General features: G+C 43.3%; 4 protein-coding genes across 7 annotated transcripts in view; 3 read left to right on the forward strand and 1 right to left on the reverse strand.

Annotated features, from left to right (window-relative positions):
* The window catches only part of LOC311109865 (insulin-like growth factor-binding protein 5), an 8517-nt gene extending 3475 nt beyond the window's left edge, over window positions 1-5042 (forward strand). Inside the window, exons 2-4 of the mRNA XM_084152879.1 lie at window positions 1880-2097; window positions 2235-2354; window positions 2855-5042. Coding sequence (XP_084009005.1) covers window positions 1880-2097; window positions 2235-2354; window positions 2855-2992 — 476 coding nt within the window. The 3' untranslated portion in view covers window positions 2993-5042. The remainder of the gene's footprint in view (window positions 1-1879; window positions 2098-2234; window positions 2355-2854) is intronic.
* A 2117-nt stretch (window positions 5043-7159) lies between these two features.
* LOC311109864 (insulin-like growth factor-binding protein 2-A) lies at window positions 7160-20828 on the reverse strand. Of its 3 annotated transcripts, XR_014610648.1 has the most exons (5): window positions 20378-20827; window positions 11436-11614; window positions 8707-8847; window positions 8230-8460; window positions 7160-7957 (listed from the first exon to the last, which is right to left on the reverse strand). XR_014610648.1 is itself a non-coding variant. In XM_084152878.1 (4 exons), exons 1-4 carry the CDS (start codon window positions 20763-20765, stop codon window positions 8302-8304), a joined length of 867 nt encoding a protein of 288 aa, XP_084009004.1. In that variant the 5' UTR covers window positions 20766-20827; the 3' UTR covers window positions 7160-8301. The 3 variants fall into 3 exon arrangements, 1 of the variants encoding a protein (XP_084009004.1); XR_014610647.1 differs by having other exon boundaries at window positions 7160-8460; window positions 8589-8847; window positions 20378-20828; XM_084152878.1 differs by having other exon boundaries at window positions 7160-8460.
* A 5236-nt stretch (window positions 20829-26064) lies between these two features.
* LOC311109858 (serine/threonine-protein kinase 11-interacting protein-like) lies at window positions 26065-56667 on the forward strand. Of its 2 annotated transcripts, none has more exons than XM_084152871.1 (26): window positions 26065-26192; window positions 26531-26598; window positions 26834-27036; window positions 27243-27317; window positions 27423-27518; window positions 27601-27708; window positions 27923-27994; window positions 28162-28291; window positions 28922-29025; window positions 29121-29210; window positions 29352-29393; window positions 29548-29724; window positions 30026-30107; window positions 30192-30659; window positions 30844-31064; window positions 32303-32413; window positions 34076-34295; window positions 39723-39907; window positions 40058-40376; window positions 42494-42603; window positions 43239-43336; window positions 44216-44394; window positions 49923-50007; window positions 51134-51216; window positions 53539-53765; window positions 55319-56667. In XM_084152871.1, the coding sequence occupies exons 2-26, from the start codon at window positions 26532-26534 to the stop codon at window positions 55457-55459; spliced, it is 3693 nt and encodes a 1230-aa protein (XP_084008997.1). In that variant the 5' UTR covers window positions 26065-26192; window position 26531; the 3' UTR covers window positions 55460-56667. The 2 variants fall into 2 exon arrangements, with proteins under 2 accessions (XP_084008997.1, XP_084008998.1); XM_084152872.1 differs by having other exon boundaries at window positions 53542-53765.
* A 7280-nt stretch (window positions 56668-63947) lies between these two features.
* LOC311109859 (gap junction gamma-1 protein-like) overlaps window positions 63948-71637 on the forward strand; it is a 10711-nt gene continuing 3021 nt past the window's right edge. Inside the window, exons 1-2 of the mRNA XM_084152873.1 lie at window positions 63948-64484; window positions 70634-70915. Coding sequence (XP_084008999.1) covers window positions 70676-70915 — 240 coding nt within the window. The 5' untranslated portion in view covers window positions 63948-64484; window positions 70634-70675. The remainder of the gene's footprint in view (window positions 64485-70633; window positions 70916-71637) is intronic.

Below are 71637 nucleotides of genomic sequence, written 5' to 3' on the forward strand. Positions count from 1 at the left end.
GTTGTAATGAAACATTCCTTATGCTTATAGATATGCCCCTGCTGCATATGGTCTCTCTTTAGTCAGTGTTAATATCTTTATGACAGGTGAAGTGGGTTGCTGAAATATTCATGTAGAGATGTGGACATTTGGATTTGGCAAGACACAGAGATTCCTGACAGTTTTATAGGAGCTGTTCGCATTTGTCATTCACATCTAAGGGGTAGAGAGAGAGAGGAGAAAGGGAGATAGGGGAGGAGAATGAGAGAGCGAGAGGGGGAGGAGTGGATGCAGGGAAGGAGGAAGGATAAAGAGAGAAAGAGAGAGAGAGAGAGAGAGAGAGAGAGAGAGAGAGAGAGAGAGAGAGAGAGAGAGAGAGAGAGAGAGAGAGAGAGAGAGAGAGAGTAGAATGCTGTATGTTCATTGGATGACCCAGTTTAAAACTCATGACTTCCATTGCATGTGCCAAGTATTGACTTGAGATTGCATGTGCCAAGTATTGACTTGAGATTGCATGTGCCAAGCATTGACTTGAGAGGACCGTTGCATTGACATGATAGACCACACCACTCTCTTGGCCCTAATCCAGCTATGTCACAGTTTACATTCTGCTCCCTTTTAGCCCCAGCTACAAGCCAGGGACACTGCAAAAGGAAATCTCCCCCTCGCATGCAATAACTCCACTGTACAAATCTTGTATACATATTAACTGATTTATGGCATTTATGGCATTCATCACTCCATATATTATATGGAGTCAATTCAATGCCATAAATTAGTAAATATGTACACAAGATTTGTAGTTGTCCAGTTTAAAATGAGAGAGAGAGCGGTAGTGTTGGAGGAGAGGCAGGAGAGAGCGAGATAGAGGGTGGGGGCAGTGGTATAAAATACTTAAGTAAAAATACTTTAAAGTACTACTTATGTAGTTTTTTTGGGTATCTGTACTTTACTATTTCTATTTTTGACAACTTATACTTTTACTTCGCTACGTTCCTAAAGAAAATCATGTACTTTTTACTCAATACATTTTCCCTGACACCTAAAATTACTCTTCATCTAATATTTAGAATGCTTAGCAGGACTGGAAAATGGTTCAATTCACGCACTTCTCAAGAGAACATCCCTGTCATTCCTTCTGCCTCTGACCTGGCGGACTCACTAAACACACATGCTTCGTTTGCGAATGATGTCTGCGTGTTGGAGTGTGCCCCTGGCTATCCGTAAATTATAAAAACAAGAAAATGGTGTCATCTGGTTTGATTAATATAAGGAATTTGAAACGATTTATACTTTTACTTTTGATACATAAGTATATTTTAGCAATTACATTTACTTTTAATACTTAAGCATATTTAAAACCAAATCATTTTAGACTTTTACTCAAGTAGTATTTTACTGGGTGACTTTCACTTTTACTTGAGTACTCAAGTATGACAATTGGGTACTTTTTCCACCACTGGGTGGGGGAAAGAGAGAAAAGGATTAGAAGGAGAAATGCTTGTAAATGGACCGTGGCGAACAACTCCCTTAACCACTGACTGACCATGTGAGAAGTAGGCCAATATTGTATGAGTCAGCTGGAGAGCTGTGAAATGACTCTGGGCTGGATTTCTTGATTGGGAAAACCGCAAGGTGTCCCTCTAGTGTTAGGAAAGGTCTAAACCTGCTTCCTCTATTCATCTCTTTTCCTTCATCTGCACCGATGTGAAAGACCTTGACAGTGTCCCACTCTTCCTACATCCTCCTCCTCCTCCTCCTCCTCCTCTTCCTCATCTGTCTCTCTCACTCTCTGACTGTGAGTCTCAGGTGGAGCTCATGCATCATCCTCCTTCTCTTCCTCTTCCTCGCCACCACCGCAACCACCATCATCATCCTCTCTGTCTCTCTGTCTCCCCAGACGGTTATTCTCCAGAGGAAGCTATGTTAGCAGAAGTTCCAGAGTCCCTGCTGCCCCAGGCCAAGGTGCCTCTGTACGGGGGCAGAGACCACATCAGCAGCCGCAAGGCTCAGGCCATGAGACAGGCTAAAGACCGCAAGAGACAGCAGGCCAAGCTCCACTTTGTCAGAGGCCTCGACCACTCAACCCATGCCCTGGACAAACTGCAGCCTGAGTTTGTAAGTTCAACATATATTCAGTGCATACGCAGACATACATGCAGACACACACACACACAGGCAAACACACACGCAGACATACGCGCACACACACACGCCATACTTGCCCTAAACTATGACCCTGTATGTGTGTGTAGGGATCCTGCAGGAGAAAGCTGGACGGGATCATTCAGAGGATGAAAAACACATCTAGAGTCCTGGCTCTCTCCCTATACCTCCCCAACTGTGACAAGAAGGGATTCTTCAAGCACAAGCAGGTACCCATGGACTATTCTATCCTACACTATTCTATCGTATTCTATTCTATCGTATTCTATTCATTCTATCCTATTCTATCCTATTCTATCCTATTCCATTCTATCCTATCCTATCCTATCATATTCTATTCTATCATATTCTATACATTCTATCCTATTCTATCCTATTCCATTATATCTTATACTATTATATCCAATACTATTCTATCCTATTCCATTCTATTCTATCCTATTCTATCCTATCCTATCCTATCCTATTTAATTTCATTGTATTCCTATCCTATTCTATTGTATTCTATCCTATCCTATCCTATCCGATCCTATCCTATCCTATTCTATCCTATTCTATCCTATTCTATGCTATTATGTTCTATTTGATTCTATCCTATTCTATGCTATTATGTTCTATTTGATTCTATCCTATTCTATCCTATTCTATACTATCCTATTCTATTTAATTTCATTGTATTCCATCTTATTCCCTTCCTCTCCTCCTGCAGTGTAAGCCATCACGTGGGCGGAAGCGGGGGATCTGTTGGTGTGTGGACCGCTTCGGAGTGCAGCTCCCCGGAACTGACTACAGTGGAGGGGACATCCAGTGCAAAGACCCGGAGAGCAACAGCAACAAAAACCAATGAGAGATGGCCAATGTGGTCACCTGTCATGAGCCAAGGCCCGCCTCCCTTCACCCCTCCTCCTGCCAATCACGTGTACATGCAAAATATGCAAAAGCCAATCAAATCAGGAAAGCAGGGCACAGATACAGTACATACACGCAGTTTTAAACTATACATCCACCTATACTGAGATTACCTATAACCTCCCTTTAAAGCACATATAACAATGTTCTCTGACTTAAATTGTGTTGATAATAGATTGATACAACAGAAGCCACAGTCAGAGGTCCAAATTATATTAGATTCTGTTTAAACAAAGTTTTAAGGCTAAAGAGTAAAGCTTTTTTTTTTCACCTATCTTATTATCGTGATGTTGACATGAACTCTTTACTGAGGAGCACAGTGATCTGGGGTCGTATTTAAACGTAACTCTGTTCTCTTCATCCAAATGTTTGTCCCATCAGAGCACTTCCCTACAAGAGAACCTCAGTGACTCTACTGTCTGAGTTTGGGCCTATGTCCTTATATATCCTTCTGAGTGCAATGAGATGAGAATAGCTTTTTTTTCAGTCCGGCCCTTCTTCCACTTTGTCTCACAGATTGTTCTGAGTTGAGGGTCTTAAGAACTATTAACTGCTCATATAAAATGTACAATAGGTTGTTACAGAGTAGTTACAGTAGCTATCTTAATAAGCCCATCAACTGCTACTTCTGTTGGGTTGTTACAGAGTAGTTACAGTAGCTATCTTAATAAGCCCATCAACTGCTACTTCTGTTGGGTTGTTACAGAGTAGTTACAGTAGCTATCTTAATAAGCCCATCAACTGCTACTTCTGTTGGGTTGTTACAGAGTAGTTACAGTAGCTATCTTAATAAACCCATCAACTGCTACTTCTGATGGGTTTTATCTCAGTATATTTTCATAGGGGTGACTGTATAAAATTATTGTGTGTGTGTGTGTGTGTGTGTGTGTGTGAGAGTGCCTCCTTAACTTTCTCCTTTAGTAGTCTGTATTGTGTCTCTTAAGCCTTACCTTCAGTGAAGTATATATTTTTTAAAGGTCATCTCAAAAACACATCATAACAGTAATTTGCTTGTTTTGTCATTTATAAACGACAGCCAAGAAAGTAGAAAGTACAGGTGCTTTGAAAAGTCCAACACAGACTCAAATTGCATGCAAATCTTGCACGTAGTTTCTATTGACGTCTCGTAGCCTCCTGTCTGACCACAACAGTCTTCTGCCTAGGACTCTACTATATGACCCCTGGAAAGGTGTGGCTCTTTGGGTTTCTATGTAAATCTCAGTGCCTTCTCTCTCTCATGACTTTGAATCCAGATTTACATACAGATTAACAGGCCTTGTCGTTGAGCGAGGACATTTTAGCAGAATATGGATTTGGAGATTGGTTGCTAGAGACCCATGAGTTGACGAGTGTGAAGATATAAGTCTACACGATATAAGACCATGATGATACTTTTTGATCCTACGTCCCGTTTGTGAACATGATCTTAAATCAGACGTCTACTGATTTTATTGAAGCTCAAAACATTTCGTTGACATTCCTTGACATAGACAGCCCTGTTTTCAGGGTATGGTAGCATGACGATAGCTTTGACAGGGGCTCTGTGTACAGTCTATGCCTCCCACTAGAATGCATAGGAGACTTGGAAAGGTTTCTCAACTCAGTCTTAAGCTTGCTTGTATGAAAGACCATGAAATCTCAAACATTCCATACTCGTGATAAAAAAGCATATAGGAAACAAATGGGTAACAGTTTACTCAAAGCCAACCGGTATAATGCTTCTATGCTGCAATTTTTTAACAAGCTGATAACAGCCGTTTAGTCAGTGTCCATCAGAGACGATGGTAAGACGTTATAAGCGGGTCATACATGCTTATGACAAGTCTTACGATGTATTATACCTGTTGGCATTAAGTGAAGTGTTACTAACAAATCTATGTGAATATCACAAATATGTCATATTTATTCACTGTGTAATTGATGTACTTTAACCTTGTCTTTTTTGTAATGACAAAGCATTTATTTTAATAAAGTGATGTATTCATGTATGGGAAGGTTTTTTATGCATTTTGTTTGCTCTATACTGTGGAAGTAGGGTTGCAAAAATCCCGGTAACTTTCCCCAAATTCCCAGATTTTCCAGGAATCCCAGTTGGAAGATTCCCAGATTCAGGAGGGAATAAGCAGGAAATCCGGAATCCTCCAATGAGGATTTCTGGAAAACCTGGGAATTTGGGGAAAGTTACCAGATTTCTACAAATTTGTAATCCTTAATGCATGTTTCCTATACACCTGCTGCTGGCTTCAAATTATTGTCTACCAGAAGATCCAATTACCATAGCTACCATACCACATAAAGAAACGTAGAAGAATTTCCTTACATACAAAGCACTGTCTGCCAACCATCATAAAACACCTGAACATATGCAATCATGTGGGTTTTGCCTTGTGAGCTCATAACGAAATGGGTTGTACTGTACCATGAAATACGATGGCTTATCTACACCTACAGTGCCTTGCAAATTTATTCATCCCCCTTGGCGTTTTTCCTATTTTGTTGCATTACAACCTGTAATTTAAAAGGATTTCTATTTGGATTTCATGTAATGGACATACACAAAATAGTCCAAATTGGTGAAGTGAAAAAAAAAAAATACTTGTTTAAAAAAATTCTAAAAAATAAATAATGGAAAAGTGGTGTGTGCATATGTATTCACCCCCTTTGCTATGAAGCCCCTAAATAAAATCTGGTGCAACCAATTACCTTCAGAAGTCACATAATTAGTTAAATAAAGTCCACCTGTGTGCAACCTAAGTGTCACATGATCTCAGTATATATACACCTGTTCTGAAAGGCCCCAGAATCTGCAACACCATTAAGCAAGGGGCACCACCAAGCAAGCGGCACCATGAAGACCAAGGAGCTCTCCAAACAGGTAAGGGATAAAGTTGTGGAGAAGTACAGATCAGGGTTGGGTTATAAAAAAATATCAGAAACTTTGATCATCCCACGGAGCACCATTCAATCCATTATAAAAAATGGAAAGAATATGGCACTACAACAAACCTGCCAAGAGAGGGCCTCCCACCAAAACTCATGGACCAGGCAAGGAGGGCATTAATCAGAGGCAACAAAGAGACCAAAGATTACCCTGAAGGAGCTACAAAGCTCCACAGCGGAGATTGGAGTATCTGTCCATAGGATCACTTTAAGCCGTACACTCAACAAGAGCTGGCCTTTACGGAAGAGTGGCCAGAAAAAACCCATTGCTTAAGGAAAAAAATAAGCAAACACATGGAAGAAGGTACTCTGGTCAGATGAGACTAAATTTGAGCTTTTTGGCCATCAAGGAAAACGCTATGTCTGGCGCCAACCCAACACACCTCATCACCCCAAGAACATCATCCCCACAGTAAAACATGGTAGTGGCAGCATCATGCTGTGGGGATGTTATTCATCGGCAGGGACTGGGAAACTGGTCAGAATTGAAGGAATGATGGATGGTGCTAAATACAGGGAAATCCTTGAGGGAAACCTGTTTCATTCTTCCAGAGATTTGAGACTGGGACGGAGGTTCACCTGCCAGCAGGACAATGACCCTAAGCATACTGCTAAAGCAACACTCAAGTGGTTTAAAGGGCAACATTTAAATGTATTGGAATGGCCTAGTCAAAGCCCAGACCTCAATCCAATTGAGAACAGATTGCTGTACACCAGCGGAACCCATCCAACTTGAAGGAGCTGGAGCAGTTTTGCCTTGAAGAATGGGCAAAAATCCCAGTGGCTAGCTGTGCCAAGCTTATAGAGACATACCCCAAGAGACTTGCAGCTGTAATTGCTGCAAAAGGTGGCTCTACAAAGTATTGACTTTGGGGGGGGGGGGGGTGAATAGTTATGCACGCTCAAGTTTTCAGTTTTTTTGTCTTATTTCTTGTTTGTTTCACAATAAAACATATTTTGCATCTTCAAAGTGGTAGGCATATTGTGTAAATCAAATGATACAAACCCCGCAAAAAATCCATTTTAATTCCAGGTTGTAAGGCAACAAAATAGAAAAAATGCCAAGGGGGGTGAATAATTTCGCAAGCCATTGTAGACCTCCAATAAGAAAATGAGACACAAGATACCAGGGCATATGCTCAAATGAATACACAATCAACTTACAGGAAGTTACCATCCATTTAATCATGTACTTCATCTTATAACAAGACGTTCTTTATCACAAAAACAATCTACATTTCTATTTGTGTTCCTATTAACGAGGAATTCTAAAACGTGTATTTGTGTTCGTAACAAGACGTTGTCTATGTGGTTTTCCTACAGTGTATAGAAGACGTATGTGTATTCCAAAGGCTATAGAAGGTAGGTATCACAGTCATAGTAGCCTACCAACCTGAAGGCATAGAACACTGTAATACAAACAAACGGTAGGTTGAGTTGAGTACACAACCACCAAACATTTGACATGTTCACTTTCCAGCACCAGAAGGTAAGACACTTGAGCTGCGTTTACACAGGTAGCCCAATTCTGATCTTTTGCCCAATTATGGGCAAAAGATCTGATTGGTCGAAAGACGAATTAGTGGCAAAAGATCAGAATTGGGCTACCAGTGTAAACACAGCCATACAAACACTTTAAGGGTTAAGTAAGACACTAATCCCTTAAAGCGTCAATTCGCCGTTTTGTTTTTTGCTTAGCATATTCTCTTTCATATAAGTCAAATCACGTTTTCCACGACAACATTTCTCTAGATTCCCTACTACAGATACATTGAATACAAGAGGTTCATAGAGGCCGAATACTAATTACCAAATGTGCATATACTTGGAATTTCCATGCAAATCGCCCATTGACATCAATGCTTGATTTTTACACAAAAGTCTGAGATGGACACAGATTTCTAGTTAGAATTCAGCCCATAGTAAACATTCTTCTCATTAGACTTTGTTCACCACAGAAAAGCTACGGGGGGAAGGAGAGAGAGAGAGAGGGAGAGAAAGAGAGAGAGATCAATGAAAATACCAGTCAAACACTGACTTCCTTTGAAATTGCAAAGAAGAATGGGTTGAATCTTTGTCGCCTGTTACATCCTATGCCCTTACAGTGGAGTTTGTTCTCAAGCCAAGACACATTATGGTGGTTACATTGAACAATATCGCTGAGAATTGATTGTAATACCAAAAAAAACTATACACAGAAACAGAAACAGACACACAGACATTTTGATAGCTTACTTAAGTGTTTAGAATACTGCTTCCTGTTGTCTTTTAAGACTCAGGCCGATCAAAGGGAGAATCAGGGCCGTACTATTTCTGGGCTGAGGCGGGAGTGTCCATCTCTGGTCCTCTTACGTACTGGCTGCAGTTTGGGTCTCCCCTCACGGTGGGGGCTGATGGGATGGGCCGACCGGTGTGTGGGTTGACGCACCAGCACTCCCCCCTCTGGCCGTGCAGAGACATCTTACACTGAAACACAGAAAGAACATGTTAGTGTGTGTGTATGTATGTGTGTGTGTGTGTGCGTGTGTGTGTGCGTGTGTGCGTGGGCACCTATGTGGATGCTCCTGGGCCATGGAGTAAGAGTGAGTAGTTACCTGTTTGAGGTTATACTGCCCCCTCTTGTCACAGTTGGAGATGTGCAGGGTGTAGTCACCTGTTTGAGGTTATACTGCCCCCTCTTGTCACAGTTGGGGTTGTGCAGGGTTTAGTCACCTGTTTGAGGTTATACTGCCCCCTCTTGTCACAGTTGGGGATGTGCAGGGCGTACAGGTCTTCCAGTGGGCCTCGGTTATCTCTGAAGGGCATCTTAGATATCCTCTCCAGCACCTGGTCCAGCTCCTGCTGACACTGAGTCTACAGTAAACAACAGGCAACACCATTCACATGATTAATAGTCTGGGAAATCTCAGACCTTGGAGCAACAGGCAACACCATTCACATGATTAATAGTCTAGGAAACATCAGACCTTGGAGCAACAGGCAACACCATTCACATGATTAATAGGCTCCGAAATCTCAGACCTTGGAGCAACAGGCAACACCATTCACATGATTAATAGTCTAGGAAATCTCAGACCTTGGAGCAACAGGCAACACCATTCACATGATTAATAGGCTCCGAAATCTCAGACCTTGGAGCAACAGAAACACCGTTCACATGATTAATAGTCTAGGAAACCTCAGACCTTGGAGCAACAGGCAACACCATTCACATGATTAATAGTCTGACTATTACACTGGGGCCGAGCTCCCTGCCATCCAGGACCTTATACCAGGCGGTGTCTGAGGAAGGCCCTAAAAATTGTCAGACTCCAGCCACCCAAGTCATAGACTGTTCTCTCTGCTACCACATGGCAAGTAGTACCGATGCACCAAGTCTGGAATCAACAGGACCCTGAACAGCTTCTACCCCCAAGTCATAAGACTGCTAAATAATTAGTTAAACAGTTAACCAAATAGCTACCCAGACTACCTGCATTGACCTTTTTTGCACAAACTTTTTTAATAATAATAATATGCCATTTAGCAGACGCTTTTATCCAAAGCGACTTACAGTCATGCGTGCATACATTTTTTTTTTTTGTGTATGGGTGGTCCCGGGGATCGAACCCACTACCTTGGCGTTACAAGCGCCGTGCTCTACCAGCTGAGCTACAGAGGACCACATACACTGCTGCTACTGTTTACTATCTGTTACCTTATTTCTACCTATATGTACATATCTACCTCAATTCCGGGGAGGGTGCTCTTCAGACAGATAACTCTCAGAATAATTCACAAGTTTGGTTTGACTTGGCTTAAAATGCAGACGGCAATTGTGCTCGTGAAAAATAACATTGTAAACTTGTAACGCTAACGTTAGCTGTCATGGCACAAGCAAACAACTTATTTGCAAATACACTCATTGAAAATATCTAGCTAAGATACCAATTTTGAGTCCGGTGGTAGGCTAATGTTTGCGGCAGGACATGTACGGAAAGGCTCTGGACTGATTTCCTGCGCGAGTCCCATTTCCGCCTCCTGTCCAACCAACGCTGGTATTGTCAGCAGACGTGTGCGCTGGAACATCGGATACATTGTGGGAGGCAAACCGTCTGCCGAAGGAGACTACATGATTAATGACCCAGCAATGCCTACAGACCACTGGTTGATAAAATGAAGATAACATGCTCCAAAATGATCTCCAAAGGTTGGGAGCTGGATTCTCTGAGGAATAATAATCCATAGGAAATTAAATGAACAGCACTACCAAAAGATAAAATACTATTATTAATTCACATGAAAATGAATAATGTTTCTGAGAATAACTCAGAAAGGGTATAACTGAAAATAAATTATATTTTCATTACTAATACCATTTGTGGATTATTGCCAAAGCACCTGATTGTCACCAAGACTAGCTAATATCCAGGGCAAATGGTTCTATTTTAAACTTGGCATCCGTGAAATGCCAAAATCATTATCCTCAAGGAAAATCACTAAATGTGGGAAAATAAGTACTGGTAGCAGTTTATAATAACACCTTGTAATAAAAGCATTTATAATAGATTAGTAAATCGTTTATTCAGGTACTGCTGGAATGTCTACCAATGGCATGTCCATCATTTTGTGAGAAATTACACTGTCACTCAAAACATTTATAAAGCATTTATAAAGTATAAATAGCCCTTACTTTAAATGAGGCCACACAAAAATACTTAACTAATGATTAGTAAATGGTTTATAAGGACCGATATTAAACGTCTTACCAACGATCTTATTAATTATTATGACATAGTTATTCATAAATGTGTGAATACCTGTCTTAATAACATTTACAAATGTGGGAGTAATGATGAATAAATTATTTACTAATCCATTATAAATGCTTTATTACAAGGTGTTATTATAAAGTGCTACCAAAGTATTTTCCTAGGTCAGTCAACAACGGGACACCAGGCTCGACTTCAAGGAAACAATACCGCATTTTCAACAGTAGGGTCTTGAACTGTCATGTGAAACATTTACATCTTCCCATGGTCACGTTCAATAAGCCTCAAATGAGGGCAAACATTGTCAAACGAAGGTGCTATCTTGTCCAATAGAAATGCTTATCTACATTTTCCGCTTGAAAACGCTGGCCTTGGCCTTAATTGTCCAAATTGGCAGTAAGACATTGTTAGTTGCTTGACACCATCAGGTACGCTCCAGAAGATGGCAGCAGTGCACTAGGTTATGTTAAGACTGACTCTCACCTTCCTAAAGGGACATGGCCACTGCCAATCATGATCCCAGGTTCACTAACTGTTTACTAAGAGAGGTGACCCACCAATGGTCACGGTTTACTAAGGCTGCATCCCAAATGGCACCCTATTCCCTATATAATGCACAACTTTTAATCAGGGCCCATATAAAGGGAATAGGGGTGTGGCCTAACTGTTTACTACTAGGTGTTTACTAACCTGCTTGGCGCGGGGTGTTTTGGGATCCTCCGCCTTGTTACTCTTCATCTTGGTCTTCATCTCCTGTCGGTGCTGACGCATGGCACTCTCCTTGGGCCCCAGCCACGGGCTGTCCTTAGTGGCCTTCCTCACCGGGGGGATCTCCGTCAGGCCCGTGTCCAGGAGGTCGACCACCTCCCCTGAGGGACAAACACGCACGCACACACAGACGCATGCACAGATTCACACACATGCACATACACACACACACACATACACAAACACAGTCAAAACAGCTCTATGGAAACCAGATGCACTAAAGTAATTGATCGCTCATTACGACACTGTCATAACATTGTCGTTATATTGTCATTACATCACAGAAACGCTCAACCCATTTTAATGATTAAGTATACTGCACATTCCTCCATGAAATGAGAAATGGTAGGGCCAGCAGCTTGGCTTTCGTACAGTTGGCAATGGCATACATGGTGAATTCTTCAGCGGAAATAGATAGATACATCTTTAAAGGTGTAATATTTTAGTTATTATTTTGGACCTTTCCTTTAAAAAAATAAATAATAATAATAATAATAATCCTTTCAAACTTCCATAAACGCCAAAATATTGTGAAATATTGTTACTTATAATTTTTGGGATTGTTTTTTCCATTTTAACTTCCAAGAATGATAACCAATAGTGAACACATGCTTCTGTCTGTGTACACTGCAGATTTAGTTAACTATGGGGCACCTTCACCCGTTATGACGAGTGTCCTCCTCACCTCCAAAGTCACGGCATGTCATGAAAGGGCTCTAGCTCACTTTCCTGTTCGACTGCTTAGAACGAAAGTTCGAACAGCAACAACCCAGAACTGACACACCACACTATCTGGGGAAGGGAGGGAGAAGTCCTCAGCAGTTTGACCAGATAACGCGTGGTTAAACATCAACCTCTGAAAGCCACTTTCCACACAGATATGAGAACAAACAATGCAGGGGACCTGGCTCTGCGAGTCCACTAGCTGTCCATGCTATTCTTGACAACAGACAGAGTGGAGGCTGAGGGCCCACTAGCAGCTCTCCCAGGGCTCTGGGACCATCAAAATGGTCAGAATAACAGAAACAGCAGGGGCGGAGGAAACAGTTGGCTGGACTTTGCTTTGAGGAAATCTTAGATTAATAACATTTCAGAGTAATGTATTGTTTACACTCTCTCTGTCCTGTCAGGCTATCCAGTGACATACCACTCACTATTAACGACAGAGGAGGGATAGGTTATAAGATAGAAATAAGATATAACAGGGTTGGCCGGCCCTTAAGTGAAGTGTATTCTACACTAAGGAAGGAGCAAGAGGGGTCCCTCTGACGTTTACAATCCAGTAGACATAGAATATGATGACAAAAGACTGAACGGAGAAGGAGAGGGGGAAAGGCAACTATCAGATCTAAACATCTAACTTCAGCTCTCCTCATGAAACTATCAGATCTAAACATCTAACTTCAGCTCTCCTCATGAAACTATCAGATCTAGACATATAACTTCAGCTCTCCTCATGAAACTCAGATCTAAACATCTAACTTCAGCTCTCCTCATGAAACTATCAGATCTAGACATCTAACTTCAGCTCTCCTCATGAAACTCAGATCTAGACATATAACTTCAGCTCTCCTCATGAAACTATCAGATCTAGACATCTAACTTCAGCTCTCCTCATGAAACTATCAGATCTAGACATATAACTTCAGCTCTCCTCATGAAACTCAGATCTAAACATCTAACTTCAGCTCTCCTCATGAAACTATCAGATCTAAACATATAACTTCAGCTCTCCTCATGAAACTATCAGATCTAGACATCTAACTTCAGCTCTCCTCATGAAACTATCAGATCTAGACATATAACTTCAGCTCTCCTCATGAAACTATCAGATCTAGACATATAACTTCAGCTCTCCTCATGAAACTATCAGATCTAGACATATAACTTCAGCTCTCCTCATGAAACTATCAGATCTAAACATCTAACTTCAGCTCTCCTCATGAAACTATCAGATCTAAACATCTAACTTCAGCTCTCCTCATGAAACTATCAGATCTAGACATCTAACTTCAGCTCTCCTCATGAAACTATCAGATCTAAACATCTAACTTCAGCTCTCCTCATGAAACTATCAGATCTAAACATCTAACTTCAGTTCTCCTCATGAAACTATCAGATCTAAACATCTAACTTCAGCTCTCCTCATGAAACTACCAGATCTAGACATCTAACTTCAGCTCTCCTCATGAAACTCAGATCTAAACATCTAACTTCAGCTCTCCTCATGAAACTCAGATCTAAACATCTAACTTCAGCTCTCCTCATGAAACTATCAGATCTAAACATCTAACTTCAGCTCTCCTCATGAAACTCAGATCTAAACATCTAACTTCAGCTCTCCTCATGAAACTATCAGATCTAGACATCTAACTTCAGCTCTCCTCATGAAACTATCAGATCTAAACATCTAACTTCAGCTCTCCTCATGAAACTCAGATCTAAACATCTAACTTCAGCTCTCCTCATGAAACTATCAGATCTAAACATCTAACTTCAGCTCTCCTCATGAAACTATCAGATCTAAACATCTAACTTCAGCTCTCCTCATGAAACTATCAGATCTAAACATCTAACTTCAGCTCTCCTCATGAAACTATCAGATCTAAACATCTAACTTCAGCTCTCCTCATGAAACTCAGATCTAAACATCTAACTTCAGCTCTCCTCATGAAACTATCAGATCTAAACATCTAACTTCAGCTCTCCTCATGAAACTCAGATCTAAACATCTAACTTCAGCTCTCCTCATGAAACTATCAGATCTAGACATCTAACTTCAGCTCTCCTCATGAAACTATCAGATCTAGACATATAACTTCAGCTCTCCTCATGAAACTATCAGATCTAAACATCTAACTTCAGCTCTCCTCATGAAACTATCAGATCTAGACATCTAACTTCAGCTCTCCTCATGAAACTATCAGATCTAAACATCTAACTTCAGCTCTCCTCATGAAACTATCAGATCTAGACATATAACTTCAGCTCTCCTCATGAAACTATCAGATCTAGACATCTAACTTCAGCTCTCCTCATGAAACTATCAGATCTAAACATCTAACTTCAGCTCTCCTCATGAAACTCAGATCTAAACATCTAACTTCAGCTCTCCTCATGAAACTATCAGATCTAGACATCTAACTTCAGCTCTCCTCATGAAACTATCAGATCTAAACATCTAACTTCAGCTCTCCTCATGAAACTATCTGATCTAAACATCTAACTTCAGCTCTCCTCATGAAAAGGTATTGTGCTCTCAGTTTCCTTTGAAGACAGAGTTGCAGAACAGAGGGCAGAAGTCAACTGGAATCAGGTGTGAGACACACACACACACACTTATACACACTTACATACTCAAACACACACACACACAGACAGACAGGCACACACACTGTTTTGTTTTCATCTATTAGATAATCCCCACTGTCTCCAACTGTAATATACTGATTCCAGCTTCATGGAAGAAACCTGAGAAGGTCTGAGTCTATTAAAACACACAGACACACACACACACACACAGAGAGAGACACACACACACAGACACACACGGACAGGGTCAGGACCCCACTCTAAGAGGGCCCCGTTCCTCCAGTACACTCTGTTCCACCGATCCACAGAGGTGGACCTGGGCTTTGCAACGTCAACAGAGCTGCAGCCCCATTGTTGTTTTTTTTGTCCGGTCCACTGCTTGAATTAATACAGCAGACAAAAGGGACGAGTGGCTTCTTTGCTTTTTTAATAGCTGATGCTTGTCAAATTCCCAGAACAGCACAAAGGAGAGAAGGTTCATGTCTGACAGTCTAGACTCCAGTCAACTGATCAGATGGCCCATGGATGGAGAATGGGAGACTGGATAGGTCCAACCAACACACATTTATGGTTAAATTCATCCCTTTAACTGTCCCTTTAATCTCAATGTGACCTCTTGTGTAATAAATGAATATTACCTCAATCTAGGGCCAGTATAGTGTCAACGATACTGTATTTTACTGTGTTTATGTGTATACATAACGTATCTCCTTCACAATTGATTGTACAGTAAAGCACTTTGGGGAGCTGTAGTTAAAAAGAGCCAGCTTCATAACTGCTTCCCATTATCCTTTACAAGGCCTGCTAGGACTCTCCTCCTAGAATCACACAGTCAGCACAGAGCAAGTGTGTTTACCTCACAGCCAGGCTATCTGGCCTGAGAGGCTCCTCCACAGTGTGGAGCTAGCTGGGGCTGGGCAGGTCCTGACAAGTAGACACTGACTGCACCCAGCCAGGCATCTATCCACCACTGAACTGACTGACTGCAGGCTAAACCTGGCACTCTGGATATGTCCCAAACGACACTGTATCCCCTACATATCCCTATATGACTCTGGCCAAAAGTAGTGCACTATATAGGGAAAAGGGAATATTTTGCCATTTGGTACACACCTGGCTCTGGAGGACAGAGAGACAGGGAGACGGAGGCAAGCCGGAGCCCATCAAACCTGCAGAGCAGCACGGACAATTACAGCACACACATACAGAGAATAGAGAGAGAGAGGAGAGATGGTGCCCATCTTTCCCATTCATTTGGGATTGAGGCATGTAGAGGTGGCCTTGACATTAGACCACATTTGAGGTCTGAAAAGACCCGATTAACTTTGATTTTGGAGTCATCTGAGAAGAGTGAAGATGTTCCATAGCTCCTATTTTAACAGAGATGATAGGACACCAGACTAGGGTTGCAAAATTCCTTTAACGTTCAATACTTTCTCTGTCTTTCCTGAAATCCCGGTTGGAGGACCCCAGAATCAGGGGGGAATAAGCAGGAAATCCGGAATCCTCCAACCAGGATTTCTGGAAAACCAGGGAATTTATTGAAAGTTAAAGGAATTTTGCAACCCTACACCAGACATGTGATCCAAGTCATGGCACCAACGTAACAAGTCAACTGGCCTTGATACACAGACCACCACCATACAAGGATCAATTCCTAAGACAGTAGCTCTGCCTGCAGCCATCGGGCTAGCCATGAACAACAGATCTTGGGTGATTGCAGCAGCCAAATGCATAGGCCTCAGTCTGTACACACATACGCAACACTCAAATCCCCTTCAACTCCATTATCTTCCGTGAAGAAACATCAAACCATCTGGCGAAGCCAGCCCTATCCCCTGCAAAGCCCTTTCACAGGTCCCCTTCCACCCCACTCAGCTCAGTAACATTTCAGACATAGTTTGTGTTTTCTCCAAGCACCGAAGCCCAGGGAGAGAGAGGGAGGGGGGGAGGGAGGGAAGAGGGAGCCAGCAAGAGAGAGAGAGAGAAAGAAAGAAAGAAAGAAAGAAAGAAAGAAAGAAAGAAAGAAAGAAAGAAAGAAAGAAAGAAAGAAAGAAAGAAAGAAAGAAAGAAAGAGAGAGAGAAAGAAAGAGAGAAAGAAAGGAAGAAAGAAAGAAAGAGAGAGAGAGAGAAGAGTGAGAGAGAAAGGGAGAGAGAGAAAGAGAAAGGGAGAAGTTTATTCTGGAAAGCGTCTGAGGCACGCTGAGATTCTTAGCATGGCTTTGGGTGAAGTTGCAGCCCCAGGGGTGGAAGGCAGCGATGCCTGTGTTTTAGAGAAGCAGTGGGGATTATCTGGGGCTATTTCGGGCCCGCGGGCACCGTCTAGAGGGCTGGGCACCCCGGCAGTGGACCCAGGCAGGTACAGATGAATGCCCCTCGTTAGGGAGCCGTGTTATTTCACCGCCCAGATGCAGCCAGATGGTCAGGATCTGTTTTCCTTGTAAAGCTTTGAGAGTTTTTTTGGGAGTCTTTTGTTGGGTTGGGGGTTGGGTAACCCTCTCTTTGTTGGATAAGTGGCAGCCCAACGATGTGACCCTGCTGGCAGGATGAGTGATGAACCTCGGTCGTGTCTCAAATGGCACCCTATTCCCTTAATTTTAGCAGGGGCTCTTTTGCAAGGGAGTGCACTACTTTTGACCAGGGACCATTATAGTGTACCATTTGGGAAGCAACCCTTCTCTTAAATCTTTTTTAGCATTAGCATGATGTATTATTGACTATGACGTGTCTTTACATACTAATATTATATAATATGATATACACCCCTTCTGCCTTTTGTGGAATCAATCTCACACCAACATCTCTATTTACATAATTCTCTGACGTGTCACAGTAAATGGACTGTAGTTGTACCACTTGATATTGTCAATGAGGGGGTTACTGTCTAGCTGTAGGCTGGTATTAAGGGCTGATAAAGATGCCCATCCACCACAGGGTTCAGATAATGAGGAGACACGGGTGCACCACAGACATTTTGGAGGGTTTTCTTATCAAGTCTTCCATTGATGAAAGGCTACATGCTAGTCATCCATCAAGGCCTGTATAGCATGAGATGAGTAGCATGAAGGAATGCATATAGGGTGCTCTACTTTTCCCAGTGCAATTACAATCTTGGAGAATGCAGACCAATTTTTCCTTGGTTATAACGTGTGTTCACATAATAATAGTAAGAAGTAAGCTTTATGCGATAACTCATTACATTTTGTACGTATTATGAGTGTTCCGCCGGACGAGAAAGACAGGTAAGTTAAGTGATTATTATTTTGATACATGAGCGGATGTGACTGCTAACCAATGCATTTTAGTTTGACTTATAAACTGATCCTATAAACTCCCTACAAACCCTTTATTAAACAAGCCCTTTGTAAACTATACCTTCATTAGTGTTACTGCTATTAATTATCCTAAGGTTTACTCTGTTTCAACAAACAGGATATGTGATGTAGCTAGGCTACCATGGTCTGAGTTGTCTCATCTGGTTGTTATAGATAGTGGTTTAGCACGTCGGCCTATTTAGACAATGACAATGTGTAGGAAACGTGTGTAACCAGGGCTGCTTTTTGCATAATCTGTGTATATCACTCCGTATACTGGGATGTTTAAAAGGGGGTATACCTGCAAGAAAGTGGTTAATAAGGGACTGTTTGAAAGGGGGTCATGTAAACATTGCCTCCTTTTTCTTTATTTTTTAAGGTAATATACCGGGAATTCTGTCTGAAGTACATAATAGTACTGTGTAATCTAGGTGTACATAATAGTCCCATGTAATCCAGGTGTACATAATAGTACTGTGTAACCCAGGTGTACATAATAGTACTGTGTAACCCAGGTGTACATAACAATACTGTGTAACCCATGTGTACATAATAGTACCATGTAATTCAGGTGTACATAATAGTACTGTGTAACCCAGGTGTACATAATAGTAATGTGTAACCCAGGTGTACATAACAATACTGTGTAACCCAGATGTACATAATAGTACTGTGTAACCCATGTGTACATAATAGTACTGTGTAACCCATGTGTACATAATAGTACTGTGTAACCCCGGTGTACATATTAGTACTGTGTAACCCCATGTGTATATAATAGTACTGTGTAACCCATGTGTACATAATAGTACTGTGTAACCCAGGTGTACATAACAGTACTTTGTAACCCAGGTGTACATAACAGTACTGTGTAACCCAGGTGTACATAATAGTACTGTGTAACCCATGTGTACATAATAGTACTGTGTAACTCAGGTTTACATAATAGTACTGTGTAACCCAGGTGTACATAATAGTACCATGTAATCCAGGTGTACATAATAGTCATGTGTAACCCAGGTGTACATAATAGTACTGTGTAACCCATCCCTTAAATGCCAGGCTGTGGATACATAGAAACAGTCAGAGTAGATGAGAAACAGTTTGAGCAGAGAAATATAGGACGTCGTCATGGCAATTCACTGTACTGTAGGATAGGACTGTGGAATCTGGCTGTAGCAAAGCATACTGCAAGTAGCTATTTCAGGAAGAGTTCCACCATACAAATAGTATTAGAACACTATTTAAGAGTTCCACTACCTCCTAATTCCCAACTTATCTCTGGCTACATGTGCATGTGTAGGCTACTCCACGTGCATTTATAGTCCTACTGTCTGTGTTGTCCTGGCCCTAATCCATTTGATCTTTTCAGGAATCACAGGTTCTCCTTTATAATCGAATCAAACGTTACATTTGGCAGATGGGGACATTGACATTAGGTTTAGTAGAAATCACACCATACTGAACAAGCTTCAACACACACTCCATGACTAGTTTACAGTGGTTGGGGTCAAAGGACAAAGTCCAAATTGCCAATCAATGTGGCATTATTTTACTTCTCTCTCCTCTCTCATTTTATCCAATTAAAGAGGAATGTTTTGGGATTTCTGTGTAAAATACACGTTCTGAATATTATTTCTGGGTATAAGCAAGCATACAGTATGTCTTACAGTATACGCTTGCCTATACAGTGTAAGATATGTTATACAGGAATAATATTGTTAGGTAAGGGAGCCTATTGTATTCCAGCAAGGGCCCAATAAGTCAACACATGGAGATCAATAAGTCAAACTAGTCCAGTGTATTTCTGGTTGTTTCTGTTGGATGATACTACCTGCAAACGTTTCTTTCATTTGTGATTAGGACATATAGCCCAAAGCCAAATATAGGCTTATAGCATATTTGCAGTTCAATTCGGTACATATTAAAGGCAAAAGTACCTTGTAAAAATTGTGTTATAAAAGTGTTACAACTGTGTAATAACAAATAATTCCAATAAATAGGGGTTTTAGAGCAGGGTTAACTTACAGTTTCTATGTTTCTATGAGCAAATGGACGCAACAATCATTAGCTTAGACTGCTGCGAATTAAATAAATCACAATACGGTACATGCTAAGGGCTATAAGCCATCCCAATGACAGTGTAATTATTAATTTACGACTACTAATGAGCATACTTCCCAAACATCCTCTGTTCCATTATATCATTGTAAGTATGTCAGGCTTGTTGAAACTGACCGCTAAGTTGCTCCCGGTGCTCCTGGCTCCCCGTGGGCTCGGTGACCACTTTGTGTCCGCACAGCCCCAGCCCCTGGACCAGCTGCTCGAGAGGCAGATCGGAGTCCGGCTTCGGGTAACAGCGGAGCCCGCTGGAGCATCTCGGGGTGTACACGCCGCATAACTCACCCTCTTGCCGGGCGCAAACGGGGCAGCAACCGCAGCCCGGTTCGCGCACTATCTCCGCACAGGTCTCGGTGAGCTTCGGGCACGCAGCCTGACGTTCGGCGGTGCAACTCGGGCAACGGAAGACCATCTCCGCGAGTGAAGCGCCCACGAAAGCCACCGAAAGCAGCAGCAAGCTGCAGCTTAAATACGATATCATTCTCGGCATGGAACTTCTTGTCATTTAGTGGAGCGATGGAACGCAACTCCAGGTAAAATAACTGCGCATGCTAACAGGTGAAGCCAGCTGCTGGGTTGATTTCTGCAGGGTCCTACCAACGGCAGGATTTACTGACAGCTCGTCAGACCAGTGGTGCGTATGGCAGAGCAGCAGGCAAGCCCAAAAGGCAATTTTGTGCTATGACCAAATATTGTATAGCATCTCAAGTTTTCATGCACAAGTATACCTAAGACCAGTCCAAATGACTTGTTATTTTGTAATCAACTTACATTATGGGACACAGCCAGGTGTCTCTGGCCAACTGTTGATGTTGATGAGGCCTGTATATAGATAGATCTGATGATTTATTACAACAAGCAGAAATAACTGTCAGACAAACCCAAACACACATAGGCTACACTGAAGCAATACCCTATAAACGTTATTTTTACAATTATTCTGAGCAATGGAAACTATGAAATGTAAGTTCTAAATACTATCCTCATTATAGGCTATGTAGCCTATTTCTAATACTACTATTGTTGCAAATGTGAAAAAAAGACACTGTACATGCTAGAATAGGGAAAGGCAAGGATACAGTGTTTTATGTGGTAGTATCATGCAACTCAATGGAGGAAAACGAGGCATCATTCCCTTGGCTGGGCCTGAGACTGAGAGAGGCAATATTACATACTCTAGCATGTTTATTTTTATCAGCATGCACCCTCTCCCTGAAAATAAATAAATAAACAAACATAAACAAAAAGTGTTCCTTTCATGGAACTCTGCAACGTTCCTGCCATGTCCATTGACACTTAATGAAAGACCTGCCCCGAGGCTGCATGCCGTACCCTACCTGGTGGGCACTGTGTATGTTGCCTATTGATCAGCTGGAGCCAGGCGCTGAGGTGTTGTGCTTACATACCAAACAAGCTCCCATTAACCCGTCCAGTGAGTGTGGTGAGACTAATTGCTGTTTATTTAAGGGCACAGAAATAGACATTGCATATATACTGTAACCATACTCTCCAGCCAGGCAGGGAGTCACAGATATAAATGTGGATTATTTTGTTTTGTGGGTGCCCTCTGATTTCATGGTATTTCACCTATTTACGGTCGGCATCCCAGCTTGCCTTGGGGGCGGTCGCGAGGAGAAAGGGCCCTTCTGAAGGGGCCAGTATCTCGGGGGCATCTGGATGATGCTGGGGGTGTTTGCGTAGAACCTCATATGTCATTTTATAAAAAGCAACATTGGGGAGGAGAAGCAGAGAAGGCCTGGTTTATAAACAAGGCCTGCGGCTAGAGTTTGCCCAGCGTCTGGGGATGGCCACCAGGTAACGGAGTAACAGGCCACAATATCTGGCCAGCGGTTATTGCAATGCCATTCCCATCAAGTTCAGCTACCTAACATTCCCCCCAGAATTAAGTCAATATACACACTAGATAAAGCACAGGTCCACATTGATAGCGAGCGCTGGGTGAGATCTCCTAATGCAGTGAATGCATACATTATCTGTTCCTATGCATATGTAAAGAGAGCTACAGTTCATTTCAATATGTGTAAGTAGGCATTTCACTGTTAGTCCACACCTGTTGTTTACGAAGCATGTGACAAATAACATTTGATTTGATTGATTTGAAGTGCAACATTACAACACTGAGCAGAATTCCCCTTGATTATAAAAGGGCATATTTCAGATATGGGCCTAGCACAGTTGGATGACCTGTTTATATTTGTATGTATTAGACAGTATCCTGGCTATAATGACTATAATGTATTAGAACAGTATCCTGGCTATAATGACTATAATGTATTAGAACAGTATCCTGGATATAATGACTATAATGTATTAGAACAGTATCCTGGCTATAATGACTATAATGTATTAGAACAGTATCCTGGCTATAATAACTATAATGTATTAGAACAGTATCCTGGCTATAATGACTATAATGTATTAGAACAGTATCCTGGCTATAATGACTATAATGTATTAGAACAGTATCCTGGCTATAATGACTATAATGTATTAGAACAGTATCCTGGCTATAATAACTATAATGTATTACAACAGTATCCTGGCTATAATGACTATAATGTATTACAACAGTATCCTGGCTTTAATAACTATAATGTATTAGAACAGTATCCTGGCTATAATGACTATAATGTATTACAACAGTATCCTGGCTATAATGACTATAATGTATTAGAATAGTATCCTGGCTTTAATGACTATAATGTATTAGAACAGTATCCTGGCTATAATGACTATAATGTATTAGAACAGTATCCTGGCTATAATGACTATAATGTATTAGAACAGTATCCTGGCTATAATGACTATAATGTATTAGAACAGTATCCTGGCTATAATGACTATAATGTATTAGAACAGTATCCTGGCTATAATGACTATAATGTATTAGAACAGTATCCTGGCTATAATGACTATAATGTATTAGAACAGTATCCTGGCTATAATGACTATAATGTATTAGAACAGTATCCTGGCTATAATGACTATAATGTATTAGAACAGTATCCTGGCTATAATGACTATAATGTATTAGAACAGTATCCTGGCTATAATGACTATAATGTATTAGAACAGTATCCTGGATATAATGACTATAATGTATTAGAACAGTATCCTGGCTATAATGACTATAATGTATTAGAACAGTATCCTGGCTATAATAACTATAATGTATTAGAACAGTATCCTGGCTATAATGACTATAATGTATTAGAACAGTATCCTGGCTATAATGACTATAATGTATTAGAACAGTATCCTGGCTATAATGACTATAATGTATTAGAATAGTATCCTGGCTATAATGACTATAATGTATTAGAACAGTATCCTGGCTATAATGACTATAATGTATTAGAACAGTATCCTGGCTATAATGACTATAATGTATTAGAATAGTATCCTGGCTATAATGACTATAATGTATTAGAACAGTATCCTGGCTATAATGACTATAATGTATTAGAACAGTATCCTGGCTATAATGACTATAATGTATTAGAACAGTATCCTGGCTATAATAACTATAATGTATTAGAACAGTATCCTGGCTTTAATGACTATAATGTATTAGAACAGTATCCTGGCTATAATGACTATAATGTATTAGAACAGTATCCTGGCTATAATGACTATAATGTACTAGAACAGTAGCCTGGCCTGATCCCGAGGCAGACCCTGTGTTTGTATTGGGATGAACTGTGACCTGAGAAGTTTACTGACTCACATGATATATTTTACTAGTGAGGTTTCTCTCTCTCTCTCTCTCTCTCTCTCTCTCTCTCTCTCTCTCTCTCTCTCTCTCTCTCTCTCTCTCTCTCTCTCTCTCTGACATACAGTACAGTACGCTGAATCACAGAACCAAGAAAGGGTTTAATCCAACCTACCAAAGCCTTCTAACAGGCCTGCTTTGTTCAGGGCTAAAAGTAAACAGTGCTGGTTCACCTGCAACAATGAAAACAATCCCTTTGAACACAGTGAAGGAAAAAGGGACAGTGATATAGTGTTCTTAGGCGCTCCTTTGACCTTGTTCTGGAAGAAGAAAAGCCTTGACTTGACATGTCCCGATCCCGAATCATCCCTCCGTTCTCTGCCAATTATGAGCCAAAAGAGGAATCATTTTACAACCATATTGTATTTACATGTAGCCTACTGTGCTGTAAGGCTCTGACTTGTGCAAAAGGCCACAAAGGAGGAGGAGGATTCCCGTAGCCTGGTCCCAGATCTGTTTGTGCTGTCTTGCCAACTCTTTTGGTCAATGTCACGCCAAAAAATAGCCCAAACAGATGTGGGACTAGGTTAGGTTCCAGGCAAAGTTCCAGGCTAGGTTTCAGGCTAGGTTCCAGGCTAGGTTCCAGGCTAGGTTCTAGGCTAGGTTCCAGGCGTTCCAGGCTAGGTTCCCTGTGCTTGCTGGGGCATGTTCAAGTATTGCTCTTCCATTTTGAGGGCAGGATTTGGACAGTGAAAGAGCACATGGTTTATTTAGTGTGTTGATAAGACTTAATTGACTTTCCTTTGACTGAGTCACTGATTGGATAAATAGAGAAATGGTGGGGATTGTGGAAAACTTTTTATTCTCAGATCTATGGGCCCATATAAACATAATCCTTCAATTCATACATGCAAAGACATCTAAACATCTAAACATAACCTAAGCATTGTGTTTTTGTTTACTTATGTAACCATATGTTCGGACATTGAGAATCCCAAACAGAAGATGTCGTCAGACTGAATGGTCTAAACTGAAATGGAAAATCAAGGTCACACAATTATAGATTTTTTTAGAAGACATTTCCCCCATAAAAATGCAACCAACTAATCCACATTGTTTAGTTGGTCCATGTTTTCCATAACATAAATAATGTTGCTTGATTTTAATGCAATCCCAAAGATCAGAGGATTTGAAACAGTCGCAACATGCTTTCAGTGTAGGCTGGTCTGCAGAGAACCTTTCCTGCCAGAGCAGTCCTGCTCGTTCAGCATCTCAGTGGATGGAAATGTTTACCAAATTACCGTACATAAATCCTTACATGGAAACATCCCCAGTCCCGAATGGAAAAAGATTGTCTTGTGTGTGCGTGTACGTGTGTGTGTTACCTAGCAACAAGACATGAATGTGTACAGGCTTAATTAGAGAAACCACTTAGTTTTGGACATTTGGTATAAAAGGTGGAAGCTTAATGTATCCCCCCCAAAAGTATTGGTAGTAAGCCTATTTATAAAAATGCTTACTTTACTTACTTAGTCACAATTACAGATTTGATAAAAGTCTTTAGTAGGCTAAACGATATTATTTTGTGTGCGCTGCATAGTTACATCTAGCTACCTCTTGCAGCGTTGAAACCTGTGCATTGAATTTCCACTCCATTGTAAAGATAACATCCAGAAAATTATAAAAGGGTGATAAAGCATACCAGAAAGATGTGCTGAGTGTTCTCAGAATGCACTTGATAAAGATGAGCAAATTGGGAATGCCCCAATGCGTTGTCACTGTCATAAACATTAAAGTAAATATAGTTGATCCCCAATGATTTGATCCTGCTTCTTGGGGTAGGGAGCCATCTAGTGTTGGCTATGGCCAAGAAATCAGACTGAATCTGACATTTGAATCATATTTTGTACAGGCACACTCATTTTTTAGAGATGTCTTGCTAATCTATAATATTTCAATATATATTGACTGGCACAAGTTACGAAAACGCCTGTTTCGTCTTTTTAAAATTTGGTATCTCCCGGCCACTGTATATTTTTTTTCGAAACTTCCTCACGTGACATCAGTCCAAGTGAAGATGTCAACATCAACCACTGAGTACACTTGAAGTTATTTGACTGATGCTTTTATCGTATTGCTGGCAATCAGAAGGGAATGTCGATGTTGACCACTGCTTGACTGTCACATAAGATAGCTAAGGTATGTTGCTGTCTCAAGAAATAGTATGTGGAATGCTATCCAAGACAAGCTACAACAGCTAGCTAGCTAGAGATTCGTGTTGGCTTTGTGAGTAGCCCAGTTTAAAGTTCACAAACAACTGCAGGTCCTGCATTGCAATTTATTCTACATAACTAGCTAGGTGGTATTTAACTAGTATCCTGCATGTTAGCTTCCATCATCTCTATACTGTAAGTTGAGAACGTATTTTTATTTTAACAATTTGGGGTATTGTTTGGGTTGTCTGCATGTGTCACATTTCCCCAGCATCATCTGTCTCGGTCTCCTCATCTATTTTATCCTGCTTTGTTTACCTGCAGGATGGCTGGATGTCACAGTGGCCAATCCACCCTTGTCAACAGCTTGGCCACTCTGCTTCGGAATCATGGTATAGTAACATCACCACCGTCTGTCTCCCAAAACATATTCAAGACATAGCCCCTGTGTTATCCCAGACCTGCTAATCTGTTCCCTCTCCTAAATTGTGATCAGACCTTTTGAGGTTGTTGGAAATTATTAGGGGCTCATAGCTATACTGTAGCTACATGCTTAATACATTTTATATTGCATTGTAACTGTTGGTTTTAAGTGGTGTGTGACCATTGTCTCTCCTCTCTCTCCAGGTGCCTCTGTGCTGGACGGCAGCAGTACCCTGACTCTACAGTCAGACTCTCTGCAGCACCTAGGTCGTCTGTTTGAGCAGTACCTCCTCTCCAGGACTCACCAACATGGCTTCCTGGCTCTGCCCTCACACCCTGCTGACACCACCTCCCTACTGCAGCTCCAGTTCGTGTTCGACGTGCTGCAGAAGACCGTCTCCCTCAAGGTCTGTTTGTGTGTGTGTGTGTCCTGCTGTATTTGTAAACAGTTTTGTGGTAGATGTATGCATAACTTACTCAGCACTGCATAAATACAAAATGTTCCAAGGAAAACTGTGAATTATGTGGACGTCTGAGGGAATTTCATTGAGCCACTAGGTGGAGCTATAGCATTCTGTATAATGTTCTTTGGCCTTTGGTTTTTCATTCCTAGCTCATCAACCCACCTGGGTCGAGGCTTCAGTCAGTGGTCAAGATATTTCCTTTCAAGTCTCTCAAGTCCTTAGAGGTATGGGATGAAAATGTGTCCGCTTCTCCTTTGTAATAAAACAGTATGAATATCAATATAGATGAGTCTGATGGCTTACTCTGGGCCTGTTTTTCTGTCTCCAAGTTGAAGCGTATCCCCCCTCACTGTCTGGAGGACCTGAGGGGAGTCTATTCTCAGTTAGAGGTCTTCACCTGCTCCAAGAGCCTCAGCTCCCTGGAGGTAACACACACACATCACATTTTTGTCTTTCTCAATAACAGACCCCTTTGTGTTGGAGTTTGAGCCAGTGTTATTGTTACAGGAGCTACTGTCTCTGTGTGGAGGAGACCTCAGCTCTGCACTGCCCTGGCTGGAGCTGCACACCCTCAACTTCAGCTACAACACTATAGTCTGCCTGGATGAGTCACTGGTAAGACACTCACACATGCTGCTGCTTACCGGTTTATTTATTCACCTGACTGACATTTGTTTTTAATGTGAATCACTTTTTTGTCATGTTTTTAATGTGAATCACTTTTTTTGTCGATTTTAATGTGAGTCGCTTTTTTTGGCCATGTTTTTAATAATAATCTTAATCACTTTTTTTGGCCATGTTTTAATGTGAGTCACTCTGCCTTTTTTAGAGTTTACTGAATGTTCTGAAGTCTCTGGATCTTAGTCACAATAAAATCCAGGAGTGTGCTGACTTTCTCAAGGTAGGGTGGCATGACTTCCAATTTTATATTTCTGGCTAGGTTTTGTGTCTGTGTGTTGAGAAGGGTTCAGAGTTGGAGACATACAGCAGGGAGATGCAGTAACTTACTGTACTGGGCTATCTCCATATCTACTGTCTCTCTCCTCCTCTCTCCCCTCTCTCTCTCAGCCTCTGAGTGAACTAGAGCACCTCAACCTGGGCTATAACAACCTCCAGAGAGCACCAACGCTGGGCCTGAGCTCCAGAGCCAAGCTCCTCACTCTCATCCTCAGAAACAATGAGCTGGAGACCATCAACGGTACCGTAACACCTCGCCTCTGATAGACACCATCTGCTCATGCTAGAATGGATAATAGTATGGTGGTTTCTCTACTGATTTTCTTTTCTTTTCTTTTTTTTCTCCCATATTGATATTATCCCTAAACGTATGCCAAAAATCATCAATACCAAATAGTTAGCAATAGTATTCCATCTGCAGACTCCCTCAAGACTACCTGTTATGCACGACCCCTTGAACTGACCTCTCAGTATTGGAACAGAGAGGGACTTCAGCCAATCAAAGCCTTGGACAAGACAGGGATATCAGCCAATCAAAGCCTTGGATCTGTTTACCGCCTTGTGTCCACAAACAGTTGGGGGCTATAGATAAACAGGAAGCTAGGAATATATTAATATACTGGCATACTCCAACTCTACAATGCTTTTTGTTTGGTAAGCCTGTGTAGTTTCTTTGCCAGAACTGCCTATCTGCCCATCTCCCTCCCTATTGTGCAGTGTGGATGGCTGACTGTCTGTCTCTGTCTCAGTATGAGATACCTAGATGTCTGATTTGGTGGTTACTGGTTTACCTTGGGTGACACCTGAGACTGTGTGTGTGTGTGTGTGTGTGTGTGTGTGTGTGTGTGTGTGTGTGTGTGATCCTATGCAGGAGTGGAGCAGTTGTCATCCCTACAGCACCTGGACTTGGCCTACAACCTACTACTGGATCACTCCCAGCTGGCTCCTCTGTCTATGCTGCACAGCCTCAACACGGTGAGGGAGGGAGAGAGTTTCAGGAGTTGACTGTGTGACATAGCCTCTGTGTTATCCCAGACCCACTGACCTGTAGCCTCTCTCTCTTTTTTTAGCTGAATCTGGAGGGCAACCCACTGTTCTTCCAGAAGACCCACAGAACATGCACTGTCCGCCACCTCTCCCCCAAGGCTGCCTACCTCAGAGTGAGAGGGAGGGAGGGAGGGAGAGAGGGAGGGAGGGAGGGTGAAAAAGCGGAAAGCTGAATTTGGACCCAGTCTTTTTTTCATGATTTCTCTGTCTTCTCTTTGAGTTTAATATTGTCTCTCCCCCTCTCTCCCCCCTAGCTCAGACTGGACAGCAGCCCTCTCTCCTCCTCAGAGTTGTCAGTGAGTAGGCCAGTCCTGTATGGTTCAGCAGGCATATACTCTACACTTCTCTAGTCTTGTTGGGTCACTTGTTGATGTCCACTTCAAGTCCATTCGTGGGATTCACCACTTTTGTACCAGATAGTCTAACATGGGACTGCCCCCCCCTTCACAGGTGCTACCCAAACTGGGACAGCTGATTGGCCAGTTCCAGTCCCAGGCCTCGCCCTTGGTCACCAGGGCTCCAGAGCGGGGTAACCAGGAAGTAGTGTCCAGCGGGGGCGGGGATTTGAGTGACAGCCTGTCGGTCGGTGAGGTGGGAGTGACGCGACAACGCAAGAAGAAAACCAAAGTAAGTCAGCTACACACCTCACTGAGTGGCTGGGGGGTTCTGTCCCACCCCCTAGCCTCGCTGTGTACATCTTAAAATACTGGCTAGGTATAAGCAATACATGTTAATAGCTTGAACTAACCCTCTGATAGGATCAAGATCTATAGAAGTGACTACGGGGTAAGGGGGTTATGGGGATAAGGGGCTAGGGGTCCATTTGGAATTGACAAATCAATACAGGCAGAGAAGAAGGAACACGTTTCTGGAATGTTGTGTGTGTGTGTGTGTGTGTGTTATATAATATCCGTCTATGTTGTTTCAGAGTAAGGTGAGAGTGAGACGGGCTAGCATCTCAGAGCCCAGTGACTATGACTATGAACCCAGACCACAGTCCTCTGTACAAGGTAAACTATTACAGTGTGTCTGTGTGAGTGTGTGTGTGTGTGTGTGTGTGTGTGTGTCTAAAGAAACCTCCTCTCTCCCCTCAGACATCGTTCTCCCTCACCAGAAGGAGATTGAACGCATGGACAGTTTCAGGGACCAACTGGGCGAGGATTGGCTGCGCTACCAACATCACCTAGAGGGGGCGCCAATTGCCACCCTAGACAAGCCAGCTCCTCAACACCTCACTAACGGTCTCCGTTGCACCCCCTCCCCACCCAACCCCAGCCCTGTCCAGGCCAGCCCTGCCACCTTTGAGCCCCCTTCTCCAGCGCTGGAAGTCCCAGAGGTTCTACCCCCACCACTGCTCTCGTCTGAGCCCAAGGAGAAGGCTTCAGACTGGGATGCAGATCTGGAGACCGAGTCCACCCTCCAGTGGCCTGACCACAGCCTCGGGCACACAGAGTCCACCCTGGAGACTACTATGGCAGAGGGACAGGGACTGGGTCAGGGGTTAGAGGGGTCACCGGCGACACCCACAGACACCAGAGAAGAAGAGGAGGAGGACTTGGGAGGTAGGAGCACTTCAGAACTAGCAGTAGCACACCTGATTTCAAGTAGCCAACTAATGATCCAGCCCTCAACTAGTCCAACCAGCTGTGCAAGAGCTGGAATACAACCAACGACTGGGGTGTTCCAAAGGAACTGATTGGGCAATGCTGAGCCAACCTTTGACCTCTCTCTGTCTTCTGTCTCTAGTTGACCTGTGTCACCCCCTGCTTGTGGGAGTACTATCATCATCAGAAGAGGAGGAGGAGGGTGGGCTGAGGAGGAAGAGCAGGGCCAAGTGTCCAGTGTTCCTGAGGGTCAAGCCAGGCCACATCCTGGAGGTGGACATGAGCAGGGGTCAGTTGCAGGCCCGGCTAGAGTTGGACAGTCTGGGGAGGTTCACCATGTCCCAGGCCACCTGGACTGAGAGGGTGAGGAGGGGCAGGGGGAGGGAGGAAGGAAGGAAAGAGGGGGAGGGATGGTGGGGGAGGGAGGGAGGGAGGAGAGGGGAATGATGTAGAGAGGGAGGGGAGGAGGGATGGTGGGGAGGGAGGAGAGGGGAATGATGTAGAGAGGGAGGGGAGGAGGTATGTGGGGGAGGGAGGGAGGGAGGGAGGAGAGGGGAATGATGTAGAGAGGGAGGGGAGGAGGGATGGTGGGGAGGGAGGAGAGGGGAATGATGTAGAGAGGGAGGGGAGGAGGTATGTGGGGGAGGGAGGGAGGGAGGAGAGGGGAATGATGTAGAGAGGGAGGGGAGGAGGGATGGTGGGGAGGGAGGAGAGGGGAATGATGTAGAGAGGGAGGGGAGGAGGTATGTGGGGGAGGGAGGGAGGGAGGGAGGAGAGGGGAATGATGTAGAGAGGGAGGGGAGGAGGGATGGTGGGGAGGGAGGAGAGGGGAATGATGTAGAGAGGGAGGGGAGGAGGTATGTGGGGGAGGGAGGGAGGGAGGAGAGGGGAATGATGTAGAGAGGGAGGGGAGGAGGGATGGTGGGGAGGGAGGAGAGGGGAATGATGTAGAGAGGGAGGGGAGGAGGTATGTGGGGGAGGGAGGGAGGAGAGGGGAATGATGTAGAGAGGGAGGGGAAGAGGGATGGTGGGGAGGGAGGAGAGGGGAATGATGTAGAGAGGGAGGGGAGGAGGTATGTGGGGGAGGGAGGGAGGAGAAGGGAATGATGTAGAGAGGGAGGGGAAGAGGGATGGTGGGGAGGGAGGAGAGGGGAATGATGTAGAGAGGGAGGGGAGTAGATGTGGGGGAGGGAGGGAGGAGAGGGGAATGATGTAGAGAGGGAGGGGAGGAGATGTGGGGGAGGGAGGGAGGAGAGGGGAATGATGTAGAGAGGGAGGGGAGGAGGGAAGGTGGGCGAGGGAGGAAGGAGATGGGAATGATGTAGAGGGAGGGGAGGAGGGATGGTGGGGGAGGGAGGGAGGGAGGAGATGGGAATGATGTAGAGAGGGAGGGGAGGAGGTATGTGGGGGAGGGAGGGAGGATGCAGAGGGGAATGATGTAGAGAGGGAGGGGAGGAGGGAGGGAAGAGAGGGGAGGAATGGTGGGGCAGGTGGAGGGAAATCATGGTGAGAGGAAGGGGGGATTTTTTTTTTTTTGTTGCCTGAAATGAAAGAAGTATATGTTTTATATTTGTTCTAAAGATAGTTATTTCTCTCTCTAGGAGGTGGAGCGGATTCTTCCTGCCGTAGAGCTTCACTTCCGTTACATCAGCAGAGAGAGGAGGAGGAGACGCTATGTAATGCTGGATGATGACCCCCAGGAGGCACTGCAGGTAACAGACATAAAAATAAAGTTTTCCATTAAAACTCCACATGAATTCCACGTGAATTCACAATGCAGCTACGCTGCTGCCAGCAACGGTTTGGGTCTCATCACGGTACGTCCCTTTCAGATGGTTAAGCATTGCACCTGTATTACCGTTACTGTACCTCAATTCCACCTCGCAAAGTTTGTATTTCCTTCTCATTTAACTTCTCAAAGTATTACCATACAGGACTACGCTGCTGTCACATGCCATTTAGCAAACTGTTGATGACGTAGTGGTGGAGAGTGTCGACTCCAATAGAATTGATACCTCGACTACTTGCCCGTCGACTCCCATTTCTGAGTGTCAAGATTGACTCCTAAGATTCAGTATACTTGGAACGGAGGAGACTGATTAGTTGCCGTACTTCCGTAGCTCAGCTGGTAGAGCATGGCGCTTGTAACGCCAGGGTAGTGGGTTCGATCCCCAGGACCACCCATACACAAAAATGTATGCACGCATGACTGTAAGTCGCTTTGGATAAAAGTGTCTGCTAAATGGCATATTATTATTATTATTATAACACAAACTCTTGCATATTTCATAGCGAGCTAGCGAGGGACGGAGAGAGAGGGGAGGAGCACAGTATAGGCAGGTCAGCCACCAGGCAGACGGAGTCAGAACCGTGCCCTATCTATCAGTATAGGCAGGTCAGCCACCAGGCAGACGGAGTCAGAACCGTGCCCTATCTATCAGTATAGGCAGGTCAGCCACCAGGCAGACGGAGTCAGAACTGTGCCCTATCTATCAGTATAGGCAGGTCAGCCACCAGGCAGACGGAGTCAGAACTGTGCCCTATCTATCAGTATAGGCAGGTCAGCCACCAGGCAGACGGAGTCAGAACCGTGCCCTATCTATCAGTATAGGCAGGTCAGCCACCAGGCAGACGGAGTCAGAACTGTGCCCTATCTATCAGTATAGGCAGGTCAGCCACCAGGCAGACGGAGTCAGAACCGTGCCCTATCTATCAGTATAGGCAGGTCAGCCACCAGGCAGACGAGTCAGAACCGTGCCCTATCTATCAGTATAGGCAGGTCAGCCACCAGGCAGACGGAGTCAGAACCGTGCACTAGGCCTATCTATCGGCAATGAAAAGTTGTATCTCTCAATGGAATGCTGTATCTCACAATTTCTTGGCTTGCAACTTCAGTAAAGCAAGGCCTATTATCAATGAATAGGCTAGGATGTTCTACACGGAACAGACCGAAGACTGAACACACACTTGCATCATTAGCGAAGAGAAAGAGCAGAGGTGTAATCATTAGTCCAAACAGTTGCAAAATGTCCACCAGGCTGTTGGACTGATGTTGCCATCAGTCCAACAGCTCTGGTCTTGCTCATTAGGCCCAATGATATCTATTGTTTTCTTGTAGTTTGTGTGTTTTGCGTAAGCAGCCATTGGAATGTTCTGTTTTTGAATGTTCTGTATTCTGAATGTTCTGTGTTCTGAATGTTCTGTATTCTGAATGTTCTGTTTTCTTGTATGTGGGTACAATAAAAATGTGAAGTAGCCAGTCATCATACAACATAACTGTTCTATCAGAAAATAGATGGACTGTTGTTAAAGTTTCAAAGAATGTCTGGGAAAATACATGATTGTAAATACGGCGGGTGTTGTGTTGTTGCCAGGCACTGGCAGAGGTCCTGTCGCGGGTGGTGGAGGAGAACGAGCGCCGGGTCATGGAGGGTCGTCCCAGCTGTGTCCGCCTGCAGTGTCTACGCTGTGGGTCAGAGTTCACACAGCGGAGAGGGAAGGAGCAGGAGGACGGAGGGAGATTGAGAGGATGGACAGGACTGGAAGAGCAGGATGAGGAGGAGGGGAAGAATGAGTGCAGAGAAGATGGATTGGGTGAGAGAGGCACACTCGTACAGGAGCACACGTACATGCATGCTAGGGATGGGCACGGTTAATCTAATATCCAAACGGATTTCAGTATTCGATTGCTTGGGAGATTATTCATTTTTTCTTCTCTCTCCCTCCGTGCCACACAGACAGACCATCACACACACTGGCCCCTGATTCGCTCTCGCTCCTCCACCTGCTGAAACAAGCAGAGCGCAGCTCTCTCTCGTCGCGCGAGCAAGTCTCCGTTGAAGTTTCAAAAACATGTATTTTGACTATCTGGATATCCGAAAAAAAATCATGATTTGAATGCTGAAATCATTTAAAATGCCCATACCTAACACATAGACACACACACATACATATATACACTACCGTTCAAAAGTTTGGGGTCGCTTAGAAATGTCCTTGTCTATTAAAATAACATAAAATTGATCAGAAATACAGTGTAGACATTGTTAATGTTGTAAATGGCTATTGTAGCTGGAAACAGCTGATTTATTTATGGAATATCTACATAGGCGTACAGAGGCCCATTATTAGCAACCATCATTCCTGTGCTCCAATGGCACGTTGTGTTTGCTAATCCAAGTTGATCATTTTAAAAGGCTAATTGATCATTGATCAAGAAACTGAATATCTCGGACAATGCTGTGTACTACTCCCTTCACAGAACAGCGCAAACTGGCTCTAACCAGAATAGAAAGAGGAGTGGGAGGCCCCGGTGCACAACTGAGCAAGAGGACAAATACATTAGTGTCTAGTTTGAGAAACAGACGCCACACAGGTCCTCAACTGGCAGCTTCATTAAATAGTACCCGCAAAACACCAGTCTCAACGTCAACAGTGAAGAGGCGACTCCGGGATGCTGACCTTCTAGGCAGAGTTGCAAAGAAAAAAAGTCTAGTGTCTGTGTTCTTTTGCCCATCTTAATCTTTTCTTTTTATTGGCCAATCTGAGATATGGCTTTTTCTTTGCAACTCTGAAGGTCAGCATCCCGTATTTCTGATCAATTTGATGTTATTTTAATGGACCAAAAAATTGCTTTTCTTTCGAAAACAAGGACATTTCTAAGTGACCCCAAACTTTTTAACAGTAGTGTACATACAATCATGCATGCATACATACATACATACATACATACATACATACATACATACATACATACATACATACATACATACATACAGGTAACTGCCAAAATAAAGGAAACACTTAAGTAAATGAGGGATACAAAGTATATTGAAAGCAGGTGCTACCACACAGGTGTGGTTCCTGAGTTAATTAAGCAATTAAAATATCCCATCATGCTTAGGGTCATTTATAAAAATGCCCAGTTGCCCATTATTTTGGCTACCAAGGCTAGAAGAAGAGATCTCAGTGACTTTGAAAGAGGTGTCTCAAAGGATCAAAGGGGGTTTAAATGGTGTCTGTGTCTCAGTCACCAGATCTCAACCCAATCGAACACTTATGTAGGGCGATTTATATTGAATTAATTTGATTAATTCAAATTTATGTTTTTGCAGGATATTCCAAATGCCTGTGTCGCAAGAATCCAGTTTGTATTTTATTTTTTATTTTTTATGAGCGTTTATGTCTGCTTGTTCTCATGTGTTTTTGGTCTCGTCTCCTTCGCTCCTCTGTGCTGTGCACCTTCCTATTTACACCAGAGATCTGTATATACAGTGGGGGAAAAAAGTATTTAGTCAGCCACCAATTGTGCAAGTTCTCCCACTTAAAAAGATGAGAGAGGCCTGTAATTTTCATCATAGGTACACGTCAACTATGACAGACAAAATGAGAGAAAAAAATCCTGAAAATCACATTGTAGGATTTTTAATGAATTTATTTGCAAAATATGGTGGAAAATAAGTATTTGGTCAATAACAAACATTTCTCAATACTTTGTTATATACCCTTTGTTGGCAATGACACAGGTCAAACGTTTTCTGTAAGTCTTCACAAGGTTTTCACACACTGTTGCTGGTATTTTGGCCCATTCCTCCATGCAGATCTCCTCTAGAGCAGTGATGTTTTGGGGCTGTCGCTGGGCAACACAGACTTTCAACTCCCTCCAAAGATTTTCTATGGGGTTGAGATCTGGAGACTGGCTAGGCCACTCCAGGACCTTGAAATGCTTCTTACGAAGCCACTCCTTCGTTGCCCGGGCGGTGTGTTTGGGATCATTGTCATGCTGAAAGACCCAGCTACGTTTCATCTTAATGCCCTTGCTGATGGAAGGAGGTTTTCACTCAAAATCTCATGATACATGGCCCCATTCATTCTTTCCTTTACACGGATCAGTCGTCCTGGTCCCTTTGCAGAAAAACAGCCCCAAAGCATGATGTTTCCACCCCATGCTTCACAGAAGGTATGGTGTTCTTTGGATGCAACTCAGCATTCTTTGTCCTCCAAACACGACGAGTTGAGTTTTTACCAAAAAGTTATATTTTGGTTTCATCTGACCATATGACATTCTCCCAATCCTCTTCTGGATCATCCAAATGCACTCTAGCAAACTTCAGACGGGCCTGGACATGTACAGGCTTAAGCAGGGGGACACGTCTGGCACTGCAGGATTTGAGTCCCTGGCGGCGTAGTGTGTTACTGATGGTAGGCTTTGTTACTTTGGTCCCAGCTCTCTGCAGGTCATTCACTAGGTCCCCCCGTGTGGTTCTGGGATTTTTGCTCACCGTTCTTGTGATAATTTTGACCCCACGGGGTGAGATCTTGCGTGGAGCCCCAGATCGAGGGAGATTATCAGTGGTCTTGTATGTCTTCCATTTCCTAATAATTGCTCCCACAGTTGATTTCTTCATACCAAGCTGCTTACCTATTGCAGATTCAGTCTTCCCAGCCTGGTGCAGGTCTACAATTTTGTTTCTGGTGTCCTTTGACAGCTCTTTGGTCTTGGCCATAGTGGAGTTTGGAGTGTGACTGTTTGAGGTTGTGGACAGGTGTCTTTTATACTGATAACAAGTTCAAACAGGTGCCATTAATACAGGTAACGAGTGGAGGACAGAGGAGCCTCTTAAAGAAGAAGTTACAGGTCTGTGAGAGCCAGAAATCTTGCTTGTTTGTAGGTGACCAAATACTTATTTTCCACCATAATTTGCAAATAAATTCATTAAAAATCCTACAATGTGATTTTCTGGAGAGAAAAAAATCTCAATTTGTCTGTCATAGTTGACGTGTACCTATGATGAAAATTACAGGCCTCTCTCATCTTTTTAAGTGGGAGAACTTGCACAATTGGTGGCTGACTAAATCCTTTTTTCCCCATTGTAATGACGAGATGCTCATGTCTCCGCCCTAACAATGGGAGTCGTTGTCTCAAAGTCGGGAAGGCAGGCGACAAGCTTAAGTCCAAAATAAGCCCATAGAAACGCAGGTTTAGTCCAACAGAATCGGGTCATATGGACACCGAAACACATTGAGACATTATTTTACTGTAATAGAGGAGAAGTTAACCTGTGTCAACTCCTCAAATTGCGTGCAGAGCAGACCCTACTAAAACAGGAGTATCAATGAACATTGATTCTGGAAAATTAATGCTGTTTGCTCAGTTTGGTACCAGCATTTTAGCCAAAGACCGTTATACTAGCTCTCTAGTCTGTTTTATAAATGTGCAATAAGCATAAAGCACAATTACATAAGGAATTGGCAACTCGTTCTCATTCTGAGAAATAAGATAGGCCACTTGATTTCAACCTGAACAAAGTGGACCAGCTAGCATGCTGATCAAACAGTTGGAGACGGACAGAAGGGTGTGTTCCTAACAATTAAACTCTTCTGCCTTGTTGTCTAGCAAATAGATCCAAGTTGGTTAAACATCAAATGTAAAGACTAGCTGGCTACTCATTAGCATGTGGGCTTGTGCTTGAGAGATTGCTTACTGTATGAGACCTGAGTTCTATAATGACTGCTACAAGAAGTTAGTCATTATTAGTGAATGTGCATAATGCATAGTTCTGGTAAACATTTTAACAAAAATGACATTTTAATAGACAGACTTGAACACCAGATCAGTGATTATTGCAGGAAAAAAAGGGACTGTTTGAAATGCAGTGTATTTGACCTTTAATTGTACAAAAAAGCTTATTTAGAGAACATCTATAAAAAAAAAAAAAAAACTTGAGCTATATATGGTAAATCAGCCCATAAGTTTGAAAAAAATTAGATATTATTTTTTAGGCCATATCGCCCAGGCCTACACTTATGGGAGATTCTGGAGCAGCGCCTGAGACAGCGTTCTCTACCACCTTCAATAAAACACCAAATTATGGCATTTCTCGTGGAAGAATTGTGTCGCATTCCTCCAATAGAGTTCCAGACAGTTGTAGAATCTATGCCAAGGCACTTTGAAGCTGTTCTGGCGCATCGCGGTGGCCCAACGCCCTATTAAGACACTTTATGTGGGTGTTTCCTTTATTTTGCTCATGTTCAGTCATCTCCATCCCTCTGATAGAGATCTTAAGGACAGGGCTCTGCTGGGAGCGTGCAGGATCATGCCTTGACAGACGTCACACGGATGTGGGCGGAGCTCCGATGATGAGTTGTTCTAAAACCTCTTGAGGTTACATGTAGTCCTCTGTAGCTCAGCTGGTAGAGCACGGCGCTTGTAACGCCAAGGTAGTGGGTTCGATCCCTGGGACCACCCATACACAAAAATGTATGCACGCATGACTGTAAGTCGCTTTGGATAAAAGCGTCTGCTAAAAGGCATATTATTATTATTATTATTATTATTATTATTATTACCATGGCAACAGACATAACAGCTATGGTCCAAGCAACCAAACAGATTTTTCCCTTCTAAATTGGTTGTCATAACTTTGTCGAAGGTGCTTGTGAGGTTCTTCTATCAACTCTTTTAATCAACTCTCTTTCTCAAGTACTAATTGACCAGAAAATCGCTGAAAAGAAACATTTGAACAGGCCAAATTGAGCTTTTCAGTCCTATTTGTCTTTTAACGCTTGGCTGTTTGTCCCACAGACGACTAACTAACCACTATAATTAGCGGAGACAGATACAGATGGCTTCAGGCTATCAGCTTAGCCCTCCTCTCCCGGTCCTCAACAACCCAGAGCTGAAATGACAACATGCTCTGACATGCCCAGAGCTCAGGGAGAGTTTGTTCTACAGATGTCTATGGCTTTTGACAGTTGTACCTTCTAGTTGGAGTGTAGTTAGCCATATGCCTTCATATGCTGACTATGACATCTACACCAAGGAAAGGCTGAAGTGCCTAGTCATTAACTCTGTTTAAAGAGTGATAGATACAAGATTATGGACAGAATTTTGCCTTTTAAAACAAGCCTTTTGTGTAAAAAACCTATTACAAAATACATTAATTTACCAATACGTATGAATTCACACTGAAGTATAACACTTTTTTTGACACTAAATGTATTTATTTTCTTTTACTTCAGGAAGTACTGTCATCTGTCCTGAGTGTGGTAGTGATCATGTGGTCCAGCTGGCTGGCCAATTAGCTCCCTCCACCAGTACGCCCGTCCATACGCCCGTCCATGGTTCCCCAGGGCAAGATGGGACTGACCGACACTTTACCTTCAACCACAGGGATACACCTCTACCCAGTCACCCGGGCAACAAGGTTTGGGATTTTAATGTCTTTTAAGATTTATTTAAATATGTTGATGTATGATGAACATGTTTTTAAAGTCTAGGGTAATCAATCAATCAGCTTTCAGGCCCCGCCATAGGGTCAATACATCTCCCATATTCCCCCTCCCTCTGTTTTTAGGACCCCACCATGGAAGGCCCTTCCTCTGCCAGGGCCAGCCACTACGGCAGCCCTGCTATGAAGGCCTCAACCCAGGACACTATCCAGACCACCACCTCCATGGAGGACCCCACCTCCTCCTTCTTCTCAGCCAAGGGAAGCTCCTTCTCCTTGGGGGAGACCTGGGCGGACCAGAGCCGGGACCAGAGCCTGTCCCAGCCCGCCAGCTTCTACAGTACAGAGGGCCAGAGTAAAGGAAGTATAGCAGGAAGCTACAGCTATGCTGCTGGTGCTACCCCACCTGGACCCCAGGATCAGCATGCAGAACAAGCCAGCCCAGGTGGGTCCTGCTTTCTCTGCATAGACAGCATTTTGTAGTCATAATATATATTTGAATACTTCTGCAATAACCAATTTTATTGCTAATATATAACATATTGGTATTATGATGGGGGGGGGGGGGGGAAGGCATAAACAAAATAACATTGTTTGATTGGGTCCCTTGGTTTTTTATCAGCCATCAGATTAAGTCATAAAATGGATATGATCCTTGATTAGAAGTGATGATGACCTGGATTTGAACCTTTTATTTAAAGCTTTTTCATCAAATGGTACCCCTTTTCTTTTGATGTCAATTGGTCCAGCACCATCCTCAGACAATTGCTTTCATTTTTGGTGTAATTCACATTTCTGGAAAAGGCTTCAAATAAAGGTTAAAATCCAGGTCATGTGACATGATAGTCCAAACACAGGGCCCTAGTGATAGGAGACAAGGAGGAAATACGTATTTGTGTTTTGCAAGAAAGAGTGTAACACAACAATCCACAGGGGATTATTTGATGTTGGTGACAGTGTCCCAGCCTGGCCCCTTGTGTCTCTGTCTGTGAGTCTTACTGAACCATGGGAGACCTTACTGTTAGACAGATTGGAGTTATTATTAGAACTGATGGGAGAGGAAGGAATGCTTCAGCCTCCACAGAGAAGACAATAGAATGGAGAGAGAGGGGAGGGAGAGAGAGAGACACAGAGAGAGGGAGAAAGAAAGAAAGAATGATCTTGGAGGGGGTATAAATACTTTATATACACAGAATAATATACCCTTCTATCAGCCAGAGATGCTGAAAGACTGAGAACATGGATTCCTTCTCCTTCTTTTAAAACCACACGCCACTGCAGAGACCCATCTCAAAGCACTTCATCAGCCCCTGAGCTGACGTTCATTTTACACTAACCTCTTTGTCTGGGAGAAGGCCACTCATTTGCTCCGTGAATTAAGAGCTCTGCCTGAGTTTCAAAAGAAACATGCTCGTTCAACTTGAGCAGGGAAGTAGGGTGTGTGTGTGTGTGTGTACACCCGTCACGTGTGTGTGTGTGTGTGTGTGTGTGTGTGCGCAGTGGATTGAGATGTAACTTAAAAAGGATGAAGACACCTATCTCTTTTCTAGAACAAGTCCTTTAGTCTAACACCAGATTACTACATGTAGATTAAAAGCTTCTTTGATCTGATTTCCCATGTATTTGGGACACATGTATCTGAATATCACACATCAAAAAGGGAATGTTGGGGGCCTCCCGAGTGGCGCAGCGGTCTAAGGCAGTGCTTGAGGAGTCACTACAGACCCGGGTTCGATCCCAGGCTGTGTCGTGACCGGGAGGCTCATAGGGCAACGCACAATTGGCCCAGCGTCGTCCGGTTTAGGGGAGGGTTTGGCCCGTGGGGCTTTACCGGGTTCATCTGTTGCCAACATATATTGAGATGAACAGAGCGGAATGACTCAAATGCAAAGGCAATTTTAATACTCTTCCTTTAGCTATAAACACACTTCCACACAGTGATCTATGTAGCATTGGACCAGAATCAGAGAGGCCTAGTGAATGATGGCCAGATAGTAACTAACTGCCAGGAAACTGGCCTAATGACTCTATTGTCTCTGGTGTTGATGTGTGTCACCTTGCACTAAATGGACCAGTAGGCCTATGCCAAGTTAGATTTACTACACAGCGACAGCATAATGCTCCATAAACTACCATTTATAGACAGTTTAGATTTAGTGGGAGGGAGGGTTAAAATCTATATGTTCAATTATGAGAGACCCATCCCTTTTATCTGTTTTAGTGTGATCTGCCAAGGTAAATATATTTGTTTAAAAGTGAAAGTAGGGAGACCACAGCCAAAATGTTATTGGGTCTGTTAGCTGTTGCATACTAACTGTACTGTTTTTGAACTAGTACTGTGCGTCTGTGTTGGTTATGCTAAGCTAATTGCTGTCCTTGTGTGTTGGTTATGCTAAGCTAACTGGTGTCCCTGTGTGTTGGTTATGCTAAGCTAACTGGTGTCCCTGTGTGTTGGTTATGCTAAGCTAACTGGTGTCACTGTGTGTTGGTTATGCTAAGCTAACTGGTTTCCCTGTGTGTTGGTTATAAATGCTACGCTAACACTATTCTGACTGTCTGTAGGCCAGTTGGACCTTCTCTCAGAGGACTATGAGGCGGTGGACCATCGGCTGAAGCTCTTCCTGGATGTGGAGGTGTTCGAAGAGGAAGAGGAGCTCCACTCCTTTCTCAAGGTTAGGAGAACCAACGGTTTACAGTTCAGTGACATAGCTGAATCCGGTCACAGCAGTTCTGCTCAGAAGTTCAGTGAACTGCTAACCCAGCCAAAATCGGTCGGCTCCAGCTCTTGTGATCTGCTCCTGGCTGCTTTTGTGCCCCTAGCTGTTCTCTCACTGTCCTGCACCCCCTCTCTCTCTATCGCCACCCCCACCCACCACACAATGGCCTTGAATGAGCTCCTCCATGTGCAATGCATGCTGGGAGCCCTGTGGAGTAGAGGGGTATTGGTTTTCTGCTCAGGACACCTGGACAAGGAGAGGGAGCCAAGAGGACACGAGCTTCCCCAGCAGGAGACAGGAGATCCAGCTCATAACATGCTCATTCATCTGATGTTTATTTATCTTGTCACACGAGCTCCTCTGGCTCTTTCTCTTTCAACAGCTCAACTGTTTTGTTTTTGGGCCTGCACGGTATTCAATGAAGATTGATGTGACTTTGTTGCTTTTAAAAAGGAACTGATCTGCTCTTATACAGTATGTATAAGAAGAGCTCTGAATGCAGCCACCCATTTTTCCTCAGTGAAAGTTATTTACAGCAGTTAAGTTATCTGTTGTGGAATCTTTAACGTGTGTACATCTTATCTTTGTAGGTGTCGACCGTGAAGTTTGGTGATCCGGTGGAGTTCCCCTCGTTCCTGGTGGTGTCTGACCAACGCATCTACTTCCTGGAAGTGACATCAGACATGGAGTAAGTTAACCACCTGACCTGTCACACTGAAGAGCATCACACAAGAGAAGCCTGGAATAAAAATACCCATTCAGGGGTCACAGAAATGGTTGTACCTGTCATGAATGTATTGTCTGTAGAGGCATTTGGTCTGTAGACTAGAGTTTCTTCTATAAAGCTATAGGTGACATTTATGGGTACAGCAGCAACAGGTTTGGTAGGGAGCAGACCAACCCTATAGGATCACCACAGCTTTACGTAACCCACCACATCCCAATGCTAACAGACTTTCTGGGCCACATCTTGAGAACCCATTACAGCCCTGGTGTTTGTGGTGGCCCTACACTCTCCCCAGCCACTTCTCCTATTTCCTATATCAGTGGCTCCATGTTCCCTCTGTGTGAACACTATATCAAGCCCTGTATCAATGGCTGTTTTGTCTTCATCAAAAGCATGTTGTCTTGCCTCCACTTCCTCCCAGGAGTGTGAGTAGTACGGTGTTGGACAGGCCAGAGTCTCGTGCTGCGATGGTCCCTATAAAGTTACTGGGATTCTGACCCCAGAAGGCCACACCCCCACTGTCCTTAGCACGCCCTGGAAGTTGTGTAACGGCCATGTTTGGTTGCGCAACAGTGTGATAGAGTTCATATTGTTATGATGGCCTTCTCGCTACTTTTTTAAAAGTGCAATCGGTGACTTGGTTGTCTGTGGCTATCTGACAAGTTGCACAAACAATGCTCAAACAACAACATATACACACACTAAAAACAATCACGTGAGTAGACTCAAGGAAACAGAACGTTGATAGGCAAGATACATGCAAATAAAGTAATATGAGACACAGTGTTCTAATTCTATTTCTTTCCCACTTTCTCGTCTTCATTGTTCTCTTCCTGGCAGAGGGCAGCCGTGTGATTGGCTGCAGAAGAGGGACAGCCGTGGAATCACAGAGCTGAGTTACCTGGAGGTGGGACTGGGCTCCCAGAGTATCCACATGGAGTTTGAGGAAGGGCCCGTGGCATACACCCTGCTAGTACGGGACAGCGCACGTTGCAAGCGCTTCTTCAGCCTCCTCACAGGCAAGACGCTGCCACACGCGCGCACACACACACACACACTGCACATATGTTGCATGCATCTGTATCTCATGAATTAAGGGCCTTCCTCCTGGGGATATGAGAGAGGATTAGAGGGGAGCACACTCGTTCTTAGGACAATATGTCCCTCTCTTGCTCTCTGTCTCGCTCTCCGTCTCGCTCTCTCACTCTCTCCCTCCGTCGCTCCTCCTCCGTCACGCACTCTGTCTCTCTCTGTCTCTGTCTCTGTCTCTGTCTCTGTCTCTGTCTCTGTCTCTCTCTCTCTCTCTCTCTCTCTCTCTCTCTCTCTCTCTCTCTCTCTCTCTCTCTGTCTCTGTCTCTGTCTCTGTCTCTCTCTGTCTCTCTGTCTCTGTCTCTGTCTCTCTCAGTATGTTCATCGCATACTCATCTGCTCACAGTGACTACACCCTGACTAGACTCTCAGCCTGTCAGCAAGGCAAGACCAGAAGCAGAGAGAGAGGAAAGCTGAGTTTTATTAGATCAACACGCCCCTCTCTGACTCTCACAGCTTCTCACAACTCCTCACAACTTCACTAGAGCACTCTTTAATGGAGTCCCTTTGGCAGCAAGGGGAAGCACCATGGCCAAACTGTCTTCAGCTAAGGCTCTGTGGACCTGAGTCTGTGCTATCTTATCTGTGGGGACTCCATGCTGTCATTCACGGTCTTATCAATAATCACTCAGATCCAGTCATTATTTGACTGTTTTCCAGATTAACTCTTTAGCTAATCTGGGATATCAGGGTCAGGATGAGTCAGCAATGAGGTGTTAGATAGGATCAGTATTCAACACTGTTAACTTTCCCTTTACAGGGGTGGCAAACGAACTCCGACCCCTCTGATCCTTCTGACCCTTCTTATGTACCACATGCTCAGATGTCCTCAGATTCTTATTTGGAAACCCTCTGACTCTGAAAGTGATGGTACAGTCCAGAATCTAAGGTGGATTTCGGGCCTCAAAAGGGGTCTATTGTCAACGTGAGTCTATGTTGTGTAGATCCACTGTACATCCTAGAGCATAATAGATCTCATTAGAGTTCTCTTCTCTTCCAAGAGTATGCTCTAGCTTTCCTAGAGGTGGTCCTTTTCTTCTTCTACTGTGAGGCCTGTTGGAATAATTGTCTCATGAGGTTGTGTCCTTGTCTGGATTCATCAAATATTATTTCTCAACGGCTGAGGACGGGTCCAGCTTTTCAGTCACTGGGACCACATAGCCGGCTAGGCCAGTCCAATTCTGGGCTCGGACTCTGTATTGCAAAGCTGAACGGCCCCGTAGAGAGAGACTGTAACAGGGCTCTGCTATAGCCTGCCAGTTGGATCATCTCCTATACGTCTTAAAATAACCTCTGTTCTTTTTGTGTTCCTGAGGAAGGAGGAGGAGGAACAGGAGAGTTGAGCCTGGTTGTAGGCCTGGTTCTGAGGTATGTGCTGCAGACAGACAACATGGCTGGTCCTGTCCAGTTGGCATAGAAAGAGAGGGGGAGAGAGGGAGGGAGAGGGAGGGAGAGAGAGAGAGAGAGAGGGAGAGGGAGAGAGGGAGCCTAAATTCCTCACTTCCTCCCCTCCCCTCCAGGAAACTGGAACTATTCATTATGTGCCTAAAAACTCAGTCCAGAGCTCTGACATTGCCCCCATAACAGCTGTTACAATATTTGTCTCAGGGAAAGAACCAAAGGATACCTTTACCATAACAAAACCAATTTTCAGACTGCGCTGGCATTCCCAGATCAGATGTGGTCACGCCTGGCTTGGTCGGTGGTGAGGGCTACAGACATGGAGAAGGAAAGGGATTGGGAGGAATCAAGGATGTGGTTTTACTACACCAAGGAGAAGAAGCTAATAGGGACCGATCTGTTCACTGCTCACTGGGCTTGAAAATGTTTTATTGAAATTAGGAATAAGGCTGGACAAGTCTTAACTTGATATTCAGGAGGAGTCAGTTCAGGTTACCATGTCAATCAAAGACTTGTCTGAACAATGTCTCGGCTTTTGCTAATGTAAATGCCTTATTGCCCCGTACAGACCTACAGTGGGTACTGGGTAAAAATATGTGGTCTGTATGGTTAGAGGTCTGTCTGGTAAGTGGTTTGGTGAGGTTTGCGATGCTCATAAATGGTCATAGAAGGAGTGTTTGGTTTGGTTGTGTGGGTTGGATCCAGACACTGCATTCCTGAAAGGTAATGGAAAACTGTTCCTGTCTCCTTCACTGTTCCTGTCTCCTTCGCTAACCATCAAGTTAAGGGGTAGTGCTCCCAAATTACAAACTGACCTCATCTATGGATACCAGGAAACATAATCAAGATTTTATGATTTTTTTTACTTATCAACAACAGCAATTACCATCTTGAGTGATATTTGTAATTTGGGTGAACTGTCCCTTTAACTGCATAGTAAACTCAGTCTCTTATAAGTAGATGGATGATATAATCAGATGTCATATCTCTCTAGTTTAACCCTATCAGATACCGTTACAACACCAACACAGTGTCACGTCCCACTGTCTCAGACCTGTTTTCCTCTCCGACAGGGCCGAGAGTGTTTGGTTTCAGCCGATAGGACGCTGAGTGTCCAACTATTCCTTGTGAAAATAAGAAGGGGTATTTGGGAAGGTTGGAAGTGGTTAACCTAGTGGAGAGGGTCCTGTTATTGAACCGGCAGGAGGGAGAGTAACGTTATTGGCCAGGACAGATCCCAGACGCCGACACAGATCCGCTTTCTTTTTTCGGGCTCTAAGCTCTGCGAGCCAGGCCTGTCGCCATGGGCGACCAAGCCCCGTACCTGTTTATCCTCTCGTCATGGCGACGGTGGTCCACTATGTCACGCAACACATGCATACACTGAGTGTACAAAACATTAGGAACACTTTCCTAATATTGAGTTGCACCCCCTCCGAACAGCCTCAATTCATCGGGCATGGACTCTACAAGGTGTCTAAAGCGTTCCACAGGGATGCTGGCCCATGTTGACTCCAATGGTTCCCAGAGTTGTGTCAAGTTGGCTGGATGTCCTTTGGGTGGTGGTCCATTCTTGATACACACGGGAAACTGTTGAGCGTGAAAAACCCAGTAGCGTTGCAGTTCTTGACACACTCAAACCGGTGCGCCTGGCACCTACTACCATACCTCGTTCAAAAGCATTTAAAATATTTTGTATTGCCCATTCACCCTCTGAATGGCACACATACACAATCCATGTCTCAACTGTCTCAAGGCTTAAAAATCCTTCTTTAACCTGTCTCCTCCCCTTCATCTACACGGATTGAAGTGGATTTAACAAGTGACATCAATAAGGGATCATAGCTTTCACCTGGATTCACCTGGTCAGTCTATGTCATGGAAAGAGCAGTTGTTCCTAATGTTTTGTACACTCAGTGTACACCGTCAGGAGAAAGCACAGGGGTATGTTTAGACGAAGGACGATGTTCTTGACTCCTGCACGTGGCAGAAGTAGGTGTTGATCCAAATATGTTATTGTCTAAGATAATAAAACTAAATGGGCCCTACCTTGCCCTGTCCTGTCCCGCTTTGCCCTGTCCTGTCCCGCTTTGCCCTGTCCTGTCCCGCTTTGCCCTGTCCTGCAAGCTCCACCTTGTCCTCTGCTCCAGAAGGAATTTAGTGTTATTGAGTTTAGAGGGCAAATCTCTGCACTGCTTCACCTTGAATAATGTCCTGAATAGAGGTGTGTGTGGTCTCCTATTGGTTCACTAGAACCCACCAGACGATAAGGGGTTAAAGGGGAGCTCAAAGAGTGACAACAATACCGTCCCTTTAATGGTTGTCCTTTTAATCGAGCACCGTGCTTCTTCCCGTAGGCTTCACTTCCTCCTGGTCTGGAACGTTAGTGTGGCAGATCAGTTTCCTCCGGGAAGAAAGGAAAATAAACATTGGCAGAAGAATTGAGGTTGAATCTTCTAGACATTGGGAGCCAGAATAGGCTACTGGTGCCACACAATGTCTTCATTTCTCCTCCCTGTTGTTGTTGAACTTGGAATTTGATAGGCGCAGGGTGTTCCTACTCTGTTTTTCTTTATATGTGTTGTTCTCTCTGTTGTTTCACTCTTACTCTTTTCAGTGTGTTTCCCTTTAAACTCAACTTCCCTTTCAATTTCACCTGTTCAACCTTGGCATTTACCTGTGGTCCTGTGGTCCCTATTGTTACCACCCCAGAGGAAAGTATTTTGTCGCTGTGAGTGTGACCTGGCACATTGTACTCCTGTACCTTTTCCAACCTGTGTTTTTCACCTGCTTCCATGGAGCTGTAATCCTAGATCTGAAACCAGAGACCTGTCAGCTTTCTAGTCCTAACCCACCACAGACTGGAAGAGTCTCGCATTAGCTCTGTCTATTGTCTCTAGGGCTGCAAAGCTACCGGTAGTTTACCAAAGTTACCGGAATCTATCGTAACCTTGGTAAATTATACTTGAATAACTTTTTATTTTTTTTATTCATATATAGTATTCATTTTTTATATTTTAAAAAGTTTATAGTAGATAGACCATAGGGTTCAAGAGAAAATAGCCTAATTAATGAAAAAAGCATCTAATCAACAATGCAATTATTTTCAATTAACTTTACAACACTTCCAACAATTTGCTTTTTTTCACAGCTGCCACCAGTTTGACGCCGAAACATTGACAACAAATACATACTGACATTGTCAAATAAATAAGTGTGTAAAATAAATATATAAAATATATTTAAAGCTGAAACCCTCATATTAAACACCAATGGTATTCACTAAGTTGATGGTTTATATTTAAGATAATGTTTTACAGCTTTGTCATTCAATCATTTTTTGGAAAATCATCTTAAGTTATTTCATATATTTTACATGGGATAAGGCCAAACAGAGGGTCAGTGATTATTAGACACCTGTCAAATCTGAAGTACCCAAAAGGACCACTAGATGTCTTGTGATAGATTAAATAAAATCCTTGAAAGATACCCACATTCTTTGAAAGTTTCCAGTAAGATACCCTCCCTTTGCAACACGAATTGTCCCTAGTCCTCATCCGATCTGCTTGGGTGTGACCCAGTTCATTGAAATTAATTGTGCTGATGTTCCAATACACCGCATGGAAACACAGTAAAACATGATTTAACTCTATTTAAAGGGATACTTTGGGATTTTGAACTCGCCTATACCATTTTTATGTCTCTGTGTCCAGTATGAAGGAAGTTAGAGGTAGTTTCACGAGCCAATGCTAACTAGTGTTAGCGCAATGACTGGGAGTCTATGGATATCGGCTAGCATGCTACTTCCAGTCATTGCGCTAACGCTAGTTAGCAAGTGCGCTAGTTAGCAACTTCCTTCAAACTGCACGCAGAGACATAAAAATGGTATCCACGGGTTCATCTGACTCTGGGGGAGTAGATAAAGGGCTTCTTTGCTAAAATCCCGAAGTACCCCTTTAAATAGAGCTGAGAGAACCATTGATAGGGATGCATCACTAAACTTAATTTGTATCTCTTTATTCTTTTTTTCCCTTCCTCCAATCTATCTCTCCCTCAGGAGTGGTGCGTGAGCTGGCTACCAAGTCAGACAGCAAGCTTAAGTCTATCTCCACCACCAGGCTCAACCCACAGCATCATCTCTGGTACGAACAGCCCAGATTTATGTTATAATTGCCATGAAAGACTTCCATGATGTCCTCATATCCTCACCGTTTCCACTCAATTGTATTGAGCCAAGCCATAGGCACATCTGTGTCTTACCCCAACTGTGACACTGACAAGGCTGTGGTAACTTCTGTCTGGTGTTACTAAACCTCCCCATTGTCGAAAATTGGGCTCTAAATTAGTGGCTGAACCACATACTAATGTCTTACATGTGTTAGCCTCGAGATGCTAAGAAAGCGCTAACGATGCATTACCTTTAACTAGAGAGCTGATCCTGCAGTGCAATGTCCTTAGGGGCTTCATCCCAATACTGTTAAGTGGCTTCCTCCCCTATGATCTTAGTCCTTAGGGGGTTCATCCTAATACTGTTAAGTGGCTTCCTCCCCTATGATCTTAGTCCTTAGCGGGTTCATCCCAATACCGTGAAGTGGCTTCCTTTCTTATGATCTTCTTGTATCCTTGCTCACGTGAAAGGACTGGAAAGTGAGGACGACCAGATAGGAAAGGAAACCATTTTTAGTATATGGATTTACCATCCACCCTTGTTTCTGTGGTATTGTTGTAACACGCTGAACATTCACTGAGTTAATTCATGGCTCAGTTATTATACGGCCCTTCTTTTTTTGTGTAGCTGAAAACCCCAGCTACTCAGACAACAGACTCACTGTTTGAACAAGACCGTAGGATGACTCAGGACAGTTTATTTGTTTATCATCATTCCTACCATCTCTGTCTAGCTTTTATAATCACACTATCATGGATATAGTTGGAATAACATTTAACACGTGGTCGCTTTAAAGTCAACCACAGAAACCACAAAACACTACATAGAATTACTATTACCTCTGTCTGCTCGCTTTCGAAAAAACAAACTCACCCAGGTTGCCATTTTGAAACCATAGGCCAAAGTCTTCATTATGTGTCTCGGTGATACAGGTATGAATCAGGAACAATAGACATATCTCCACACTTTTGAGATCTGCCCCTTCTCAAAAGCATTTTGATTCAGTGTCTGGTGTGGTGTATGGGCCTGATGTTCAATGTAACGTGGTGAATATTAACCTGGTTGTCTCTTATGTAAGTCTTTCCTCTGTGTCTCCCCAGGCCTCTAGTGTGTGAAGACATGCAGACTGATGTGGAGGATGGCCAGCTACAGTTCTTCTACCTCCTGGCCTTTCTACATCAAGGTACATTAGAAGTGTATGTATACTGAACAAAAATATAAACGCAACGTGTCGGTCCCATATTTAATGAGATGAAATAAAAGATCCCAGAAATTTTCCATACGCATAAAAAGCTTATTTCTCTCAAATGTTGTGCACAAATTTGTTTACATCAATGTTAGTAAGCATTTCTCCTCTGCCAAGATAATCCATCCACCTGACAGGTATGGCATATCAAGAAGCTGATTAAACAGCATGATCATTACACAGGTGCACCTTGTGCTGGGGACAATAAAAGGCTACTCTAAAATGTACAGTTTTGTCACACAACACAATGCCATAGATGTCTCAAGTTTTGAGGGAGCGTGCAATTGGCATGCTGACTGGAGGAATGTCCACCAGAGCTGTTGCCAGAGAATTGAATGTTCATTTCTGTACTATAAACCGCCTCCAACGTCGTTTTAGAGAATTTGGCAGTACGTCCAACCGGCCTCACAACCGCACACCACGTGTAACCACACCAGCCCAGGACCTCCACATCCGACTTCTTCACCTGGGGATCGTCTGAGATCAGGCACCCGGACAGCTGATGAAACTGAGGAGTATTTCTGTCTGTAATAAAGCCTTTTTGTGGGGAAAAACTCATTTTGATTGGCTGGGCCTGGCTTCCCAGTGGGTGGGCCTGGCTCCCAAGTGGGTGGGCCTATGCCCGCCCAGCCCCACCCATGGCTGCGCCCCTGCCCAGTCATGAGAAATCCATAGATTAGGGCCTAATGAATTTATTTCAATTGACTGATTTCCTTATATGAACTGTAACTCAGTAAAATCGTTGAAATTGTTGCATGTTGCGTTTATATTTTTGTTCTGTATGTATGTATGTATGTATGTATGTATGTATGTATGTATGTAATGTATGTATGTATGTATGTATGTATGTATGTATGTATGTATGTGCGTGCATAAATGTTAATGTTTGTGTGATTGAGTGTATCTCTCTGTCTGTGACTGCAGACATTGCATCTGTAGCCAAGCATGGCTGCAGGCTATGGTCTGTGCAGGTGAAAAGAATGTAAAGTACTGTAATTGTAACATGCACTCACCTGCTCCTTCTGTCTCTGCTGAATAGTTTTAAACTGGGTTTAGACATCAGGAGGATAGAGAAATGGAATGGTTTTAAACTGGGTTTAAACATCAGGAGGATAGAGAAATGGAATGGTTTTAAACTGGGTTTAAACATCAGGAGGATAGAGAAATGGAATGGTTTTAAACTGGGTTTAAACATCAGGAGGATAGAGAAATTGAAGGGTTTTAAACTGGGTTTAAACATCAGGAGAATGGAGGAATAGAATGGTTTTTTTATTTAACCTTTATTTAACTAGGCAAGTCAGTTAAGAAAAAAATCTTATTTACAATGACGGCATACCCTGGACAAACCCTCCCCTATCCCAGACGACGCTGGGCCAATTGTGCACCGGCCTATAGGATTCCTGATCACGGCCGGATGTGATACAGCCCGGGATCTAACCAGGGTCTGTAGTGACGCCTCTAGCACTGAGATGCAGTACCTTAGACAGATGCGCCACTCGGGATTTAAACATCAGGAGTATAGAGGAATAGAATAGGAAATATATCCATTGACACAGGAAAGTGTCCACCCACTTTATATCCCTGGACTTCAGTGGACCAGTGTGGGGAGAATGAGGGAGGACAATAACGTATTTCACTATATCAAAATAAAATGAATTGGGCTAACTCAGCCCATCCAGTACACTGAAGAGTGTCAATTCAGAAAGTCATGATACTGTATGGTGCCAGGTAACTGCAGTCATCTGTGGAGGATCAAAGTTTAAAGCACACTACTGTATATCGCTCCCTTCCCAGTCCTCCCACTCTCTCTCCCTGTAGGAGATCGCTGTAGTCTAGTCAGATCCAGTGTTGCATGACTCTTATTTTTCACCCTATACCCCTGGTGACTGATTGTCCACTGATCAAAGCTGGACTGTTCATTCCTGGTTTAATGGAGTATATCAACACAGGGGAAGAAGAGTAGGGAGCGAGAGAGAGGTGGCTGTTTCTCCATGGGGGTGCTAGGGAGATGAGAGCACTTTGTCTTATCTCACCACGGTACCGACGTCCCACTGATATGGCTCTCCCTGCGTCTGTTTACCAGATGGTAAAACACTTTGAGACGTGCCATAAAGCCCCCGGTTAGATAAATACAGTACAAGCCAAACTATTTAGATGCAAGTATATGATGATAATCAGTACAGAGAGGGGGGGGGGGGTGTTTTAAACATTTAGACCAAATGCATATTTTCTGTGTCTTATATTTGTTCTCTCTGCCAGAAGACAGCGTGACCCCTCTGACAGTTCTGGCCACCCGGGAAACCCTGTACCTGCTCAACGAAGACCACCAATGGAGCAAGAGCTTGCCCCACCCGTCAGCCAATGAGAACGGGGAACCCTGCAGTGGGCGGGTCACTGTTCAGGAGACCCAGCCAATCAGCTGTGTCAGCTCTGTCCATCTATGGTCGTCTGACCCATGCAGAATGGACATCAAGCTTTACGATGAGGTGAGACTGAGGGAGGAAAGAGGCTTGTGATTGGTCTTAGATTAGGAAGGGCTTCTTCCAAGTTCTCAAGGGTAAGCTGGATAAGCTAAATGCTATCATGAGCAAAGTTGGGCACACGTTTGTATATTTATTAGACATTTTTCAGGATGAAATCTCTTTGAGATGCACCATCTCGTTTTCAAGAGTGTCCAGATGAAAACAACTAACAAGCGAACAATACTTAGTAAGAAGAGGAATATGGCTACTACTGTCTAATAATAATAATAATAATAATAAAAACAATGAAATTAAATGAAATTTTATTTGGCACATGCGCCGAATACAACAGGTGTAGTAGACCTTACAGTGAAATGCTTACTTACAAGCCCTTAACCAACAATGCAGATATAAGAAAAATAAGAGTTAAGAAAATATATATACAGTACCAGTCAAAGGCTTGGACACACCTACTCATTCAAGTGTTTTCTTTATTTTTACTATTTTTTACATTGTAGAATAATAGTGAAGACATCAACACTATTAAATAACACATATGGAATCATGTAGTAACCAAAAAAGTGTTAAACAAATCAGGGGGGGGGGGGGTTAAATACAATAGTCCGGGTAGCCATTTGGTTAACTGTTCAGCAGTCTTATGGCTTGGGGGTAGAAGCTGTTAAGGAGCCTTTTGGACCAAGACATGGCGCTCCGGTACCGCTTGCCGTGCGGTAGCAGAGAGAACAGTCTATGACTAGGGTGTCTGGAGTCTTTGACAATTTTTAGGGCCTTCCTCTGACACCGCCTGGTATAGAGGTCCTGGATGGCAGGAAGCTTGGCCCCAGTAATGTACTGGGCCGTACGCACTACCCTCTAGTGCCTTGCGGTCGGATGCCGAGCAGTTGCCATACCAGGCAGTGATGCAACCAGTCAGGATGCTCTCGATGGTACAGCTGTAGTACCTTTTGAGGATCTGAGGACCCATGCCAAATCTTTTCAATAAAAACTACTGCTACTACTACTAATACAACTAATAAAACTACTGCTACAACTAATAAAAACTACTACTAATACAACTAATAAAAGTCAATTTAGTGATAACAGTTCATTTAGTGATTCAGACATTGTGCAATGATTTCTTATAATGGCATTCAATCTGCAAAGATTGTTATAAAAGACATCTCATTCGCAAAGTAAGGTCTTGGTTGTGTTTTGATAGATGATGTCACAATAGTCTAGGACAGGAAGCAGCAGTTTGGTTACTAAGGTCTTTCTAATGGATACAGTAAAACAATTCTTAGATCTGTATAGTAACCCAAGTTTATAGTTTCTAATATAATCTAAATGCTGTCCAAAAGATATTTCAGAATCTATCCTCAAACCCAGATATTTCAAACAAATAACACTTTGAAGCGTTGTTCCATCACTTAAAATAATTTTGAAATTGCCAGCTGTGGAGTTTATTCTTTGCCGTGTGCCAAACAGCATGATATAGGACTTTGTGTGACTTTGTGTGACTTTGTGTGTGTGTTTGCGGATACAGTACATAAGAGTGTCTGTGTGTGTTTCCTGTGCAGATAGTGAAGGAGGAAAAGACGTGGTCGTTACGCTCTGACAGTACAGAGCTGGTGCAGGGCCTACTGGTGTGGGTCAGAACACAATGGGAGAACATGTTCGGAGTCAAACTCACCATCACCACCCTCACCCCACCAGCCTGAGGGAAAACACCCACCCGTCCAACCGTGTTTGTGTGCACATGCATGAGTGTGAGGGTCTGTCTCTCTGTCTTCACTGTCAGACCTGTCCCTCAATATGACAATATGTTTACCTGTTTTGAAGCCAACTATGATTGGTCAATTTTACAAAAGCACTGATCTGTTAATGTCCTCATCTGAATCCCGTCCATTTTATAACCCTGCCAGCCTGTATAGCCAGCCTGTATAGCCAGCCTGTATAGCCAGCCTGTATAGCCAGCCAGTACAGCCAGCCTGTATAGCCAGCCTGTATAGCCAGTACAGCCAGCCTGTATAGCCAGCCTGTATAACCAGCCTGTATAGCCAGCCAGTACAGCCAGCCAGGGAGAGTGCCTTGTGTTTTTGCCAGTCCTGCTATGTTCTAATGCTCATATGCACCCTGAATTTGTGAAAGGAGAGAGGGGGAATCATGTGTTTCTTTCAGAGGGGTTGAGGACAGGATAAGGAGGGAGAAAGGGTTTTAAGCAAAGATGTGAGTTGGGGGTAATTGTGCGTGTGCGTGCATGTGTGTGTTTTATCATGGAAGTCAGTCCATTACTCTGCAGGCAACCTCAGTGGACTGTGACTTCATCAGGAGTCCCGGGACTGGAGCAGTGAGTTGTGACATCACGCGCTCGGCACAAGGCTCTCTAGCCGTCCCGTGAGGCTCCGCTCCAGACACCTCTGACGTGACACCTCTTAGTTCCTTTCTCTCTAATCAGGGACTTTTGATGTCTCTATTCACTGTGTGATTATGTAAAGGAAAAGGCCAACCGAAGCCCGGAGTAAGGGCAACCCAAGTGAAGAGTTGCAGCTAAGGCAATGAAGTGGGACAGTATCGGTGTTCTGTATTTTTGGGAAAAGTGCAGATATACTCATGATAGGGACTGTGATATGAAAGGGTTCTGACTTACCTGTTTTAAAGCTGGAGATGTTAGTTGGTTTGTGGCTGTCTGTTAAAATGTATAGTCTTATGCTAATATATCTCTAGTGCAGTTTAACTATATTGCGGATGTCATAAGTGAGTACTATTTTTGATGTAGACAGATGAAAAGAGATGTAAAAGTGGACGACAAACAGACGTGTATAACTTAATTTATTGACTGTCAGCAATGTGTTTGTTACAAATCAATGATAAAAAAGGCTAGCTTTTTATACTTTGTTAAATAAAAATGCATGTCTGTGGTACAATACATCCTCCTATGTCATTTGTATTTCCACATGTTTATGTCCAACTCTTTCACTTTCACAGTGAGAAAGTTACTTTTGCCTCTGTAATCATGCAGTTCCAGAAGGATTTTTCATTGTTCTCACAGTCAGCCCAACGTCAATCACTAGACCACAACCGCAGCAATGAACCCCCCTCCCCGTCACGCTAATCCTCCCCAGTTGACAGTCTCCACACAACTACCAATAATCATCACTTTCTGCCCCATCAGACCCCCCTGCGGTTCTTCAATGAAACATTTGACAATTCCTAAGATTTTATTGTGTAATACAAGAACATTTCCTCACCAAGTAACATTTTTTCATAGTAGGAGGAATACAAATTCTGAAATGTTACGGGAAGCTTTGGAATAGATTGTCTACTATAGGCTTAACCATCACACCGATAGTCTCTATCCATTCCTGTCATATCTGGGATCATGAGGAAGAAGAGAAGGACAGAAGGAAGCACTTTAAAACCCTCCAGAGGTCAAATGGTTTCCTTTCAGGAAGAGATCTCCATCTATGGTCATGGCATCAAGGGCCTGTTCATCTGGACCAATGTTCAAAGCAGCGTTAAATGATCCAAGCATTGCAGAAATGTACTCAAATCAATCAAATGTATTTTATATACATATATCAGCAGTTGTCAGAAAGTGCTTTACAAAATGGCATATTATTATTATTATAAGATACCCAGCCTAAAACCCCAAAAGAGAAAGCAGCACAACGGCTAGGAAAAATTCCCTAGAAGTCAGGAACCTAGGAAGAAACTTGGAGAGGAACCATGCTCAGTTCTCTTCTGGCTGTGCCGAGGGGAGAGTAGATGTGGTCATTAAGGCCATTAATTCCAGAAGTTCAAACGTTCATAGATCACCAGCAGGGTCATATAATAACCATGGTGGCTATAGAGAGGGCAACAGTTCAACAACTCAGGGGTCAATGTCAGTTGGCTTTTCATAACCAGGTATTCTGAGATGAGAGAGAGAGTGGCCGGTGAATCAGGTCAGGGGTCAACAGCAGCAGTCAGGACCACAGAACGAACTGGATCAGTATGACCAGGTAGACTGGGGACAGGGACAGCCAGGAGTCGTCAGGCCAGGTAGTCCTGAGGCATGGTCCTAGGGCTCAGGTCCTCCGGGACGATAGAGGGGAATTAGAGAATGGAAGGGTACCAAACACATAAAAAACATGGAAACATTACAATGAGCCTGTCCTCCTATAGCTCCTCCCACCAGCCTCCTCTGATAGAGAGAGAGCATGCCTAAGAACACACAGTACATCAGATTTTTTATTTTATTTTATTTCACCTTTATTTAACCAGGTAAGCCAGTTGAGAACAAGTTCTCATTTACAACTGCGACCTGGCCAAGATAAAGCAACGCAGTGCGATAAAAACAACAACACAGAGTTACATATGGGGTAAACAAAACATAAAGTCAAAAAATACAACAGAAAATATATATACAGTGTGTGCAAATGTAGCAAGTTATGGAGGTAAGGCAATAAATAGGCTATAGTGCAAAATAATTACAATTAGTATTAACACTGGAATGCTAGATGTGCAAGAGATTATGTGCAAATAGAGATACTGGGGTGCAAAAGAGCAAAATAAATAACAATATAGGGATGAGGTAGTTGGGTGGGCTAATTTCAGATGGGCTGTGTACAGGTGCAGTGATCGGTAAGGTGCTCTGACAACTGATGCTTAAAGTTAGTGAGGGAGATAAGAGTCTCCAGCTTCAGAGATTTTTGCAATTCGTTCCAGTCATTGGCAGCAGAGAACTGGAAGGAATGGCGGCCAAAGGAGGTGTTGGCTTTGGGAATGACCAGTGAGATATACCTGCTGGAGCGCAGACTACGGGTGGGTGCTGCTATGGTGACCAATGAGCTAAGGCGGGGATTTGCCTAGCAGTGATTTATAGATGGCCTGGAGCCAGTGGGTTTGACGACGAACATGTAGTGAGGACCGGCCAACAAGAGCGTACAGGTCACAGTGGTGGGTAGTGTATGGGGCTTTGGAGACAAAACGGATGGCACTGTGATAGACTACATCCAATTTGCTGAGTAGAGTGTTGGAGGCTATTTTGTAAATGACATCGCCGAAGTCAAGGATCGGTAGGATAGTCAGTTTTACGAGGGCATGTTTGGCAGCATGAGTGAAGGAGGCTTTGTTGCGAAATAGGAAGCCGATTCTAGATTTAACTTTGGATTGGAGATTCTTAATGTGAGTCTGGAAGGAGAGTTTACAGTCTAACCAGACACCTAGGTATTTGTAGTTGTCCACATACTCTAGGTCAGACCCGTCGAGAGTGGTGATTCTAGTCGGGTGGGCGGGTGCCAGCAGCGTTCGATTGAAGAGCATGCATTTAGTTTTACTAGTGTTTAAGAGCAGTTGGAGGCTACTGAAGGAGTGTTGTATGGCATTGAAGCTCGTTTGGAGGTTTGTTAACACAGTGTCCAATGAAGGGCCAGATGTATACAAAATAGTGTCGTCTGCGTAGAGGTGGATCTGAGAGTCACCAGCAGCAAGTGCGACATCATTGATATACACGGAGAAGAGTCGGCCCACCTGGTGGTAGCCAGGTGGAAAGCATGGCCAGCCGTAGCAAAATGCTTGTTGAAATTCCCGATTATTGTAGATTTATCGGTGGTGATAGTGTTTCCTAGCCTCAGTGCAGTGGGCAGCTGGGAGGAAGTGCTCTTATTCTCCATGGACTTTACAGTGTCCCAAAACTTTTTGGAGTTAGTGCTACAGGATGCACATTTCTGTTTGAAAAAGTTAGCCTTTGCTTTCCTGACTGCTTGTGTATATTGGTTCCTAACTTCCCTGAAAAGTTGCATATCGCGGGGGCTATTTGATGCTAATGCAGTACGCCACAGGATGTTTTTGTGCTGGTCAAGGGCAGTCAAGTCTGAGGAGAACCAGGGGCTATATCTGTTCTTAGTTCTGTATTTTTTGAATGGGGCATGTTTATTTAAGATTGAGAGGAAATTACTTTTAAAGAACAACCAGGCATCCTCTACTGACGGAATGAGATCTATATCCATCCAGGATACCTGGGCCAGGTAAATTAGGAAGGCCTGCTCGCTAAAGTGTTTTAGGGAGCGTTTGACAGTGATGAGGGGTGGTCGTTTGACCGCGGACCCGTTACGGACGCAGGCAATAAGGCAGTGATCGCTGAGATCCTGGTTGAAGACAGCGGAGGTGTATTTAGAGGGTAAGTTAGTCAGGATGATATCTATGAGGGTACCCATGTTTACGGATTTAGGGTTGTACCTGGTAGGTCGGAAGACACTGTGGCCCCGTCCAAAATTACACCTGGATGGGGCCAACCAGGCAGTATATAACCCCACCCACTTTGCCAAAGCACAGCCTCCACACCACTGTACACACCGATTCAATGTTTTCAAGTGGTCCTGTGTGGCTCAACCCACCACATGGCTAATTAATTAATTACTTTTAGTTGATGTCCTACTCCCCCCCCCCCCCCCCCCCGGTTCCAAATGGCACCCTATTCCCTATACAGTATAGTGCACTACTTTTGACCAGGGCCCATAAGGAATAGGGTGCCATTTGGGACGCAGAGTGGAGTAAACAAGGGGGGCAGGGAACATAGCGCCAGATAAGTAAAACATCAGTGTGATCTACCTGGCAGGCACATACGTCAAAATATTAAGGCTTAACTTGTACGGATCAACAGTCACCCAAAGGAGACACTTATACAACTAACTGCCTAAAAGACCCAGAGGTGATAGACTGACATTCATGTGGAGATGAAGATGTGTGGATATTTTCTCTGCTTGCGTAAGTAGGATTGGGAGAGTAGGGTTAGATATCACAGCATACACACTTCCTGCAACATTCGTGGGGCCCTTGACACTGCTCTGGCAGTGCTACTCAAGAATTGCCCACCCCTGGGAGAAGACAGCAGTATCCCAGTCCTGGGAGGGGGCTTTGTCCTGTTTGTTTCCCCAGAATTAAGACAAGCAGTTCCTTATTGAGCGAATGACACCGGAGAGAGTCAACATACCACCTGTAAGTAGTAAATACACCCTTTGAAGGCAATGACTCCTTCCTAGCTGTGAAGAGTTGATCTCCTCCAGGCTTTGAAGATGGGATGGGACTCTATTCAGGAAACGTTTTAAAGACCCACTGGGAAAAAACTGGTTGAATCAACGTTGTTTCTATGTAAAAATAATAATAATAATCAGCGTGATGATGTTGAATAAACGTGGAAAACTGATTGGATTTGCAAAAAGTAATCAACGTAAGGGAATTTCATATTTTTTCAGCTAATTTATAACCTAAATCCAATTACATGGTTACATGCTTTGTTGATTTCACGTTGAATTCACGTTAGTTGACAACAACCAAATGTAAATCAAAACTAGACATTGAACTGACGTCTGTGCCCAGTGGGAAGGATGTTTTAAAGAGATTCAGTAGGAGTGGATTATGCTTTTGTTTATCTATGGCATAATAAACTAGTGGTAGTAAACAACATTTGCAGACCTGTTTTGTCTTGCATGACGCCCACATGTTTGACGTAGGTACTCTTTCAGTAAGGTATTAGGGCACTTACCCTGTAAAATCTGTCTCCTGTTTTTTCAAACACTGTTTCTTTGACAATTAAGCCTGTGATAGATGTGTTCCGAGTTTGTTGACGTTAGTGGGACCAGTTTATTACCACACCACATATGGCAAACATCAGATGTTGGCACCACTCTTTGCAAGCTGTTATGTGTGAATTAAAAGGATTTCACACAGCCCATTTTAATTGTGAGAGCATGTGCGCTGAGACCAGCCAAAATACCAAGCTTGAGTTCAGGCAACAGGTGCTTCGACTCAAGATTGGTATTTTCTATTCTACTTTTATCAGACTCACTTGGAATGTACAGTGCATTCGGAAAGTATTCAGACCCCTTGACTTTTCCCACATTTTTTTACGTTACAGCCTTATTCTAAAATTGATTAAATTGTTTTTCCCCCTCATCAATCTACACACAATACCCCATAACGATGAAGCAAAAACTGGTTTTTAGAAGTGTTTGCACATTTATTAAAAACAAACTGCAATATCACATTTACATAAGTATTCAGACCCTTTACTCAGTACTTTGTTGAAGCACCTTTGGCAGCGATTACAGCCTCGAGTCTACTTGGGTATGATGCTACAAGCTTGGCACATCTGTATTTGGAGAGTTTCTCCCATTTTTCTCTGCAGATCTTCTCAAGTTCTGTCAGGTTGGATGGGGAGCGTCGCTGCACAGCTATTTTCAGGTCTCTCCAGAGATGTTCGATCGGGTTTAAGTCCGGGCTCTGGCTGGACCACTCAAGGACATTCAGAGACTTGTCCTGAAGCCACTCCTGTGTTGTCTTGGCTGTGTGCTTAGTGTCGTTGTCCTGTTGGAAGGTGAACCGTCGCCCCAGTCTGAGGTCCTGAGCGCTCTGGAGCAGGTTTTTCATCAAGGATCTCTGAACTTAGCTCATCTTTCCCTCGATCCTGACTAGTCTCCCAGTCCCTGCCGCTGAAAAACATCCTCACAGCATGATGCTGCCACCACCATGCTTCACCGTAGGGATGGTGCCACGATTCCTCCAGACATGACGCTTGGCATTCAGGCTAAAGAGTTCAATCTAGATTTCATCAGACCAGAGAATCTTGTTTCTAATGGTCTGAGAGTCCTTTAGGTGCCTTTTGGCAAACTCCAAGTGCACTGTCATGTGCCTTTTACTGAGGAGTGGCTTCCGTCCAGCCACTCTACCATAAAGGCTTGATTGGTAGAGTGCTGCAGAGATGGTTGTCCTTCTGGAAGGTTCTCCCATCTCCACAGAGGAACTCTGGAGCTCTGTCAGAGTGACCATTGGGTTCTTGGTCACCTCCCTGACCAAGGCCCTTCTCCCCCGATTGCCTTGTTTGGCCGGGCGACCAGCTCTAGGAAGAGTCTTGGTGGTTCCAGACTTCATCCATTTAAGAATGATGGAGGCCACTGTGTTCTTGGGGACCTTCAATGCTGCAGAAATGTTTTGGTACCCTTCCCCAGATCTAATCAATTCCTTCGACCTCATGGCTTGGTTTTTGCTCTGACATGCACTGTCAACTGTGGGACCTTATATAGACAGGTGTGTGCCTTTCCAAATCATGTCCAATCAATTGAATTTACCACAGGTGGACTCCAATCAAGTTGTAGAAACATCTCAACGATGATCAATGGAAACAGGATGCACCTGAGCTCAATTTTGAGTCTCATAGCAAAGGGTCTGAATACTTATGTAAATGAGGTATTTCTGTTTTTTATTTTTAATACATTTGCAGAAATTTCTAAAAACCTGTTTTTGCTTTGTCATTATGGGGTATGGTGTGTAGATCGATGAGGGGAAAAAAACAATTTAAGAATTTTTAGAACTGTAACGTAACAAAATGTGGAAAAGGTCAAGGTGTCTGAATACTTTCCGAATGCACTGTATGCTTTTGGGTTTAAGATGCTGTAGATGTTGAATCACTGGCATCTTGCTCTGTATGACACATTATACATTATACACAATCCTATCAATCAGTGGAGGCTGCTGAGGGGAGGACATCTCATAATAATGGCTGGAACGGAGCAAATGGAAACCATGTGTTTAATGTATTTGAAACCATTCCCCTAATTCTGCTCCAGCCATTACCATGAGCCCATCCTCCCCAATTAAGGTGCCACCAACCTCCTGTGCTATCAATAAGGATATTGATCATTTACCACATGAGCACATTTCCCCAGTAGACATACAGTACATATTAGACATAGCTACACTACTAGAGTGGACATTCTTTGGCCATTTGGACATAGGCACACAGCTGGGCTGGTGTGGAATCCTCCAGTCATTCTCTCACAGAGTGTTGAGCTAAGAGTGGATCTGGCTCTGATCCAGCCCTACAGCTGTGTGATAGGGACAGCAGGGAGCATGTTGTTATAGAATACTCTTACTCCCGATCTACACAACCAACAAGACAGAGAGCAGCTGGAGAAAGATCTACCTCACACAGGAGTGCTCACATTTTTATTGTTCTTTAAATGCTCTCTCTCTATCCCCCCTCTCTCTATCCCCCTCCCTCTATCCCCTCTCTCTACCTCCCCCCTCTCTCTATCCCCCCTCTCTCTATCCCCCCTCTCTATATCCCCCTCTCTCTACCTCCCCCCTCTCTCTACCTCCCCCCTCTCTCTATCCCCCCTCTCTCTACCTCCCCCCTCATATATATTTCTCATATTTCATTTCTCCGATGATAAGTAGCCTAAATTGTGACTTGTGGATAACTACATCAATATAACTACCTCAAAGTCAAAGCAGATCATTAACTGCACCTACCTATTCTGTTTTGACTTTGATTGTAGAGATATAAAAGCCCATTGGTTTCATAAATATCTGACTTTCTTGGTTTAATTAATCTGCATATAGCAATGAGATGATACAAAAACGTGTGAAACGTGAGCTCCTCATACTTAATTACAGTATAGAGCAAACAGTAGCTAGTCAGCTAGTATAGCTCACGTTTCAGATAAGGGTCTCCTAAACGGGGCAGGATTACGTGGAGGGTGAAAAGGATTTCGGGACTTCTCTTTTGTCCTCGTTGAATGTGTTTGGGACCCCGACATGGATGCAGGGGTCACATGGTACCACAAAGCGCCGAATGGGTTAAAAAAGAGGGGGTGTAGTTTATGAGAGAGCAGTGGAGGAGAAAGAACAAGTTGTGGATAATTTGGAGAGGCTACGCGGGGGAATCAAGGTTGAAGACAAGAAGGACAGCTTTGAGCGTTAAAGGTGAGTTTTTGCGAGGAGACCCATAATCCTTTGAGAAGTTTTTACCAGGTTCACAAACGCTTAATGTGACTTTGCTCGCAGTTTAATTTACTAGTTTTAATGTATTCCTTCCACAAATTGTTGCCTATCAATCCTTGCTCAAAGTTTTAGGATCAGTTTTTGTAATCTCCTACCATCGTTGTGTGAGCGCAGTCAGCAAAGCTACAATCGTGTGATCTTTAGCTTTTCTTTGGCAATTTGACACAAGGCACTTAGGTTTGCTACTTTTGTATTCATTTAATAAAAAAATCCGAATTTACAATTAAATGGTTGTTCGGAATTAAGTTGTTTCTAATCTTGTTTGCGGAATGAATCAACTGTTACCGGCCAATGTTTGATGGATTTTTCCATCTGAACTTTACCAAACGCCTTCCATCCATGATTTGTCAAACTTTGTGTATAGGCCTTCATTATCTTGATAATCTTAAAATCGGCAGTTTTTATCAATCAAAATATTAACTCTTCATTAAGCACTTTATTTTAACACACGTGTGTATCTAATTTAGTCGCTAATAAAACGCTTGATGGTGAGCGAACAAGCCTAATCTAAATTCTCTGGCTCATTGGCCTTTTACACAGTTCATTTCATGCACAAAGTCACAGTTCTATGAGTTACCTAGTGAAGTCCAATGATTGGCGTTTGTAGGTTTATTGGTTGCCATGCAGGCAGTGGTTTCATGCATGTACCCTCGGCCTATGCCACGGACCATCTCTGTTTTTGGTTAGAGGCAAAGGAATGTTAACTCGCTGCTCCTTGACCGGATACATTCACTACCATGCCTTCTGCACTGCTCAACTCCCATCCCCCCGTCTTTACTTCACTGACCAAACTCCTTTTGCTTGTTCAGTAGCCTAGGTTGAGGTTTGGTCCAGATGAGAAAACGGGCTATTGTTCCCTCTGTCTTGGTCAGCTGGTCATTGAGAATTTGAGAAGTGTTTAGTAGGCTTATTTGCCCTCACTCTCTCAACTGTGTTTGTGTGTTAACCTTTCACAGATTACCTACATGTTAGCCTATCAGGTGGCCATCTTTACTGGTCCAGTTAGTCTAGTGTTCTCTCGCTGTTTGGTTTGACTTTTAAATGCCAGGCCTGGGTTGTCACTGAAAGGGGATTTGATTATCTGTCCCGGGTTGCCTTGGTGGAAGAAGTTTGCATCGGGTGAAAAGTGATTGCATTAGTTTTGGAACCGGTTGCCTCCTGGGCGTGAGCCAGGTGCCCCGCTCTGGCCACTGAAAACAAAAGTGATAGGTTCAACACGGAGTAATTAGTAGGATTCTGTTTCCACATGTAAAAGTGATTGCTTTTGATAAAAATGCTTTATCTGCCTTCCCAATGACAATTACACTGAACAAAAATATAAATGCAACATGTAAACAGGTTGGTTTCATGAGCTGAAATAAAAGATACCAGGCATTTTCCATTAGCACAAAAAGCTAATTTCTTTCAAATGTTCTACACAAATCTGTTTACATCCCTGTTAGTTAGCATTTCTTCTTTGCCAAGATAGTCCATCCACCTGACAGGTGTGGTATATCAAGAAGCTGATTAAACAGCATGATCATTACACAGGTGCACCTTGTGCTGGGGACAAAAGGCCACTCTAGAATGTGCAGTTTTGTCACACAACACAATGCCATAGATGTCTCAAGTTTTGAGGGAGTGTGCAATTGGCATGCTGACTGGAGGAATGTCCACCAGAGCTGTTGCCAGAATTGAATGTTCATTTCTCTACCATAGGCCACCTCCAATGTCGTTTTAGAGAATTTGGCCCATTCCTTAATTTTTTGAAGGTATCTGAAATCCATAGATTAGGGACTAATGAATTTATTTCAATTGATAGATTTCCTTATATGAACCTTAACTCTGTTAAATCTTTGAAATTGTTGCCTTTATATTTTTGTTCAGTGTAGTTAAAAAAATTAGAACATATGTTATGTTTCTGAATGATGCACCATTCTGCCTTATTGACAACATGCCTAAACGGTGCAGATTACGGTTTGATTTGAGTACGGCGCTCCTCCCTCACCCCTTTTGTCCTTTCACGTCACATGCCATAGACCAGTGCACCGTGGTTCAGCTTAATGGAACTCTCACTGAGTCGCCCACCTGTCTACACCTCTCTCCACTAGAAATCCTAGATGGCCTTTTCACTGTATAGGCTGCCTGTGTTTCTTTGGCCTGTTTTTATATTCTTATATTCTATTGTGTTAGAGGAACTAAACGGAACGCATGGCTTTTGCTGGCATGAGCAGTGTAGAATGCCTGTTAGGTGTAGGCTAGGCCTCAATTGACCAAAGATGAAATGGTATGCATTGGGAAGGTGGCACCAACTGCTTTTCAAAGCCAGAAGGAAATTGAGAAGAAAGCTGGCTGACCCATTTTCATGCACAATGCTTATTAGGCTGCTAGGACAGTGCTTTTTTGTTTTGAAGAGTGGTTTGATTTACATGAACAATTATGTAACATTGGATATTTTACTGACCTGAGACATTTTAGACATTGGCTAGATAATACCTGTCATCTTCAATGGGCGTTGTGTACTCAAAGTACACTATGAAATGGAGAAGAGGATCCAATATCAAAGGGATTTACTGAAGAAACTGGCTGTAAACTAGGACACGCAGGGCCCATGTTCAGTGTCTCAGAGTAGGAGTGCAGATCTAGAATCAGCTTTGCCTTTTTAAATATGCAGGGTCAATTGCATATCTACTAACAGGAGATTACTTGCGCCCGTTGTGTGCTTTGAATATAGGGCCAAACTTGCTTGCAACCAAAAACCCAGAAGAATAAACCAGCCGATCACTTGATCTCATGTTACCGTGTCAAGAGTCAGATACCAGACAGCTTTGTCTAGGTTCTCCTCGCCTGCCCCCAATTATCTAAAATACTTATTGATTTATATTTCCTACAAAACATTTAATCTTTAATGTTAACATAATTAGAATATAATAACTTGAAACTACAATTAAATTAAACAGATTATATATAAACTCAATCACGATTGGCTTGATTTTAGTTACATTTTAGATGTGGATAAGGGATATTTTCTCCTCTTGATAAGTATTTACCATACTGTATTAAGACAAATTGTTAATGATTACATGATATGGAAAAAGTAATAAAACAAACCTTTTCCAGTCAAAATGTGTAGGGTTAATTGCCACAGGAAATGTGGACATTTTTTGTTTCAGTTGTATGGCATGATTGTCAAATAGGCCTAGTTAAATCTGCTCACTGCACCCACTCTTTTTTCAAAGGTTGAGTTGAGAGGACCTGGCAATTCCATGGGTGGCAAATGGTAGAGGTATGCCCTCAGGTACTGGCACTAGATGAAGACTTGGTCACCTCACCCACATGTATTCTGGGATATTAGAGACCAGTGATGACTAGTGTGGGAAAGACGGGCTAGTTTTGTTTCTTGGATCAAGAAAGTAATCAAGGTAACTGGTGATCATTGATGAGTAATGATGACTGTTGCTATTAGATGAACACTCCTAGACAGGTTCATTACATTTACATTTTAGTCATTTAGCAGACGCTCTTATCCAGAGTGACTTACAGTTAGTGAATACATATATATATATTATTATTATTATTTTATTTTTTTATACTGGCCCCCCGTGGGAATCGAACCCACAACCCTGGCGTTGCAAACGCCATGCTCTATCAACTGAGCTACATCCCCTGCCGGCCATTCCCTCCCCTACCCTGGACGACGCTGGGCCAATTGTGCGCCGCCCATGAGTCTCCCGGTCGCGGCCGGCTGCGACAGAGCCTGGATTCGAACCAGGATCTCTAGTGGCACAGTTAGCACTGCGATGCGGCGCCTTAGACCACTGCGCCACTCAGAAGCCTTCATCATGTCAAATACAGTGCGCTCCAAAAGTATTGGGACAGTGGCACATTTTTGTTGTTTTGGTTCTACTCCAGCACTTTGGATTTGAAATGTGCATGATGTCTAACTTTCTCACTCATCATTATTCACCATTAATTCAGGGTTATCCGTAATCATTGTAGCATCCACATTAAAGAAGCGTTTTTAGAAACGTATTATATAATTTACAATAAGTGACTTCAAAATGGCACAATACACTATTTACCATTTCTATTCGGCACAAAATAATCTGAAACGCAACCAAAACAAAACAGCAAATGCATCCAACACATTTCTAGAGTCACAATCTTGATGTAGTCGTGTGTGTATATATAGGGCCAAATACTTAACTTTTTAGTGCTTTAATACACGTAAGTGCATTTGTCCCAATACTTTTGGTCCCTTTAAATGGGGGGGGGGGGGGGAACTATGTACAAAACGTTCTGTCATTTTCTAAATGGTTCACCCGATAATACCCTAAAATTAAAGCTGACATCTGCACTTTAACCTCATAGTCATTGTATCATTTCAAATCCAAAGTGCTGGAGTACAGAGCCAAAACAACAAAACAATCTGCGGTCCCCATACTTCTGGAGCGCTCACTGTATGAACACAGTATACCATTGCAATGTCTGTATACACTTTGCTGCAGTAGCTTCTATCTTGACCTACCTCCTCATCTATCATAATTCAGTGGCCTGGTAAATACTTTGACTCTACGGGGCGACCCCCTCCCCCCCCCTCCCCTCCAGTCATTTTCACCCCCTTTCCTCCTCCTGCTAAGCTTTCCCATCTGGTCTTCCTTGCTTCTCTGACCCACACCAACCTCTCTCCCCCCAGTGTGAAGTCCCAGCTTGCTGTGACTTGCCGATGCCAGTCTGTAGAGGTGGTAGTGAGGAGGCTGGGGTTTGGAATGACAGGGCGCTGTAAGAATATAGGTGTGAACCACAATCCACTATGGTACCATATGATACAGTATGGACTGACCTGTGTTAGGTTATTTTTCAACTGTCATGAATGGTAGTTTTGTTGGGCCGGTCCACCATGGTTCACTAGCAGTTCAGTCTATACAGAGACCTTATTGTAACTGTTTTTTTTTTATTGCGCTTCCAAATGAACAACCTCCTTTTTACATCAGAGCAAAAAGCATATTGTGAAACCAGAAACCACACTTGCTAAATCCTTCACAAGGAAAACATATTGCCGTAGAACTGAAGCCTGGGTGTGAGACATGTTCATCTCGTTGGTACTACTATCACAGAAATCTCACTAGGTGGTAACATTCCACCTAGCACCTGCTTTTCTGGTTCCTATAATGATATTTAACCTGGGAGTGTGGCCGTCAACATCCAACCATCCCTGTTCCCACCTTATGCACCTGTGGCTCATCATAGATTAACCTTGTGGATGGAGTGGTGCCCCCTGTTGATCAAATCAAGTATTTCTCAAGAGTGTTATTTTTCTAGAGCAGGGTTGGGGTCAATGAGGCCATTTTAATTCAGTCGTGTCAGAAAGGTAATTAAAATTCCCTTTCAGGAATAAGAAGTAGCCATACCGTTTCAGTTAATTGTTTTTTCAATTCATGTTAAGGTGTCCATAAGAACCGGTTTTGCAACTTTTGATTTTAAATACATATATACATGTTATGTTTGAGGTTTAACTGAAGAGCCATGCTTGGTTGAATCGTGGCAGAGAATCAAATATTTCCAGCAGTATTACAGTAATGACTTGTAAATAATTTGACTGCGTTAAAGTTTGGACCTCCCCTGGAGTTCACACAGTAACTAAAAGATTAGAAGCTTAACACAAAGCTCTGATTTATTCTATTAGCACTTTGAAGTATTGATGGCTTGGTTTTATTTCTGTACCTCTCCCAGGGTGACACATACACACGTGTGGATCGCATGGTTGTTTTCTCTGATCTACAGTCTAGTGTGTAGAATGGATCCTTACAAGAGGCAGCCAGTTCTCTCTGCTAACTTTTTAGTAATTACCCCCGGTCTTGTCTTGACTGGCATTTGTTTTACCTTGATGAATGGTGTTGACTTGATGTGTGTTTTAAGAAGCTTCCCCTTTTGCTCCTAACACTCCTCCAACCCTACCTCCATAACTGACATGATGATCATGGTCTCCTTTCTGTCTTTGAAAATGACCTCCTCTGAAGATGAGCCAGGAGCACCAAAAATGGCTTTCAGGTAAATGCCACACTGAAAATAACATCCCCTCTCCCCCCCAGAGCTGAGAGGGCTCCTGGCCAGGTGTCTGCTGAGGCCTCACCATGAGCTGGAGCTTCCTGACGCGTCTCCTGGATGAGATCTCCAACCACAGCACGTTCGTGGGGAAGATCTGGCTGACTGTGCTCATCATCTTCCGCATCGTGCTGACGGCCGTGGGGGGTGAGACTATCTACTACGATGAACAGGCTAAGTTTGTCTGCAACACGCAGCAGCCTGGGTGTGAGAACGTCTGCTACGATGCGTTCGCTCCGCTCTCTCACGTCCGCTTCTGGATCTTCCAGGTGAGACTTAATGGAAAATCAACAACAACAAAATTCCGCAAACATACAGTACCAGTCAAAAGTTTGGACACCCCTACTCATTCAAGGGTTTTTCTTTTTTTTTAAAACTATTTCTACATTGTAGAATAATAGTTAAGACATCAAAACTATGAAATAACACACATAGAATCATGTAGTAACCAAAAAAGTGTTAAACAAATCAAAATATATTTGAGATTCTTCAAAGTAGCCACCCTTTGCCTTGATGACAGCTTTGCACACTCTTGGTATTCTAGCTAGCTTCATGAGGTAGTTACCTGGAATGCTTTTCCAACAGTCTTGAAGGAGTTCCCACATATGCTGAGCACTTGTTGGCTGCTTTTCCTTCACTCTGCGGTCCAACTCATCCCAAACCATCTCAATTGGGTTGAGGTCGGGTGATTGTGGAGGCCAGGTCATCTGATGCAGCACTCCATCGCTCTCCTTCTTGGCTGGTAACTCTAATGAACTTATCCTCTGCAGCCAAGGTAACTCTAGGTATTCCTTTCCTGTGGCGGTCCTCATGAGAGCCAGTTTCATCATAGCGCTTGATGGTTTTTGCGACTGCACTTGAAGAAACTTTCAAAGTTCTTGACATTTTCCAGATTGACTGACCTTCATGTCTTAAAGTGATGATGGACTGTCGTTTCTCTTTGCTTATTTGAGCTGTTCTTGCCTTAATATGTTTTTGGTTACTACATGAT

This window comes from Coregonus lavaretus, assembly GCF_964263955.1.
Source record: "Coregonus lavaretus genome assembly, chromosome: 35".
NCBI classification, from domain to species: Eukaryota; Metazoa; Chordata; class Actinopteri; order Salmoniformes; family Salmonidae; genus Coregonus; species Coregonus lavaretus.

What these genes read in the sequence shown, in the direction of transcription:
- LOC311109864 (XM_084152878.1), bottom strand. Translation starts at nt 20,765, where the DNA reads ATGACAAGAAGTTCCATGCCGAGAATGATATCGTATTTAAGCTGCAGC. An exon ending in GCACCGGGAGCAACTTAGCG is followed by an intron (nt 11,615 to 20,377) that starts GTCAGTTTCAAC and finishes TTTGTCCCTCAG; the next exon opens with GGGAGGTGGTCGACCTCCTG. An exon ending in GGCAGTATAACCTCAAACAG is followed by an intron (nt 8,461 to 8,706) that starts GTGACTAAACCC and finishes TCTGTGTTTCAG; the next exon opens with TGTAAGATGTCTCTGCACGG.
- LOC311109858 (XM_084152871.1), top strand. Translation starts at nt 26,532, where the DNA reads ATGGCTGGATGTCACAGTGGCCAATCCACCCTTGTCAACAGCTTGGCC. An exon ending in ACCACAGTCCTCTGTACAAG is followed by an intron (nt 30,108 to 30,191) that starts GTAAACTATTAC and finishes CTCTCCCCTCAG; the next exon opens with ACATCGTTCTCCCTCACCAG. An exon ending in CTTCTTCAGCCTCCTCACAG is followed by an intron (nt 44,395 to 49,922) that starts GCAAGACGCTGC and finishes TCTCTCCCTCAG; the next exon opens with GAGTGGTGCGTGAGCTGGCT.